Source organism: Ambystoma mexicanum, chromosome 2q, assembly GCF_040938575.1.
Source record: "Ambystoma mexicanum isolate Mex_15411 chromosome 2q, UKY_AmexF1_1, whole genome shotgun sequence".
Lineage (NCBI taxonomy): Eukaryota > Metazoa > Chordata > Amphibia > Caudata > Ambystomatidae > Ambystoma > Ambystoma mexicanum.
In genome coordinates, this window is record NC_090924.1 from 183,983,586 (window position 1) to 184,055,674 (window position 72,089).

Genomic DNA, 72,089 nt, shown 5'->3' on the forward strand with positions numbered 1-72,089 from the left:
AACGTGGGAATGGCTGGATTTTTTGGGAGTTTAGGGAACATGGCTTCGCTGATGAAACTCTTACCGTTGTTCACGCAAACTCGAGCGAGAACAGAGTGCTTCCCCTCATTTAACTGAAAAGGGATGAACAACTGCTCTCCAATATTTTGAAGGTCAGCCAAGCTTTGAGCTGGTTTCTCATCATTTTGGACGATAGGAGTGGGAATTTCTGATTGTAATTTGTATAGAATTTCAGAGTATTCCCTTCCAGTGTGGAATGCCACTTCAGACTGGAAGGAAGGTTGATTTTCAGAATTAGAGAGGCCTTCCCATCACCAGTTTGTTGTCCTACTGCAATTACTGTCACGTCAGGGATTTGAGGTTTCATGATCTCTGCGTAGTTAGTCCAAGGAGGTTCCTTAGTTCCTGCAGAGTTGTGGGGTCTTTTATTTTCTGGAGCGCTTCTTCTTTCTTTTCCTGGGGACAGAGACCCTCAGGAGTTATCTCATGCGCCAAGAAACACAATCAATTAGGGGCGACAATCTATGCAGGATGTCATTCCCTAGTAAACATGGTGTGCCCTCTGGAGTCACAACTATGACCGTGTGCGTCACCTTGTGTCGTCCAAATTTAATGTCTAAATCTGCAGTCCCCTCGACAGGTATCTCATTCCAATCGAAGTTCTGAAGTTGTCCGGGAAGAGAAGTGAGAGGGATTTGGTATTTCTCCCTCCTTCCCAAATTCAGCTGATCAAAGGCCCTTTTTGACAGAAGGATGGCTTGGGATCCAGTGTCCACCAGTGCCAAAAATGTACATTGCCCCTGTATTTGGACCGGGGCATAAAATCTTCCCTCCTTCTCCACAAGGGGGCAAAGATAATGCACATTTTTGGCCAATTGGTGGGTTAATTTCTTTGCTCTGGATTCTGACAGAGGGGTGATTTGGGCAGGATTTTGTTTGGGATCTTGGGAACCTGTAAGAAAAAGGTTACAGTTGGAGATGGGGGGAGTTTTGAGCTCCCCTAGTTCTGATTCTGGGCTGCCCCCCCACCCACCCTTTTGGAGGCAGTCACCAGAATTGGTTTGAACACAGTGATTTTCTTGCTAGTCATTCTGGGGTTCAATGTTGGGCGGTTTTAACTCTGTCCCCACATCTACCCAGTCTTGAGCAGGATTTCCTGGGACCCATTTTTCTTTGGGAGGAGTTCCCCCATCCCTGAAGGAGATGATCCTTTTCCCAGAATCCTCTGAGGACCCCTCTCCTTCAAATTGGAAGATTCAAACCTCCTCCACAAAATGGGCCTTTTTAGGCTCTTTATTTCTTCTACCCGCCCTCTGTTCCTTAGGTTGCAGACTTTCGGGGGCAGGAGATTCTGGTTCCGGTTCCTGGGTTTTCAGGGGATTTTCACAAGTGCGGAAGGAAGCTTCCTCTAAGGCTTTACACCCCCCTTTCCCCTGTGCCTCAACCCTGGGAACCGGTGGGTTGTCGGGGTTCTCTCCACGTCATTGCTCTGGAGCACCAGATCCTTGATTTGAGGAGTTCTGAGTTGCCATGTTCATTTGAGGGTTTTGCTACACCCTCAACATGCGACCCAGATCCTGGGCCAAGTTCTGGACCTGGTGTTCCAATTGGGACACCCGCTTTGGCTGGTACGGGGTTCTTTGGTCTACCCTAGGTTGATCACGGGGAGGGTAACTGTCCCTTCTCCCATAATACCCTTGGTTGGGATAGTTTTGGTACCCCTCCACCCTTGGCCTCCCCTCTCCCTGGTTGGGCTGTCTGTGCTCAGGAAAGTGGGGAAAGAAAGAAGGGTTGTTTTGGGGGTTGATGTTTGGCAGATACCAGGGAAAGAAACTCAGACCGGCATTTGGGGGATTACTGCACATCCTGGGGAAAGTGAGGAGGGAAGTTTCCTGGGTTGGCGGCTGCCTGGTTGGATCCCCCCCTTGGGCTGGGGGAGTCCACACATAGCCCAGGATGGGTCTGTTGCCTTTGTAACAGGGGCTTATGTAGTCAGGGGAGTTAGGGGTCCGATTTGTGGGGTTACCTCCCTGACTCCCTGTTTCGGATTGGCCTTCTGGGTCTTTGAGTGGTAGGATTTTGCACAGGAATATGTTTAGGCCCCCCCATCTCCAGATATAAAATGGGGACAACTTTCACCTCCGCCACCTTAGCAGCAGTAGGGGTGTTGGTTGGTTTTGGGATTTTATTGGCACTTTTATTTTATACTGGCTTCCACACTTCGTAGATGCGAATTGCTTGTTCAATGACCCAGTCTAGTGATCTTTTCTCATGAAAGTCCCTCACCAGTTGGGTCATATTGTATTTAGCGAGGGCAAGAAACAAGGTATTGATAAATTCCCTATTGTCAGTGCGCACCCTCCTGGTGGTCTGCGCAAAGGCACGTTTTAGCTGGAGTATTCAGGTGAAAATGTCCACTTGACATACTGAATACAGCTTTGGCTGTCCTTCAGGTGGAAAGTCTCCATCATTTGCTCAAACAATTTGAGGTGCTCCCAAACTGAATATTTGGCATTTTTATGGTAGGGCGTTATGACGCTCCTAATAGCCTTGATTTGCTTCAGCAGATCTTTCAGTAGGGCCCTGTTGATTCTATTGGCCATTTTAGTTTTGGTCACCCTTGTCCACTCATCCTCTGACTCAGAGATACTGCTACCAGAGGTGGCTATCTGATCCTCTAGGCTTTCCCTGATTCTGCGGGCTTGGGAATGGCTGGCAGAATGTGAGGGCCTATTCTCTTGACACCTGTGGTGCTCAGAAGAGTCTTCTGACTCTCCCTTAGTCCCAGGATTGGCTGAGTACCCCCCACCCCCCACTGTCCTAGCTGGGAAGAGGTTTTTAAAATGCTCTTTGTGGGCCTTGTCTCATGGAATTCCCCACCAAATTTGACTGACTGATCTCTTGGTAGGTGATATTTTTGAGGTTCCAGTTCTCTGATTCTCCCCTCACTGGAGTCTCCCTGACCAGAGAGACTGGCCCTAATATTTGGGAACCTGTACATAGATGCCCACCGATCCATTTCCGGGAGGCGCTTATCTGTCAGTCCCATATCTCCCATTGTACTGAAGTGTAGCTTCCCCATGGCCCTTGGTTCATATGAGCCAGTGGACATGAGGGCGGCAGAGTCCATGCAACTGAAGGGATTGAAGTCCCTGATGCCAGGGGTCCTGAGATTATGCTCATGGGTTTCTCTTTTCCATTTTACATCATCTCTTTCAGCCCCTAATCCCCGATGACATGCCAACATCTGACCCTTTTTTTCCTCTATTAAGGCACTAGAGGTCTCTATGATTTGTTCTTTCATGGCTATCTGTTTGTGGAGCCTGTCATTCTTTTCACAGAGAGCTTCTTTGTCTCTCTGTGCTTCCTGCCTGCATTTGGAGTATTGGGCCAATTTTTGCTGCAGGAGACTCACCTCCTCAGTTTGGTCCTTATTAGTCTGATTGTTCTTTGCCAAAGCATCCTCCACACGCCTGGTGTGCTCTAACAGCTTTTCATAATCAGTTTTGATTTCCCCAAGCTCTTGAAGGGCTAGCTTACTTTCCTCCAACTTTGTTTTTAAATGGCTGACTTCCTGGCCTAAGGCATCCCCTGGCCCAAGGTGGCCCTCTGCTCAGCCAGGTTGTCCCTCTGTTTTTTGAATGCACCAGCTTTCTGGCGCTCCTCATCAAACTCTGCTTGGGATTCTAGGTCTTTAATAATTAATTTATTATTTTCCCCTTTTAATTGGTCTATCTGGTCTTGTAAAACAACCATCTGTTCTGCACATACCCTGTTAAAAGTTAATTGTTGCACCAGCTATTGTTGACTCTGTTTTAAAGAGTCCAGCCTTTCCTGACACTCTTTTTGCAGTGTCTGTACCTAGGCATCTTGCTCTGCATTCTTTGGCAGGAAGAGAGCCAGATCTTCTTGGAGTTTAGTGGCATACTGCCTAGACCCTTTTTCAGATTCTTGGCTATCCTGGAGTCTTTGCTCTGCAGAGTCCAGATTGCTCTGGATTTTGTGCAGTGCTTCCCCTTGCCGCTTTGTGAAATCTACATGGTCTGCATACTTTTCCTGTATGACTCCTATGTGGATGTACAGGTAGACCGCTTTTTGGCAATTTTGCACTGCTCCTCTTTTATTTTAGCGGTCATATACAATCAGCTAAGTGCTTGATGTAATGGACCCTTGTCCTGCCAGGTATCCAGGTTGATTTCAGTGATTTGCTGTTTTATTTGCTGCAGCCATACCTGTTTGTCCTGTTCTGGCCATTCACCCCTGACAAACAGTTTGTGCAGTAGGTGTTCCCTAGCAATATTGATTTCCAATGGGGTCCACATTCCGGAAATATTAATTTCCTTCTGACTGTCTGAGGGTTCTTTTACTTTTGCAAACAGGCCCAATTCCTTTGAGTATTTCTTTTTAGGGGTGCTTGTACAGTGTAGCACAGTATGATAACCGAACAATCTTTATGTACCCTGTCGGCTAGCACGCTGTGTTAGACTGCCACAAGTTGTATGTCAAATTCAGGATCTCGGGCGAGCCCCCAAGCTGTCAGTGATTTCAATCCGGCACACACCCAAGTCAGGCCCAGCGTGTAGTGCACAACTGAGTCAAAATAATGAGCACAAAAACAATTGCAGCACATAAAATAATACTTTTGTGTTGTTTAGTATAGATGGTACTATGGTTAGGGGTTTCCCCTGCAACAAACCTCAACCCCCCAATAGGCAATTAAATTGATGTGATGAGAGATCAGGTATTGAGGAATAGTACAAATCAAGCAGAATATCACTCCCACCTTCCCCCTTCAAACACAAGAGAAAAACAGAATTGACTTTTCAGCTGTAAGAATGGCTTTGAAATTGTCTTTGGAATTAACTGAGCAAAAACAACAAATATGGTCAAAAATACTTGATTATTATAACTTCCTATGGGAGCTGCTTTGAACAGTTGCACACAATCACAAACAATGATTTAGTCAAAAGAAAACATTTGAAATCTCAAAGTCCAAGTTGGAAGCTGTTTAAAACTAATGCACACATGTAAAAACCTTTCAGAATTTCAATTTGTGGCAAACTTTTCCTTGCGCGATATTCGCTATAAAGGGTGAATTGCACTGTTTTGCTTCTATCATAAAACTGAAGGAGTTATAGAGGTTTTAGTAAAAAAACATTTTGTAAAATAGGCACGAGAATGGAAAACAGAAATGTGGGTTAGAAATGACAGGTAGGGTTTCTGATGCTATATTAAAGCCTACAAAAAGGAGAATGCCATACAGGAAGGTCATTCACGGCCGCTCATAACAGTTCATACTGGTTTGGGAATTACTTTTCTTAAAACAATCAATAAGAAGTTAGGATTTAGGAACACAGATGAGAAAAGAGTCAGCTCAAAGATAGTTCTAGCAATACTATGGTTCTGAATTAAAAATGGAATGGGTTTGAGATTGGGATCATACAATGCAGATATATTAGGGTCACTTTTCTTCCTGTTAATACTCACAAAATACGTTATTAATTTGGACCGTCAGTTCTGGTTATGGATTGGATCTGTCAAGGAAGAACAGCACATCGGGCACGGTACTGGATCAGCTATGCTGGATTTGCACGGAATCTGCCCTCCTTGTTTGTGGATATTTCAATCATCTGGATAGCGAGTTCCTCAGGCAAGCCTTGTGGTGGCAAGCCAGAGAATTTCAGGATACTAGTTCAAAAGGCCTTCTCACACCACAGTGCTTCACTGGGTTGCAAGAATAAGTTTGAGGATTAAGCCTTGCAGAAAGTCAATAGTTCTCTACTGCTTGCAAGAGTCTTGGCATCTGGATCTGGAAGGATGTTAAAGTTGGATGTAGAAAGCTGGATCGGAGTGCTTCGCCAGAATAAGGAAAGTGAGTGAATCAGTGAGTCCCTTTGTATTGTCAGTTGACTCTATTTATCCTTTAAAATGACATCACAAAATGGGTATATGGGCCGGCTTAACTAAGCCTGCCCTTGTGAGCTGGGATTGGATCAAAACCTCATCTCCGCCTTGCAACTGAGTGATTGGATCAAGGCCGATTGATATCACATTTTATGGTTTGCTTTACAGTTCTAAGAAACCTCCCTTTAGCAACTAGTACCAAAATCGGATTTCATCCTAAATACATATTTCTACATGGGTCACCTTTACACAAATCACACACAACGATTCTGTAACGCTCACCTGGCTCCCATGGAGGCGCTGGTCTGGTCTGGGTTGCTGTGGCCTCTTCAAGCGTGATGCGCAGAATTCGGACCACCGATTGAATAGGACCCCCAAATCTTGCTTGTCTGGCCCGTAGGAATATCCTTCTGCAGATGAGAAAGGGGATTAACTGTCTGCTGAATAATGTGCTTGCTCCCCCCTTTCCCCCTTCATTCTCCTCTGACTTCCTCCAAAACCCCCGATTTAAGCTCACCTTATGGTTTGGAAGGATGAACTCTCCATCCTGCTTCTGGTGCAGGGGCGCGGGTTCGTCCAGTTACTTCACTGGTTTTCAGAATGGCACTGGCAAATCCACTTGACTTTATTGAGCGATACGCCGTAAGTATGAAGATGCAAAAGTTCAAGTGTGAGCCTCCTTTTATGTTGTCTTTTTCTGTCCTTTATTTCAGGTGCAGAACAAAGGCGATGCGTTGGGGGGTTAAATTGCCAGGGTAAAATCAGGTGAGTCAGTGATGAGGGTGACCCCTCTTAATGTCTTTATAATTCCCCAGTAATGTCTTTTGTCCTTTCCCCATAGGGGCCGGGGTGCGGTACCTGCCAGAGATGTGGCGCCGACCCGAGATGTGGAATGGCTCACCAAGAATAGCCGGTAAGTTATATGGCTGAAAATCCGGCTTTCCACTTGTGTTCCCTTGCTCACCTTTTGTCTCTTCTTCTCTCCCTTAGGTGCGGTGCAGAGATGGGGCGACCGGCACTGAGAGCCGCGATGGAGCCGGGCGGCGTCTCGGGAACAGGTGAGTGAAGCGCAGCGCTGCAGCGAGCAACGCGGTGCTTTTAAATGGAAGTCTTCCTTCAGGAATGCTGGCGTGAAGATTCCGGATGCAGGTAAGAAGGTTGAAATAGTTCTTGGTTTTCACCTTTCTCTTCTCTTATTCCCTTACAGGTGTTCCAGGTTTGAGGCGGGCGTGGCTGGAGTCCAGGTGCAGGAGCAGACACGGTAAGCGTTCAGCTGCTGGGATGCAGAACAACGCGAAGCACGTGTGGCTGCCCGGGTGTGGCTTAAATAGCCTTGGAAGAAGTTCCAGGTGGGTATTCTTCCACAGCCCCACCCAAGTAACAAAATAGTTCCTTCAGAAAAATAGTCCCTCCTAAGCCTCATTTGGCTTGGTTCTTCATGCAGCATGGTCTGCATCAGGTGAGTGTGCATCATGGTCTGCTTCAGGTAAGTGCACCAAACACTTCCCTTTATGAGCCTGGCGCCTATGGCGCCAGGACTGATGTCCAACATGAGCCTGGCGCCAACGGCGCCAGGACAGAGTCCAAAGAGCCCCTATAAAGGGCCACTGGGCTTTTACCCGGGGGCGTGATGCCTGCTCCCGGGGGTGCTGGGCCTGGCCTGGTGCACCGGGTGTAGGCATCATGACAGATTCCTTATTTTATGTAGCATCTGCTCATCAAAATCCCGCAGCTGTGGGATCTTGTTTCACCTTTCTACAGAATTTGGTCCATTTTACCATGAACACAATTTCCAAATGTCCCGCAAATTACCACAAATGTGCGCGTTCGACCTGGGGATGTGTGTGTAAATTTTCACAATTCTAATATTAATACATTTCACATAAAACCACATATATTGCCATTCCTGTCCTGAACATGTTACACGGTTCTGTAGCCTCTTAAAACGTGCAGCCAAAATTAGACTAACAGATATGTCCTTGGTATATTTTTCACCACTTTGAATCACAAGTTATGAGTCTTTAAAATTGTTCTTTTTTCATGCTAAACATTAAAAATGGTCCTGCCCCTTTGTCTCTCCCTGCAGTCCCAGAACAGGCCCCTCCTCTTGGAAGTCCCTTCCAGGAGCAGTTTACAACTCCGTTCACACCTACATTTCCTGGGCTGAAGCTCTGCCATTGTTCCTTCTCTTTCTGTAGAGAAAAGTCTGGGCTAAGCCACAATTAGAATCTCTCAGTGAGTTTCTGCTGAGAGGATCTTCCCTCCCCCTGGGAGAAACCTGTTTTTCCAATTCTTGCAGCTCAGCCAGGCTAATTTATTCTTAATTAAAATCCAGCAAAACCAAACTTATTGCATCAAATCACATAAATACATTACTTTCTTAGCTTTCAATCTGTGGGATGAAAAACACAACTAAGATATGTATCCCTTTTAGCAACAATCCTTTTTATGTTTGCCGGCAGACTTTTTGTTTAATACTTTGCAGTTTCACCAGGGGCTCCTCTGGCAACTGACATCCACAGATAGCCCAAGGTACTGCACACAGATTTTGACAGGGGCTGTCAGTTTACAGACAATCCAGTGTTCCTGAAGAAATGTTTTGCTCTTCACATTTAGGACTTGTATGTTCACAATGCTTCATAAGATTACATGAATTTTAACGCCAAGCAAAATTTTGCATGTTGCGAAGTGCTGTGTTATAGGCATTTTGGAGTTTTTAGCACCAAAGCAAATGTCATTTGTAGGCACATTTTGGAGTTTCAACTGCAAAGTGCTGCTTCTCCCTCTGCACTCTGTTTGCTGGTCATGGAGCCCACTGGCACATTTTCTGCAGTGTATGCTCTATCCCACCACACATGCACCATGAGTGGCAGGTTATGCATCCATTCTTTTTGTGTGTTGCAGGACGTGGTTTTTGTAGGTTTTGGCACGCAAAAGAGTTTTGTCGCCATTGTTGCTGCTTCTTACACCATAATTAGCAGGGTGGTGCCACATAGCACAGCAAAGTGGGTCAATACATCCCACATACCTATACTTGCAAGATTTTGCTTTTTAATCTAAACTGTTTCAGGGAGCTTTACATTCTTATAGCTAAATAGTGGATGATGTCCACTATTACCGGGACCCCAAAGCTCACTAGATCGATGGGCCTTTAACCATCCTTTCTCTGCTACCAAGTGAACTCCAACTCCTAAGAGTCCTTTAAGACGAGTTAGCAATACTCAAAGGCAGATGGGGATGCATAAGTTACTCAAAAATCAATAATCAAAATGACTCAGGAAGTTTGGCAAAGTGCGTTTCTGTTTTAATATCAATTATCTAAAACCAGAAGTACATCAGGTATCATCTGACGCCGCACAGCTCAATCTCAAAACATTTCATAAAATACAGCTCTTTTATATAAATATGTGTCAATGCTGACGTCATTATACGTGGCAAACTACACAACCTATCAGTACCTGTGGTTGGCTCTCAGTATAAATCTACATATATGTTCTATAAAGCCACTCATTGTGATTGGGTACCTAAGTCAGGTGGGCATCAAAACCCACCCCCAATAACTGTTCATCATTCTCTTCACTAAATACACGACGATTAAGTGGTTCTTCAAACTATAGGGCTCTTCATTACATGGCCAACTATGATTAGTTTGGTACCCTGGTACCCCTCTAGAATATTCCACACTCTAGCAGCACGCAGGCTACTATCCCAGCTACATGGAAGCTCAGCATGATCATGCCTCCCCTCCAATTAACCCACTATCCATCAACACTGCTTCAGTCTATCAGACAATTAAGCTTTGGAACTTGGCCTTGTAACTGTTGACTTCATTTGGGAAATAAAGGGAGTATAGCTTCACTTTGTCTTTTAGTTTCGGCACAGTCTGACCCAAGCTATTTCGATCTCATCCATGTGACTTGAAGACCACTCTTTTCGAGGTTTTTGCTGCATTTTAATCCTATTAAATGATGAGCTGTAGAAACCTTTAGTGTTTTTTCATCTTGCTTCAAACAGAAGAGTGTTCCTTTCTCACATTTGTTGTAGCCTTCGTGACAGGTATCAGTTTCACTGTGGTCATTATCTGCTTGGTTCTGGGCCAGCCCCATCTTCTCTGAAACTTGCCTTTCCATCAGTAATTTCCATCTGTGCCATTCATTTGAAAGTCTTTTCCTTGTTCATGAAGTTTCGGGCCTGCTAAAATGCGTTGTGGTATCATCCATGTTATATACATTCCTATGTATATACATTGGCGCATCGCCGCAATCTAATTTACTACTTAGCTAGCCTCATGAATACTTTTCACTAATTGTGTTTTAGGAACTGTACACATGTAAACTGATTTACATATTCTTCAGCGTTTCTGTAGCATGAGCATCTTCATCTCGAGCCCGAAATGTTGCTCATCTGCACGATTTGTTCTTCAATTCAGCCTCTGGAAACGTCCACTCCTCTCTCATGTGACATCATCAGGCTCCTTTCTTTGTTCAAATGCAGATTTATTCCGGTAATTCATCGAAAAGAATACTATGGGCCTCATTATAAGTTTGCCGGTCTGGTAACAAAGGTACTGGTAAGCTTGCTGGTACCGTTGTTACAGGCGTGGCAAACTACAAGTTCTGAATGGTGCCGGTGGATCCGACCTCTTCATTCCCATTTGAGCCCTATAGGGCTCAAATGGGAATGGGGAGCATTTTTTCCAGCGCCAGGGAATGGGCAATTACTGGGTCCGGCGGGGCAATAATGACCTTGTAATTGCCCATTCGCGGGCGCTGGCAAAAAAATGATACCGGCGGCAGCCGTGCCTGTTATACCGGCAAGGCTACTGCCGTATTGTAATTACCCCCTATGTCTCTGTGCATTTAGGTAGGGTTTCCTCAAAGGATATCTTGTCTCGGAGCCTCTCTGCCATATTGGTATACTTACTGGGACTGCACAAGTCATCATCTCTGGTTCCCAGCATATAGGCAACATAGCAAATAACAATTGGCAGTTAAAGTCAGTAATATTTACAGCGCTTATACAAGTGACTTTCAGTTAGCAAAGAGGCAGCGGGTGTAAAGGAAGTGTGGGTGGACTGCCAATCCACTGCCACGTAGTAAGAGGCAGACTAAGAATTGCCCCGACACACTGCACCAAAGATGCAAAAGGTTTTTGGAAAATACAGAGTTGTATTTATTGATGTAGCATGGTCAGCCTGACAGTTGTTTTAAGCCAAACCCGGCTCTTCATCTGAGGCTGATAAATATCAAATTTAAATTGCACATATTGCAGCAGAAAATAAGGTAAAACAAACATTCATAAGTGCCATGACAACAGATACAAAGGGGCACAGGGGGCAGTAAGTGAAACAAGGCCATTCAAATATTCCAATTGAATAGCAGGTTCCAAATTAAATTAGTGCAGCAAACAGTTTACACAACATAATGAAGTACCAAAAAATAGGAAAAAAAAGGGGAAAAATAGGGTGCAAATAAATGGAATTAAGGAAGGGGGAAATGACAAGAAAAACAAGGAGGGGAAAAGAAAAGGGAGAAATACCACATTCTATTAGTAAGACATAAGGTATACAGCGCGAGCAGTGTCATTTAATGACAAGTACCATGGAATGTGGATTAATTTAAAGGTACCTTGTTTGGAGGAAGATGGATGCAAAACATAAAGGCAAGAATTGCCCATGTACTTCAGAAAAGGAAGAGAGGAAGAAAAACCAAATTAGAAGGGAGCGCTAAGCCCCAGTGAGTAGAGTGCCAAAAAAACACGTAAAGAATTTCAATTGTAAGCTTTGAAAAGTAAAGAAACCATACCTCTAAAGCTTTGCAATTTCGGCAAGGGAAACTATGGAGAAGAAAGGTAAATCAAAGCCATATTTAGCCAAAGTAATTGGACAAGACCAAGCAATTACCAATTAACCCTCACATAACGCCAGTTTTATGGAAGGTGAATACCCAAGTGTTGATCTAAGGGATGCAACCCTATCAAAATTATGAAGGTCTGATTGTTCAGACATTCAACCAAAGAGGCACTGTTAGGTTTGCGGAGAGTTAAACTACTGTGCTAAAATGAAAGGTAAGAGTGGCTCAGTGCAACTTTACAATAGAAACTAATGCTGTGTATTAGTACAGGCTGCAGCGTCAGCGTACGGTGAGAGAACGCGGCCGCTGAAGGCAGTAACAAATTATATAGAAACCAAGGGATCGTGGTGAATAACACCTTACCTGTGCGTGTGCAAGTGGACAAGAACAAATGGCTCAGACGCGGAATGCAGGAGCATGGTGTTAATTAAAAACGTATCCCAACAATTAGAAAAGGGACTACGTTAGGGCCTGACAATACCAGGTGAAACCGTGGGCGTCATTTTGAACTAGTAAAGAGAGGCTAAGAAACATACCCAGTATGGGCCAGAGTAACCCAATTTCTCACGACGGATAGAAGTAAGAGGAAGGAAATAAAAAGAGGAAGCCAAATTAGCAGATGAAGTAAACCCAAATTTAGGGGGATAAAATCAATGATTGCAAAAAGGCATTGAGGTGAGGCAATCGGGGTAAAAACTCCCATTCTGATTTATCAATTTGCCAAAGGCCTAAGGGCAGTCCGTACATGGCAATTAAATGTACTGGAATTGCACTGTACTACACATTTGGCATGTGCTGTTACACAGTAAACCATCACAAACTTATGAAATGCTATAAGGCGCACAAAATACATATGGTGCATATTTTGCAAACACAAACAATAATCATGCAAAAATTGCAGTGCAACGGTGCAAATCCAGGGCACCCAAGCTTCACAAAAAAGACCCTGGTATTTTGCAAAATAACATACATGTTTTAAAGAAACACCGCAAATTCATGATCGGAGTTAAGGCCAGTATAGACAGTGCGGTATTTACAGATAAGTCGTGCCTTCAATTGGCGTTGCTTAAGCTGTAAATTACCACCTCGTTGGGGCAAGGAAACATTGGCTAGCCCCACATAGCGAATCAGGTCATTTTGTCAAGTTGGTGCTGGGTTTGCCAGTGGACAGCCAAAGGATATTTTGCTTCTTGGCTGCCGATGGTGGCAAGGTGTTCCCTGATGCGAATCTTAAGTGGGCAAATTGTGCTACCTATATATTTGAGGCCACATGTGCAAATTATGCAGTAGACCACAAACCTGCTGTTACAATTAATGAAAGAATTAAAAGTATGTTGGCCAAGTGACACAAAAGAGACAACTTTGGTTTCAAGTGCATATTTGACCATGCTGCAACATCCACACTTACGAAATCTGTTAGTACGAGCTAAGTGTAACCAAGTTGATACCGGACTGAGAGGTTTCATGAAGGACGGACAGAGTTTATTTTTAAGACTTGTGCCTTTGCTAAAAGTGATGATAGGTCTAGGATCTAGCCATTTTGCAATGAATGGGTCTAAGTGGAGCAAGTGCCAATGTTTCTTAAGAACGTTGTAAACTCTGGAACTGTCAGAGTTGAATTTAGTAATGAGACAGATTTTCTAGGCTGCTGTTGAGGTAGTCCATACTTTAGGATCAACACTTGGGTATTCACCTTCTATAAAACTGGCGTTATGTGAGGGTTAATTGGTAATTGCTTGGTCTTGTCCAATTACTTTGGCTAAATATGGCTTTGATTTACCTTTCTTCTCCATAGTTTACCTTGCCGAAATTGCAAAGCTTTAGAGGTATGGTTTCTTTACTTTTCAAAGCTTACAATTGAAATTCTTTACGTGTATTTTTGGCACTCTACTCACTGGGGCTTAGCGCTCCCTTCTAATTTGGTTTTTCTTCCTCTCTTCCTTTTCTGAAGTACATGGGCAATTCTTGCCTTTATGTTTTGCATCCATCTTCCTCCAAACAAGGTACCTTTAAATTAATCCACATTCCATGGTATTTGTCATTAAATGACACTGCTCGCGCTGTATACCTTATGTCTTACTAATAGATTGTTGTATTTCTCCCTTTTCTTTTCCCCCTCCTTGTTTTTCTTGTCAATTCCCCGTTCCTTAATTCCATTTATTTGCACCCTATTTTTCCCCTTTTTTTTCTATTTTTTGGTACTTCATTATGTTGTGTAAACTGTTTGCTGCACTAATTTAATTTGGAACCTGCTGTTCAACTGGAATATTTGAATGGCCTTGTTTGACTTACTGCCCCCTGTGCCCCTTTGTATCTGTTGTCATGGCACTTATGAATGTTTGTTTTACCTTATTTTCTGCTGCAATATGTGCAATTTAAATTTGATATTTATCAGCCTCAGATGAAGAGCCGGGTTTGGCGCGAAACACGTGTCAGGCTGACCATTCTACATCAATAAATACAACTCTGTATTTTCCAAAAACCTTTTGCATCTTTGGCGCAGTGTGTCTGGGCAATTCTTAGTCTATAGGCAACATAGGGTTGGAGCTTGGAGTGAGTATGTCTGACTTTACCTCTACACTACCATTTAATTAGGATATAATGGTTGACCGGGTGTAAGGGGGGGACACATAAAGGGGCACTATCCTCAGTTGTACTACAATGATAAATAACATATACACTGTAATTATATCATGCCAGCATATTACAAATACTGTACACGCTCCATACTGTACCTATAATTACTATACACATATTAGTATACTATGTGTTGCCAGTGGGCAGATTTAGGTGAGCATGGCCTATGGCAGATGTCCCAGGACGTCATCATGTGACTGCACCCGTGTGGCATGGCGATGTGTTCCAGGACAGTGCCCGTCACCGTGGACAGTTTTAAACTGCATTTTCGGCCAATTCAGGATGTTTCAAGTTGAAAGTTTACCCTTCCAGAGGCCCTATACCAATTCTTATTTGATCTATCATCTTTTGACAAATTTCCAAGGCCTATTTTCGACTCGGTAGTCTACAGACAGTCTCTCGGTAAACCACGGACAGTCGCACGGTTTCCGGACGGTTCCTCTGTAGGGACCCACCCATTACTTTTAGTCATTCTCAATCTGGCTATCCAGTAGAGAGCATCAGGAGTGACACCTGCCTTGCAGACCAGCTTTATTTTCACCAATGGCATCTGTCATGGCCATCCCCGCTTCCCAGGCTCAGCCACCTCCACAACCACCAATTGGAGGGCCTGGACAGGGGAACAGGCAAAGTGATGTGAAGGAGGATGACGAGGAACAGGAATATGAGGCAGAGGAAGTGCCTACCTCCAGTGCCCAGAGAGAGTCCTGGGTGTGCCGGTTTTTTACCACCATTGGTGGTATCCCAAAAGCTTGGGCTGCCCAGGTGAAATGCATTGAGTGCGCGATCATACGTAGTCACGGTAATCCTGGGCAGTACTCTTTTTGAACCACCTCCATGTGCCGCCACACTCAATTCAACCATTCTGGTGCTCTGAGAAAGGCTGTTCCTTTCTCAGGGAGAAGCAGGTTGACGTCTTCTACCTCATCTCCCACAACTGCTCCTGCCACCACACAGGGTACTTCTCTGGGCAGTGGCTCCCATTGGCTGCCTCACAGGCCATACAGGATGTTGTCGATCCTTACCTTTCGAGGGTCACAGTATTCTGTTTATACTGCGACACACAGCTCTGCACGGGGGCAGTTTTGGGGTGCTTTCGAGTCTTTTGTCAAGCTTCACGAGAAACAATACCCCCTACCTAAGATTTATGGCACACCCAATATCTTCCCTTGTTCACCTGCCCCTCCGTATCTTTGGTTGGTGCCCCTTCTCTTCCTTCCGACCCCACCTTTTTTGTTCAAAATGTGTCACTCTTAAAAGAACATGTAAAAAAAAAATATGTGGGGTTTTATATACTGAAATTCTAATTATATTAATTATTTTTTCTAAGTGTCACAAAAACTTCTTCTAATTTTGTTTCTATTTTTCCTTTTTATTTACTACAACTACTAAACATATTTCACTACATATTTCAAATGGTCACAAAAACTATTTCAATGCATGTTGCATATTATATTAAAACGAAAAATCTGATTTCCAACATCAGTCAAATGCACTCCATCTCCTCAATAAAAATGAACAGTATCAAACTTGAATTTTTTCATAGTGAAAACATGTAATTTCAACATCCAGCAAAAAAGCCCATACAGCTGTGTTTACATTGTGCCTTGCTTTCTCGACTTTGGGCAAAATAAATTATAACGTTTCCACTATCCGAGAAAAAACAATCTTAGAACATGAAAACCGTTCCTTTAACGTTGCAATTGTATCCTTCATAGCAAACTGTAGGACAATTCCAGTGACATAGCCAAAACTGTTGCGTCCATACTAAAATACAAAGATGTCTGCATACTTCAAAGTAATGATACTTACGTAAAGCAGGACCCTTTCCGCCCCCTTCATTCCTCGGACTCCATACCTGGAATCTTCAAATTCTTCAAATCCAAGATTGATATGATATGATATGATATGGCATTTATAAGGGGCCTATACACAAGTGTTTCAAGGCATGACAAGGCAACGGAGGGGGAACAAAAAAGGGGCGACAGACAACGATCTTACTAGGCCAGGTGTCATTCAGATTGCACCAGCGCATTGGAAGGGGGAAGGGAAAAGTGCAAGCGGTAAGGGAGAGGGGAAAGTGCAGTACATGCGATAGTAGAATAAATAAGATAAATAAAAAGGGCCAGCTGGTGGCAGGTGCAAGGTAAGTGCAGACATAAGTGCTGGTAGGGGGACTGTAGGGAGAAAGAAAACAGTCCCCAGGTGCAGGGGTTGCCGGGGAGGCAGTGCAGGTGTGCAACTGCCGGGGCCTGGGCCCAAGATCAGGAAGGGTGGACAGGTAACCAGTGCAGTTTCAGCCAGGAATTCAGCAGGGGAGAGAGGGAGAGAAAGCAGAAGCAAAGAGGAAAGTTGTGAGGTGCTTCCGGAAGTTTCAGGAAGGCTGTTCCAGAGGGCGGCCCCTGCCGAGGAGAGAGATCTACCACCAACTCATTGCTTAGAAAAGCGACTGACCCAGAGGGAGTTGGAGGCGGATGAGCGAAGAGCTCGAGAAGGAAGATATTTGGGAAGAGAGAGTTGAAGGTATTTCGGCGCCAGGCCCCAGAAGGCCTTGTGGACAATGCAGAGGCTTTTGAACTTAATCCTCTCAGCCACTGGGAGCCGGTGCAGAGATTTCAGTCCTGGAGAGATACGATCCCTGGGCTTGAGGCCAAGGACAAGTCTCCCAGTCCTGTTCTGGATAAGTTGCAGAGGGCGAAGAGTAGAGGCAGGCAGATTTAGATATAGGCTGTTACAATAGTCCAGCCTAGAGAGAACCAGGGCTCTGGAGACGGTGAGCTTCTGGGGGAAGCAGAGGAAAGAAAGAATACCTCTGAGGAGGTGCAGCTTGTAGTGTGATCTCAGTCTTACTGGCATTAAGGCAGAGGTCATTGGCGGCACACCACACCTGGATAGGAGACAGACAGTCAGAGATGAGGGAAGGAGAGGAGAAGGCCGAGGGTAGCCTGAAAATGAGCTGGGTATCATCTGCATAGCACTGAAAGTTGGGGCAGAGAGCGGCGAAGCGGTGGGCAAGGAGTGCCATGTACTGGTTAAACATCCAGGGAGAGAGGTTAGATCCCTGGGGGACACCACAGGTAGAGAAAAAGATATCGGAGAGAAAGGACCCAAGTTGGACCTGGGAGGGTTTCAAGTTTGACTTCCTCGGCTTGTAGAGATCTCACATTCCAAACCCCTTCCTCCTCCTCACCTGAATCTTCGGGCGTGGATTCCTGTCTTCGGTCTTTTTTCTTTTGACCCATGCTCTTCTTTTTGGTGAAGAGATATAGCCTCCCTCGGATGGAAGCCACTCTGACCCCTTACTGAAAAAAAGGAATACAGAGGACCCCCCTCCGAGAGAGCCAATGAGTGGAAAAAAAGCAAGAAGCTTAAAAAAAACCTCTATCTTAATTGGGTTTAAGGCAACTCTTTGTCGCAGAATGTTCCAGGTTAGATGCAGTCACTGTTATCTGGCGTGGATGACTTATGCAGTCTCTGTAGACTGGCGTGGCAGATTGGTCAAGGCTCTTTGTCCAAAGAAGATAAAGTGAGATGATGATAGGTCCAGAAAAACCAGAATAACAGTACATGGATTCTCAGAGGGCACGGATTGAACCATCGAAGCACCAGACAGAAAATACTCCGAAGGACAGTTCCACCTGATGGGTAACCGGATCCAAAACAAAGGAAAAACAGCAAAGGGAGGCTGAAAGGAAGAGCCGTGCAGAAGGCAGGAAGCAGTGGCAAAGGAGGACAAAAAGAAGACAGAAGCGCACCAAGCGGTGAAAATAACGGTAAGTACGAAAAATACAGAAGAAGGAAAGAATAGAAAAAAAATAGGAGCAAGAAGGTAAGAAAGGCGGGGGAAGCGAGTAGAGCAGCTGACTCAGCCAAAGCAGAGCCACGGAACAGAAGAGACGAGAAGACAAAAACAATGAGCGATACTGCAATGGAAAGAAAGACAAAAGTACTGAAGCAGAAAGGAGCGGGGCAAGACCAGAAATGGAAGGTATGCACTAGGGAGGCAGCAAAGGGAAAAAATATAGCAAGAACACAGAACGAAGAAGCACTAGCGTCTAGACCCAGCGCAAAACGAAGGGGTTGCAATGCTTTGAGCCAAAACGGGGGCGGGGTTAAATGCGGAAGTAAAAGCAGGAGAGAAAAAGACTAGAACAGGGAACAAAGGAAGAAAGCAGAATAGAATGGAACCATTTAAATGGCGGTGGAGTCAGAAGCAGCCCCAAAGACACCAGGTGGGCAGGTGTGAGCAGCGCATGACAGAGGGTCAGTCGGAGAGGAAAGAAGTCAGCCACGTAAAAGCCTGACTGGTGATATCCAGGTTATCACGGAGACGGTTGAGCAGGATGACATGGTTGACAGTGTCAAAGGCACACGCAATTCACACTGCTCACAGTACACCTTTAACCAATTGATCCAAGAATCGCCCACCCTCCAGACCCTTTCCTTCCTCAAAGCTATAGCCATAGACATCTTCACTCCACACAACAAAAATAACTCTTGCTACCCAGGCTTCCTGAACACCACAACCAGGAAACCTAATTGTCTAATCCCTGATGTCCACAGACGTCTATAGCACAAAATAGCTGTCTGCCCTTTTTACTTTTATGTTTGTAACACTCCCTTATTGGATGCTTTCAAACAGTAACACATCCATCCACCTATCACATCCAAAAACTCTACATGTAACCCTGTAATCACAGTTCAAAACTTCAGATGTACTCGTGAACTCTCAGAGTACATATACCCTGTTAATCAGAGCGACCTGCATTAAGAAATACTATTTGCACATTCAAAAACATCTGCATCTAGCACGACATAGCACAGGTATGGTCATGTTTTTTTAAGTATATTTTCAACGCTTTTTGATCATGCACTAGGCATGGACTTTGGCACAACACTGGCCAATGACCACAATGGTTGGCAGTGCCCACTATATATTCTAAAATATAAATGGGCCACTAGCCATGACCATTGACCTTGAACATTTTGTACATCTTTTGGCCATGTCTACTGTATATTTTAAAATAATAAAATGCAATAAGTGATGGCCTTCGGTTGAGCCCATTGTATGTTATACAACACTAACCAGCCACTAGCTAAGGCCTTTGACCGTACCCACTGTATATTATATACACTAACCAGCCACTAGCCATGGTCTTCAACACAATACTAGCCATTGGCCTCACCCTTTGGCTTGGCTGACTGTATATTCTAACATATAAATTGATACTATCTATGGCCTTCAGCCATGACCACTGACTACAGCTTTCAACATTGCCCACTGATGGGCTACTAGGCAAGGCTTTTAACCATGCACATTGGTATTTGAAAACACTAACCAAGCCCTAGCTATGGACTTTGGTGCTAGCTGTGAACATAGCCTTTGTCATGGCCAGGTTCACGGCCTACATTTTTATTAAGGTGATCAATGTTTTCATGAGCTAACTTATAAATTATGTTATGTCTAATACCATTATTGATGTAATCAGTTATATAACATGTAATTAATGCTTTCACCAGTGATGGCATCAGTGATGTGATGTGTAATGTCATCAGTGTTCTCATACAACATGTAATTAGTGATGTCATCAGTGATGTAATCTATGATGTCATCATTGTGGTCATAGGCTGCACAACAGGGGGCGTGAAGTAAAGGTGGATTTAGCTGAATTTAAGGGCTTTTGTTGCGCTTGAGTTCTAACCTTAACGTCACTGCAACTAACGTTTTTCCTAGAATGTCCAAGTTTGGAACATTTTTTTGCTCAGATTACCTTCCCTGCAATTAATGTTTTTTCCTTGAATTCCAAGGGTTTTGTTATTCCATAGAGTTTTAGAATCCTTCCAGGCCGCTAGCATGGCCTTCGGCCATGGCCAGTGGGCACGGCCACTCAATATTTTCAAACACTTGCAAACCATTGCTTAAAGACCTTCATCAATCATAAACTGGTGTTTTCCTGTTTTGACAATGGTATTTTTATGTATAAAAGATTGCAGGCTTTTAAGTTGGTAAAATAGCTCAGCGGGTTAAGCACTCGCTGCTGCGATCTGAGCGTGACTTGCAGGTCGCAGGTTCGAATCCCGGCAAGGCCAACTCAGCCTTTCATCCTTCCCAGGTCGATAAATTAGTACCAATTTCGGTTGGGTGATATTGTATGTACATATGTGCTCTGTAAAGTGCATTGGATTAAGGCGCTATGTAAATAACACATCATTATCATTATCGTTATTTGCCATGGTCCACAAGCTTTGGTCAAGCAGCGTGCTCCAAGCCTCTGGTTCTATGGCCAGTCTATTGATGACTGTTGTGATACATCACACAATCCCAACTAACCACACAGAAATGACAAAAAAATGACTTGCTGGAAGAATAACATATGCCCAGGTACATTCTACACCCATAGCAAAAATCAAAAGCTAGCACCCATGAATATACACACAGTAAGTGAACATATATCTCAAAGTGAAATGTAGTTCAGTTGACCTTCCCATTAGAAGAAAGTTTGCAAGACAAAATATCATTGAACTTTTTTAAAAGTAATGAACAGAAGAAAAATAACACGAGAGAGGAAATGTTCCAATAAATATGCTTGTCTCAGTGGATCTATCACAAACTTTTGATTTAGTCAGGCAGAGTTATGGTCCACACTAAATACTTGGGGATGCCTTGCTGACATGCGTGAAGCAATCAAAGCAGTAGATTCTGATACAACAATACAAATCAAGTTAAACAAACGGGATGATTTGACAAATTCCATAAAGACAGCAGTTGGCCTTAAACAAGGATGTCGTTTAGCACCTGCCATCTTTAACTTGTACACTTCAGATATGGGAGACTCTCTCAATGAAATCAGGTGTTTCCCACCGATCATTTCTGGGACCAATGTAAAAAGACTACTGTATGCTGATGATGTCGTACTATTTGATGAAACACCTATAGGCCCCCGGCGCCAACTGGATGCGTTGGCCAGTTTCCTACGGGCAGTTTCCTACTCACAAATGACCTACGGATAAATACATCTAAATCCGTTGTGTTAGTCTTTGGCAAGAAAATGGGCAAAGTCATTAAGTTCAAGGGCTGGAATATAAGTGGAAAGAAAATCCAAGAAACCACCGAAATGACATACCTTGGGACATCCATAAATGTGAGTAACGACGACGCTCCCAGATAAGCAGCTCTGAGACGAAAAGTAAAGATGCTATCAGCACAGGTGAAACTCATCAAAACCAGATATTGTACATTTTCACTCGCCCAATTAATAGCATTTTACCGTATGAAAAGGATCCCTATTTTGACCTATGGGGCTGAATCTGCGCTTTAGTTGAGCTGGAAGGTCTGGCAAGTCCTACAGGGACTGTTTTGGGGATCATTTCCTGGGCTACCAAACTGTATGCCAATTGCAGTGATCCGAAAGGAACTAGGTCTCACCTCTTTAACCACAATTACGACTTGGAAGATGCTATCCTTTTATCAGAAGTGTTTGTTGCCTCCACCTGCAAGTGGATTTACCTTACTTGGGCAAGCACTCAAGATGAAAAAGGAGCAGCTACTGGTAGAATGGAGCGAGAAATGTGTGGTTTACTAAAATCGATTGGCGCAGCAGAGAATCTGCTCATCGAAAATCCAGACCAGGTAAAAAGGCGACTGTACGATAACGATTGGATCGAGACCATGGACCTTGTGTCCTCATCAAAACTTTATGGAAAGCACTGTATAGCACTAAGTAAATGAGGAACTATTCCCCCATATTTGAGTAAATTCTCCTCTACATTTTCATGACAGAAATTCCTAAGACTGTGCTTCAATTTATTCCCCACAAAGAAAAACTAAAGAAGCAAGAGACTATGGCTGCAGGCTGTGCGGCCATGAACTACAATTACTATGCCACCTGATTATGAATTGTCAAGCAGTGGACGACATCCGATTCAATTTACTATGAAAATTCTTTGTTGACAATCGATCTTTAATCAAAGACGACATTTGGCAACTTCTCTTGCAAGGGACTGGGCTGTCACTAACATTTGCTTTGCTTGTACTGGTGTCAATCATATTTGCGATGCTGGAGGAGAAAGAGAAAGACTAAGAGGGTAATTCATAGAATTTCGCAGAAAACTGTCGCAAGCGGCTGGCGCAGAGTGTCCGCGTGCGATTGTCTGCGCCAGGCACGTGCGCTAAAACCGATTTCCGCGCACAGCGTATTCATGGATTTTAGGCTGCCAAACCAGCCGTGGCGCAGAGAATCGCAGCGACCCTGCAGCAGCGCTAGTAACGCCCTGAAGAACGCCCTCGCGCAAGGAAAAGCCATCAAAATCGCTAAATCATCGCAAAGGGCTGCGCTAACCCTGGACCAGTTCACCGGGCTGGCAAACAGCAAACGCCAAGCGGGGAACGTGTATTTCAGGGGTGCGTGGGAAGTTCCACACGCGATTGGCCCAGTGCGAGCAAGGTATGTGAATTTCAGGGGTGCGCGGGAAGTTCCACACGCGATTTCAGCAGGGTACGTGTATTTCAGGGGTTCGCGTGAATTTTCTCACGCGATCGGGCCTGGGGGAGCGTGCTACGTGTATTACAGGGGTTCGCGTGAACTTACTCACACGATCGGGCCTGGGGGAGCAGGCTACGTGTATTTCAGGGGTTCGCGTGAATTTTTTCACGCGATCGGGCCTGGGGGAGCGGGCTATGTGTATTGCAGGGGTTCGCGTGAACTTCCTCATGCGATCGGGCCTGGGGGAGCGGGCTACGTGTATTTCAGGGGTTCGCGTGAACTTTCTCACGCGATCGGGCCTGGGGGAGCGGGCTACGTGTATTTCAGGGGTTCGCGTGAACTTTCTCACACGATCGGGCCTGGGGGAGCGGGCTATGTGTATTTCAGGGGTTAGCGTGAACTTTCTCACGCGATCGGGCCTGGGGGAGCGTGCTACGTGTATTACAGGGGTTCGCGTGAAGTTGCACACGCAATTGTCCCAGTGCGAGCAGGGTACGTGTATTTCAGGGGTGCGCGGGAAGTTCCACATGCGATAGTCCCAGTGCGAGCAGGGTACGTGTATTTCAGGGGTGCGCGGGAAGTTCCACATGCGATAGTCCCAGTGCGAGCAGGGTACGTGTATTTCAGGGGTGCGCGGGAAGTTCCACACGCGATAGTCCCAGTGCGAGCAGGGTACGTGTATTTCAGGGGTGCGCGGGAAGTTCCACACGCGATAGTTCCAGTGCGAGCAGGGTACGTGTATTTCAGGGGTGCGCGGGAAGTTCCACACGCGATACCAGCAGGGAATGTGTATTTCAGGGGTTCTGGGGAGTAATACACGTGAATTGGCCGTGTGGGTCCTCCCAGGTGTACGCTCCACAACCTCCACGGCCCCTGCAGGCATCCCACACCACGGGGGACTACCCTGCACCCCTGCTCATGTCCCGCAGGCAGCCCATTCACCATGGGCATGCCCCCCAGCCAACCCACATGTCACCTTGCACTACTGATCAACAATGCATGTCTCCCACCACCCCCACCCCCCAGCAGTGCAGGGGTAGCCTCCACCAGGCCCCCACTCATGTCCCCCTGCACCCCCACCCCCCAGCATCCAAGGTCACCCTCCACCAGGCCCCCACTCATGTCTCCCACCACCCCCCGGCAGTGCAGGGTCACCCTCCACATGGCCCCCACTCATGTCTCCCACCACCCCCACCCCCCTGCCACCATGGGCAGCACCCACCAGGCCCCCACTCATGTCTCCCACCACCCCCACCCCCCTGCCACCATGGGCAGCCCCCACCAGGCCCCCACTCATGTCTCCCACCACCCCCACCCCCCTGCCACCATGGGCAGCCCCAACCAGGCCCCCACTCATGTCTCCCACCACCCCCACCCCCCTGCCACCATGGGCAGCCCCCACCAGGCCCCCACTCATGTCTCCCACCACCCCCACCCTCCGGCAGTGCAGGGGCAGCCTCCAGCAGGCCCCCACTCATGTCTACCACCACCCCCACCCCCCAGCCACCAGGGGCAGCCTCCACCAGGCCCCCACTCATGTCTCCCACCACCCCCACCCCCCAGCCACCAGGGGCAGCCTCCAGCAGGCCCCCACTCATGTCTCCTACCACCCCCACCCCCCGGCAGTGCAGGGGCAGCCTCCAGCAGGCCCCCACTCATGTCTCCCACCACCACCACCCCCCAGCAGTGCAGGGGCAGCCTCCAGCAGGCCCCCACTCATGTGTCCCACCACCCCCACCCCCCAGCAGTGCAGGGGCAGCCTCCACCAGGCCCCCACTCATGTCTCCCACCACCCCCACCCCCCTGCCACCATGGGCAGCCCCCACCAGGCCCCCACTCATGTCTCCCACCACCCCCACCCCCCGGCAGTGCAGGGTCACCCTCCACCAGGCCCCCACTCATGTCCCCCTGCACCCCCACCGCCCAGCATCCAGGGTCACCCTCCACCAGGCCCCCACTCATGTCTCCCACCAGCCCCACCCCCCTGCCACCATGGCCAGCCCCCACCAGGCCCCCACTCATGTCTCTCACCACCCCCACCCCCCGGCAGTGCAGGGTCACCCTCCACCAGGCCCCCACTCATGTCTCCCACCATCCCCATCCCCCGGCAGTGCAGGGTCACCCTCCACCAGGCCCCCACTCATGTCCCCCTGCACCCCCACCCCCCAGCATCCAGGGTCACCCTCCACCAGGCCCCCACTCATGTCTCCCACCACCCCCACCCCCCTGCCACCATGGCCAGCCCCCACCAGGCCCCCACTCATGTCTCCCACCACCCCCACCCCCGGCAGTGCAGGGTCACCCTCCACCAGGCCCCCACTCATGTCCCCCTGCACCCCCACCCCCCAGCATCCAGGGTTACCCTCCACCAGGCCCCCACTCATGTCTCCCACCACCCCCACCCCCCTGCCACCATGGCCAGCCCCCACCAGGCCCCCACTTATGTCTCCCACCACCCCCACCCCCCGGCAGTGCAGGGTCACCCTCCACCAGGCCCCCACTCATGTCTCCCACCACCCCCACCCCCCGGCAGTGCAGGGTCACCCTCCACCAGGCCCCCACTCATGTCTCCCACCACCCCCACCCCCCAGCAGTGCAGGGGCAGCCTCCAGCAGGCCCCCACTCATGTGTCCCACCACCCCCCAGCAGTGCAGGGGCAGCCTCCACCAGGCCCCCACTCATGTCTCCCACCACCCCCACCCCCCTGCTACCATGGCCAGCCCCCACCAGGCCCCCACTCATGTCTCCCACCACCCCCACCCCCCGGCAGTGCAGGGTCACCCTCCACCAGGCCCCCACTCATGTCTCCCACTCCCCCACCCCCTGGAAGTGCAGGGTCACCCTCCACCAGGCCCTCACTCATGTCTCCCACCACCCCCACCCCCCTGCCACCATGGCCAGCCCCCACCAGGCCCCCACTCATGTCTCCCACCACCCCCACCCCCCGGCAGTGCAGGGTCACCCTCCACCAGGCCCCCACTCATGTCTCCCACCACCCCCACCCCCCGGCAGTGCAGGGTCACCCTCCACGAGGCCCCCACTCATGTCTCCCACCACCCCCACCCCCCGGCAGTGCAGGGTCACCCTCCACCAGGCCCCCACTCATGTCTCCCACCACCCCCACCCCCCGGCAGTGCAGGGTCACCCTCCACCAGGCCCCCACTCATGTCTCCCACCACCCCCAGCCCCCTGCCACCATGGCCAGCCCCCACCAGGCCCCCACTCATGTCTCCCACCACCCCCACCCCCTGGCAGTGCAGGGTCACCTTCCACCAGGCCCCCACTCATGTCTCCCACCACCCCCACCCCCCGGCAGTGCAGGGTCACCCTCCACCAGGCCCCCACTCATGTCTCCCACCACCCCCACCCCCCGGCAGTGCAGGGTCACCCTCCACCAGGCCCCCACTCATGTCTCCCACCACCCCCACCCCCCGGCAGTGCAGGGTCACCCTCCACCAGGCCCACACTCATGTCCCCCTGCACCCCCACCCCCCAGCATCCAGGGTCACCCTCCACCAGGCTCCCACTCATGTCTCCCACCACCCCCACCCCCCTGCCACCATGGCCAGCCCCCACCAGGCCCCCACTCATGTCTCCCACCACCCCCACCCCCCGGCAGTGCAGGGTCACCCTCCACCAGGCCCCCACTCATGTCTCCCACCACCCCCACCCCCCGGCAGTGCAGGGTCACCCTCCACCAGGCCCCCACTCATGTCTCCCACCACCCCCACCCCCCTGCCACCATGTGCAGCCCCCACCAGGTCCTCACAATCCCCAATCATGTGCGTAATGGTCAGCCTCCACAGCCAAAAAGCCCTACCAAGTAACCCATTCACCCACATGGAAATGGAAATCACATGTTACACCCCCAATGTTCATGAAGCTAATGAACCCATGTCCGTCACACACATTTTTTGCAATTGAATGGGAAAACACACAACATGACATGCATGAAACAATGAGATGAAACCACACAGTGAACTATGGCAATAAAAATGTATTGAAAAAAATAAAGAATGCTAAAGAAAGAAAACTAACTACAATGTAAATGTGAAAAAATAAGCTGCATGTCCGCATAAAAACACAAAACTGGAAATCCAAATCCTAAAAATTTTTGTCCAAAGTGAAATGTAAAAAACTCTCCATGCAACAAAGAACTATGTACAAAAATAACAAGGGTCCATGATCCCAATTGAACTAAGGAAACCTCCTAAAAAAACCTACCTAAATATCAACTATATACAAAAAGTGGAGCAGTGTCCGTTGACTCCAAATCATAATAAGAACGAAAGGAAACCTAAAACTAAAGAACTATATACAAAGGCGGCGGGCAAGTCCAGCGGCTCACTCTGTGGTGTCCCGGGCCAGGGCATCATCGAACTCCTGTTCGATGTCCCGGAGGCGGTCCAGTTGTATGGCCCCGAGGGTCCGCAGGGACGACGCTGTGTCCTCCTCCAACCCCCTGCGGATTGCCTCGAGGCACTCGGCCCGCCTCAGGGCCCTCCGCATGGAGTTCTCCGCCCTGACCATTGTGAGCCGCGCCTCTTCCGCCCGCCGCCGCTCCGCACCTATGGCGTGGCCCAACCGCTGCCACACGGAAGACACTCTCTGTCCTGGGTCCCCCTGCCCTCCGGCCGATGCCTGCCCCTCCGATGTCGAAAGCCCCGAGCCTTCATGTCTCCCACCATGTTGCTGCTGCTGCTGGTCTGCCTCTGCCCATGCACTGCCTCCTGCTGCCTGCACATCCTCCGCCGGCTGGGGTGCACTTGTTGATGTGGCCACCCCTGCTGGACCTCCGACTCCCGACTGTGGCAGGGATGCCTCCTCCACCAGCCTGGCCGCACCGTCAGCGGCAGCTCTACAGGGCACCCAGGTGACTGATGGGTGGGAAGATGGCACAGAGGACGACTGGCGCATAGGGGGTCCAGTTGAGGAGGGGGTCGGAGCAAGCCCCATCAGACAGCGGAATCCGGCCTGGGTGACCTGTCCCAGCAGGCTGACGTGGTCAACGAGCCATTCGAGATGACGTGCAGTCTCTCCATGAAAAGACTGCAGGTCACCTCGCATGGCCCGTTGACGCAACGCCACACCAGCCAGGACAGGCTCAACCCGGACCTGGATGGCCACGTCCGCAGGCAGAGGAAGGCCAGTTGAAGTCAGCTCATCCCCTGCCTGAAAACGGGTCTGGACGTAGGCATCCCTGCTGCTGCAAGATGATGCAGGGACAGGATCGGGGACAGGATTGCACACAGGCACCTCCGCGGCCGCCTGTGCTGCCTCCTGTCCCTGGTCCTGCACTGCACCACTAGCACCAGTGGGATCCCCACCTCCAGACCCTGTCTCTGGTGCTTGCGAAGCCCCCTCCTCCACCAAACCCCCCACCAACCTGGATGACTCTGTGCCATCTTCCGCTGTTGGGCCCTGTGGGGTCCCAGCTGCCCCTTCTGCTGCCGAGGAGTCCAACTGCAACCTCCGGCTCTTGGACCTCCCCCCGGCAGCTGCGGCCTGGGACGCGGCACCAGACTCCTCACTCCCCGACGAGATGACAACACGGGAGGGGAGCCGGGCCTTGCGTCTCCGGCTGGCGGTCGGATCCCCGCCGCTGTGCTCCACAGCACCTTCTCCGCCCTCTTCATCAGTTGACGCTGCAGACAGGGAGAAACAAAACACAGGCATCAGGGCACTGTACAATGGACACATACACGCATGACAGTTGCACATGAGTGGCATTGGCAAACCTCAGACATGTCATCACAATCCCCAACACACATGTCATTGCAACTGGCACACATGAGCCATACCACAGCCATATCGCAACTGCCAGCACCATCCCTACACATACAACAGCATGAGCAGCCAAAGGGGAGCCAGACATCACATGCAACACAGGAAGTGCACCACACATGTACACACACCACCACACTTGCATGCATGTCTACACCTCTGCCAAGTGTCGCACTGTTCAGACGGGCATCCATGTCACATCTGCCAATCAGGCTTCCACATACCGCTGTCACATGCATCCATGTTGCATCACTGTTGCACCCTTGTCAAATACACACACATGCACATGTACACAGTGCTCATACATGCAGTCGAAAACAACATACATGCCTGACATCACGGACATGTCTACTTACATACACATTCATCCAAACATGTGTGCACGCACAACTGCATTTGCCATGCAAGCCCACACACACAAGCACCATCCATGTCTCACACATTACAGCCCTCGCATGTGTCAGCCCCACGGCCCTGTACACCCCCACCCATACTCCACCCCATACAAACAGATGTGCAACCGGCACAATGGCGAATGATCACCACACGCCCTGCTCACAACCAGGATGCATGTACACTCACCGCTCGACTCCAGACGGGTCTGCTTCTCTAGGACCTGGACGTGGAGGGCTGGGGATATGCGTTCCAGGACCCCCATCTGTTCTTCCGACAAGTGGCCCCGGCGCCCCTTGGCATCCGCTGCCTTCAAGAGGCGCCGGGCCTTGTTCAGGGTCCTGGACCTGAAGTCCTCCCAGCGCTTCCTGACATGTTGTAAGTCCCGGACTGCCACCCCCTCCGCGTTGATGGCAGTCACGATGTCAGTCCAGATCCGAGTCCTTCCTTCCTTGTCGGCGCGGGAACTTCCAAAGAGGGCATCATACTGCCCCAGGACTTGCTCCACCAGGACACCAACTTCGGTGGCACTGAAGCTGGTGCCCCTCTGCCTCTCTGGCCGGGGGTTGTCAGTGGTCACAGATGGTGTTTGCCCCGACATGACAACCCCAGAGGCAGGAGTGGGTGGGCAACTGGGTCCTGGGGCTGGGCTGTGGAGCAATGGAATTCCAGTCGGGAGTCTTCGGTTCCAGCAGGGGTGGTCACAGCAACAGCACCCCTGGCTGATGTGCAGGCAGCAAATGGCAGTGCACGTGGGCAGCAGGCAGTCAGGCAGCAGCAGATGGCAGGTGGGAGCGTGCTCGGGGCTCTGGGGGGCAGTAGTTCAGCCTTCTGGGCAGGAGCGTGGTCTTCCGTGTGCTTACGCGTGGCCAGCTTGGTACGGAGTGATTTGGCACGTGAAAATCCTGCACGTCAGCGTGAAAACCGAGGAAAGGCCCTTAGCGCGTAAGCGCGTCAGCACGCATACGCGATTCTATTGGACCAAAGGCCCTCAGCGCGTAAGCGCGTCTGTGACGTGACCCGCACGGGTGTTTCCCACACAGCACGTGATGACAGAGCACACGTGGAAAGACTGCACGTCAGAGTCTCATTGCGTGTGATTGGTAGAAATGGCTGTACACGCAGAAGTGACAAAGCGTGTAATTGGTGGAAATGGCCGTACACGCATAAGTCACAAAGCGTGTAATTGGTGGAAATGGCCGTACACGCATAAGTCACAAAGCGTGTAATTGGTGGAAATGGCCCTAGCGCGTACACGCCGCGTAAGTGACGTTGGACGTGTGGGCCTGTATAAAAGGTACGCGTAGAACACCATTTCCTTGTACGTGCTTTTCGTGGAGAGCGAGTGGGTGAATTCTGTACTTCTTGTCGGTTCACACGCGATTTACTTCACGGCGTTTCAAGTTCGTATTCCTTGTTACCTCTGACAGATTTTTCTCTTTTTTCTCTTTTACTGGTTTACCTGGGCCTGTTCCCTCAAACAGTGTTCCCTTCTACTGTTGTCCTGTCTCCTCAGACAGCGTACAAATCTTCTTTTGGCGGGGGTATTGCCAACCAAACGCGCTCCTTTTTCACGCTCTTTTACCTGGCAGACGGTGAGTCACGCACGTATCTAACATCTGTGCTTGCCCCGTGTGTAGCCTACCCCTTCAGAGGTCATTCTAGGCTGCGTGTGACACGCATACGTTCATTCTTGTGTTACTGGGTGCCACAGCGTAGTGCAGGTTTTTCTTTCTGCACACGTGGTCTAGGAGGGGTTGCGTGCACGTCATCTCCCTTTTTTGGGGCTCCTGTGCGTAGCGTGACCCGTCATCTTTCCCCAGGGGTTACAATCAGCCTTGCAAGAGCACTAGGGTACAATTACCATCTGGTACCCAACCCCTTTGACCCCCAATTGCCCAGGACAATATTTGACAGCCACTCCCATACGCACATCAACATCAGTGCCATGGTTGGGAGGCGAGGATTCCGTAAGGGTGGCAAAGGGGGAAGAGCCACAAGTGGTGGCCGTGGTGGATCCGGTAGGGGACGTGGTCGTTACTTGCAGGGTGAGCCTGTCCCCCCATGTGTGGAGGACCAGTCAAGGGCACCCATAATCCCCCCCCTCCCATTGAGGCTGATGTGGCTGACACCATCCATGCTCAGCCCTTGTTGGACCAGCCCATTGTGGCACCAGACCTGGCTGACTCCATGGCTGACTTCAAGGTCAGCAGGCCTATGACACGTGCGCTGGTGCACGTTGATGTCACCATGCCACGTGCATCTGGGGCAGCAAGGTCATCTGCTGCACCAAGTAGGCAGGGCGGAGAGGCTGCAGGGGCAGCTGCGGCTCCATCCAACCCAGCCCTCACACACCCAGCCCGGACAGTGTCGGTCCTAGTCCATGCTGCTGATATTCCCCCTGACACCATCACACTAGAGCCAATGCCTGCACCAACTCCCATGCTGAGTGTGCAATCCCACACTCCTGATAAAGAGTCCACCAGGGATCCTGCCCCTAGTGTCCAGAGCGGCGCAGGACACTCAGGATCACCACCACCTTCCAAGCGGAAGAGGAAGAGTGCTCGTCCGGCACAGGCTGATGCCCCAGACACGGCTACACAGTCCGGCCCGTCCAGGAAGCCCAGCTTCACGGATGACGAACTGAATGCACTTGTCGAGTATGTGTCCGCACATGACAACGAGATGGTCATTGTTGCAGGATCCAAGACCACACCTGCACAACGCCAGGCACACTGGCAGACCGTTGCGGACATCGTAAGTGCCCTTGGAATCGTGAGGCGCACAGCCAATGATTGCTATAAGCGCTGGAATGACCTAAAGCGCAGGGCAAAGAGTAAGCTGGCCTCAAGTCATGCCGCAACTCTAGTGACTGGAGGTGGGTCTCCAGTAGTAGACATGGAACTCACTCCACATGAGTCAGTCGCTGGGACCTACGTCACGGAGGAACAGATCCAAGGCGTGGGAGATCTCCCTGATTACGAGGCATTGTCCGGTGAGTGCACATGCATGTGTGTGTCATCCATGTGCATGGTGTGTGTGAGGGCTTCTGTTTGTGTGCCAGGTGAGAGTGTGTGCGCCTGAGTCGTATGGGTCATCCATGTGCTTCATGCAATACATCCTGCGCAGCTGCATTTGGCCATAGCTGTATCCCTTCTGCCAACAGTAGACATGTAGTCCAAGTGCACGCCAGTTGCCCTTGAAGTGTCACCTTGCCATAACATTGTTGCAAAATTTAGCACTGTTCATTTAGTCAGATATTTACCATTCCACCACTTTTACTAGGCATGTCGCAGTCCTCTAGTCACATTTCTGACATGGCTATGGTAAAGTTGAGTGACTTTGTTACCTGGATATCATTTGTTCAAACATGTCCCTGTGCAATTGCACCATTTCGGACTGGCAGCTCCAGGTGAAGAATCTGACCTGTTAGAATTAGAAAAGCTATTACATGCAGGAACTGGACAGTATGCATAGGTGCTGCCCTCCTCTCCATCTTCACTCAATAGCAATGGTACATGCCATCTGTGTGATGGCATGTGTGTTTCACCTGCCAATCACAGGCCAATGTGTGATGCCACTGCCAGGCAGCATGCAGAAAATGTGTTCATCTTCAATCTTGGTGTCATCAGTGTGTGCCATTTGCCTGCCCTTCATACGCAGTGAGGCTGCATGCATGGGAGGGTTTTAGTCATGTGGGACATGTGTCAAACAAGTACTCTCTTGCTTCTCAGCCCTCATTGTGTGCCATGGTGCTAATGCCTGTTTCCATTTCTTTGTTTTTATGTCTTTGCAGGGGAAGACGCACCTGATACTGCTGGGGTTGTGGAGATGGTGCTGACCCAGGAGGGGCCCGAGGGCCGACCAACCACCAGTGAGGGACGTGGTGTGGTGGTGGGTGAGAACCCACAAGTGCTGCAGGTCCTGCTCTCAAGGGGTGTCTCTGGCTGCACCTCCCCTGAGCTGTACTCAGGTGTTGATTCGGATGAGACCTACGTGCCGTCGCAGGTGAGTGTTCCAGGGAGGGATTCTGTTCTGTCTCACCCACCTGCACCAGGGTCAGAACCCTCAATGGGGATGTCAGTGTTGGCAGCTACGCCTTTGGTGGTTACGGATGCAGGGTCACACTCCGCGACATCTGATCCTGTTCCTGGGCCAGCGGATCAGAGGGGGAATGCAGTCCTGCAGCCTCAGGCAGTGTCGGCACAGCAAGGCGCAGTTCGCCTTGCCCCAGACAGGTGTGGTGCCCGCCGACGTGGTGGCCGTATGGCACCTGGCAATATTGCATGGGAGCAATCCATTTACAGTATGGCAACCCAACAGGCAGCATCATCCGAGATGATGGCTCAGGCCATGGATAGGGTGGCCACTTCCATTGTCCCCCCTGAAAGGCTGATGGAGCGACTAGAGCAGGCAACCGACACCATCTGCCAGTCACACAGGGAGGACATGTTGGGGTCCAACAGGGACAGGCGGGCGGCACTGGCGACTCTGCAGGAGGCCATCTCCATTGAGTCCCAGGGCCACAGGGAAGCCCTGAGGCAGGAGCTCCTTCACCTCAGGACGACTCTTGTTGAGCTTGAGGCTTCTACACACCAAAGGACAGAACAGCAGCTGGAGCGTCTCACCCGTACACTCTCAGCTGAGATGCAGGCAACGAGGGCGGAGGTCTGGGCATCCCGTGAGTTGTTGCATGGGGACCTCCGCACACTCATCCTCCAGAACCAGACCTACCACACCCGCATGCTTGCAGCCATGGAGGAGCAGACTAGGGCCTTGCGTGGGCTGCCTCCCATAGTGCAACCACCTCCGGATGCAGCTGCACAGGGTGATAATAGCGACAGCAGTGATACTCCCACAATAGGGTAGCCGTGTGGGCCATGAGCCCATGGAGGTGTTTTTTTTTCCCAGGATCCACGCAGGTGGGTTCTGGTGTGCATCCTGTCCTCGGACCTCCTGGGTGGCCTCCCCAACCCCCCCGGGCCCTTCAATGGCCATTTTTGATTTTTATTTTTATTTTTTTTTATTTTTATTTTTATTTCTTTTATTTCCAATTTTTTTGGGACGATTTGTTGGCTTCCGTGGTTCCTGTGGGCATACGCTGCATTGTGGATGGGCACATGCAGGCTTGTAATGTATTTGGTTCAGATGCTTGGGTTTGAGTCACACACACCCCTCCTGCTTCCCGTTTCCATGGGCTTGCAAAGGGTGTGCCCAAGTGACAGTGAATTACACAGTGACGCTGGACTCCCATGAGCTGTGTGGGCAGTCTGTAGTCAATACTGTGTATACATTCCTAGTGCATAATGCTGTTGTGTTGTACACTGCATGTTGCATTGATGTGTAACTCATCTTCTGTGTCTACCTCCCAATTTGCAGGTCCCTTCCTCATGTCTACACAAGGACCTCTAGTCTGGAGATGTGGTCCATGTTGGCAGCAGTGCACCTACAACTCTACAGGCGCCAACACTGCACAGTTGGTAGTGGTGGGAGTGCAGGCATTTCCAGGTGGTGAGACTACTAATATTATACATTAGTGATGTCATGTTAATGGTAGTACGTGCTGAAGTTTGTTGTTGGTCCGGCATTACTGTGAGCATTTCAGGTGTTGCAAGTTTCTAATAGGGACACTGTACATTGTGACACTAGTGTCATGTTGTGGGGATTACTTTGTTTACGTGCAAATAGTATGACATGGCACGGTGTGTCGTTCGGCGGTGCTGGGGTTGGGTTGGCTGACATGGCACTGTCCTCTTGTTGCATTTTGCAAGTGGGTATTCATTTCAGATGCTTGAATTTGTAACTTCACAAAACTGCATTGGTGGTGTCAGTGTGGGTAGGGATGCACACATTGTGACACTTCCAGGTGAACAATCTCAGGCTGATATGGTTTTCACGGTTCTTTCTCCAGACATTCAGGATCAGTGTCAGGTTGAGTCATCATTGATTGTCAGATGGAATGTGCCAGGGCAGTGTGCACTCCACAGGGGTGTGATTTCTATGTGAAGTAATTAGCCACTAGCTGTGTACGGGCTGCCTCCCCCCGTGCCCTTTCCCCTCCCATGCGCAGCGGCTGTGCATGTGGTTGGGGATGGGGGGGCACCACCATGTCCACGGCCAGGCCCCGGCGTGTTGCAACGTTGTGCAGGACACATGCTGCCACTATGATCCTGCACACTACTGGGGGAGCGTACAACAGCTGCCCGCCAGAACGGTCAAGGGAGCGAAAGCGTGACTTCAGCACTCCAAATGTGCGCTCCACTATGCCCCGGGTTGTAATGTGGGCTGCGTTATATCTTACCTGGGGTGGCGTGGTGGGGTTCCGAATTGGCGTCATCATGTGGGGGCTGAGAGGGTAGGCACTGTCCCCTGTGGAGGTGGTGATTGGTATCATTGGTGGGGTTGTGACCTTGCTCAGTATCTGACATGCATGCATGTGCAGTGGCATTCATACTCACCAAGCAGCCATGTATCGCCATGCCGGCCAGCTTCTAGGTCCCGGCTTAGGGTGGACATTCGGTAAATGAAGCTGTCGTGGGTTGACCCAGGATAGTTGGCATATAGTGAGGTGATGATTCCCTTGGCATTACATACTACCTGCACGTTGATGGAATGCCAGTGCTTGCGGTTCCTATAGATGTGCTCAGATGCCCTGGGGGGACGTAGAGCCACATGGGTGCAGTCAATGGCACCTAGTACTTTGGGGAATCGTGCCACAGCCTAGAAATCCAGGGCGGCAGCATGCCTTTCTGCAGGTGTTCTGGGCAGGTATATGTGCCTGCGGACTGATGGGCGTGCAGTGATGATGTTCAAGACCTGGTGTAGGCACCGTGACTGGGTGGCCTGTGATACACCACCCACAATGGCACTTGTCCGCTGAAATGATCCAGTGGCTAAGAAGTGCAGTACATTGAGGACCTTCTCCAGGGGGCTGAGTGCTTGGGAGCACAGGGTGGGTGATGTGAGGTCGTCCTCCCACTCACTCACCAGGTCCAGTATGATGTGTGGTGGAAACCTGTACCTCCCATGCACCTGGTCATCAGGCATCCCGAAAAGGCTGGTTCTGGGTGTGAATATTCTGGCCCTGACTATCCTCCTCCTCCTCCTTTGGTAGGCCACGCCCACTGCTGCTAGGAACGGTATGTTCATCCTGGGTCTGAGCTAGTTATTTTGTTAGCGCGCAAATTAATGCATTGCGCGTGTTGTAGGCGAGCGTGTGACCCGCGCACCCCTCCAATCCAGTGCCCAGTACAATAGCGTGTGGAAATTGGCGCGCACACCGGGATACAGGTGCGCTGACGTACTTGCGTGTGTAAGTGTCCGCGCACACCTGATATACACGTACATAGGCCAATCGCGTGTACACGCACTTTTGTCCAATTACACGCGATGAGACTCTGACGTGCTGTCCAATTACACGCGATGAGACTCTGACGTGCTGTCCAATTACACGCGATGAGACTCTGACGTGCAGTCTTTCCACGTGTGCTCTGTCATCACGTGGTGTGTGGGAAACACCCGTGCGGGTCACGTCACAGACGCGCTTACGCGCTGAGGGCCTTTGGTCCAATGGATTCGCGTATGCGTGCTGACGCGCTTACGCGCTAAGGGCCTTTCCTCGGTTTTCACGCTGACGTGCAGGATTTTCACGTGCCAAATCACTCCGTACCAAGCTGGCCACGCGTAAGCACACGGAAGACCACGCTCCTGCCCAGAAGGCCGAACTACTGCCCCCCAGAGCCCCGAGCACGCTCCCACCTGCCATCTGCTGCTGCCTGACTGCCTGCTGCCCACGTGCACTGCCATTTGCTGCCTGCACATCAGCCAGGGGTGCTGTTGCTGTGACCACCCCTGCTGGAACCGAAGACTCCCGACTGGAATTCCATCGCTCCACAGCCCAGCCCCAGGACCCAGTTGCCCACACACTCCTGCCTCTGGGGTTGTCATGTCGGGGCATACAACATCTGTGACCACTGACAACCCCCGGCCAGAGAGGCAGAGGGGCACCAGCTTCAGTGCCACCGAAGTTGGTGTCCTGGTGGAGCAAGTCCTGGGGCAGTATGATGCCCTCTTTGGAAGTTCCCGCGCCGACAAGGAAGGATGGACTCGGATCTGGACTGACATCGTGACTGCCATCAACGCGGAGGGGGTGGCAGTCCGGGACTTACAACATGTCAGGAAGCGCTGGGAGGACTTCAGGTCCAGGACCCTGAACAAGGCCCGGCGCCTCTTGAAGGCAGCGGATGCCAAGGGGCGCCGGGGCCACTTGTCAGAAGAACAGATGGGGGTCCTGGAACGCATATCCCCAGCCCTCCACGTCCAGGTCCTAGAGAAGCAGACCCGTCTGGAGTCGAGCGGTGAGTGTACATGCATCCTGGTTGTGAGCAGGGCGTGTGGTGATCATTCGCCATTGTGCCGGTTGCACATCTGTTTGTATGGGGTGGAGTATGGGTGGGGGTGTACAGGGCCGTGGGGCTGACACATGCGAGGGCTGTAATGTGTGAGACATGGATGGTGCTTGTGTGTGTGGGCTTGCATGGCAAATGCAGTTGTGCGTGCACACATGTTTGGATGAATGTGTATGTAAGTAGACATGTCCGTGATGTCAGGCATGTATGTTGTTTTCGGCTGCATGTATGAGCACTGTGTACATGTGCATGTGTGTGTATTTGTCAAGGGTGCAACAGTGATGCTACATGGATGCATGTGACAGCGGTATGTGGAAGCCTGATTGGCAGATGTGACATGGATGCCCGTCTGAACAGTGCGACACTTGGCAGAGGTGTAGACATGCATGCAAGTGTGGTGGTGTGTGTACATGTGTGGTGCACTTCCTGTGTTGCATGTGATGTCTGGCTCCCCTTTGGCTGCTGATGCTGTTGTATGTGTAGGGATGGGGGTGGCAGTTGCAAAATGGCTGTGGTATGGCTCATGTGTGCCAGTTGCAATGACATGTGTGTTGGGGATTGTGATGACATGTCTGAGGTTTGCCAATGCCACTCATGTGCAACTGTCATGCGTGTATGTGTCCATTGTACAGTGCCCTGATGCCTGTGTTTAGTTTCTCCCTGTCTGCAGCGTCAACTGATGAAGAGGGCGGAGAAGGTGCTGTGGAGCACAGCAGCGGGGATCCGACCGCCAGCCGGAGACGCAAGGCCCGGCTCCCCTCCCGTGTTGTCATCTCGTCGGGGAGTGAGGAGTCCGGTGCCGCATCCCAGGCCGCAGCTGCCGGGGGGAGGTCCAAGAGGCGGAGGTTGCAGTTGGACTCCTCGGCAGCAGAAGGGGCAGCTGGGACCCCACAGGGCCCAACAGGGGAAGATGGCACGGAGTCATCCAGGTTGGTGGGGGGTTTGGTGGAGGAGGGGGCCGCGCAAGCACCAGAGACGGGGATCCCACTGGTGCTAGTGGTGCAGTGCAGGACCAGGGACAGGAGGCAGCACAGGCGGCCGCAGAGGTGCCTGTGTGCAATCCTGTCCCCGATCCTGTCCCTGCATCATCTTGCACCAGCAGGGATGCCTACGTCCAGACCCGTTTTCAGGCAGGGGATGAGCTGACGTCAACTGGCCTTCCTCTGCCTGCGGACGTGGCCATCCAGGTCCGGGTTGAGCCTGTCCTGGCTGGTGTGGCGTTGCGTCAACGGGCCATGCGAGGTGACCTGCAGTCTTTTCATGGAGAGACTGCACGTCATCTCGAATGGCTCGTTGACCACGTCAGCCTGCTGGGACAGGTCACCCAGGCCGGATTCCTCCGTCTGATGGGGCTTGCTCTGACCCCCTCCTCAACGGGACCACCTACGCGCCAGTCGTCCTCTGTGCCATCTTCCCACCCATCAGTCACCTGGGTGCCCTGTGGAGCTGCCTCTGATGGTGCGGCCAGGCTGGTGGAGGAGGCATCCCTGCCACAGTCGGGAGTCGGAGGTCCAGCAAGGGTGGCCACATCAACAAGTGCACCCCAGCCGGCGGAGGATGTGCAGGCAGCAGGAGGCAGTGCACGGGCAGAGGCAGAGCAGCAGCAGCAGCAGCAACATGTTGGGAGCCATGAAGGCTCGGGGCTTTTGACATCGGAGGGGCGGCCATCGGCCGGAGGGCAGGGTGACCCAGGACAGAGAGTGTCTTCCGTGTGGCAGCGGTTGGGCCACGCCATAGGTGCGGAGCGGCGGCGGGCGGAAGAGGCGTGGCTCACAATGGTCAGGGCGGAGAACTCCATGCGGAAGGCCCTGAGGCGGGCCGAGTGCCTCGAGGCAATCCGCAGGGGGTTGGAGGAGGACACAGCGTCGTCCCTGCGGACCCTCGGGGCCATGGAACTGGACCGCCTCCGGGACATCGAACAGGAGTTCGATGATGCCCTGGCCCGGGACACCACGGAGTGAGCCGCTGGACTAGCCCGCCGCCTTTGTATATAGTTATTTAGTTTTAGGTTTCCTTTCTTTCGAATTATGATTTGGAGTCGACGGACACTGCTCCACTTTTTGTATATAGTTGATTTTTAGGTAGGTTTTTTTAGTAGGTTTCCTTTGTTCCGTTGGGCTCATGGACACTTGGTAGTTTTTTATACGGACATGCATGTTTTTTGTTCTCATTCACATTGTAGTTAGTTTTCTTTCTTTTGCATTCTTAATTTTTTTTAATACAATTTTGTTAGCATACTTCACTGTGTGGTATCATCTCATTGGTTTCATGCATGTCATGTTGTGTGTTTTCCCATTATATTGCAACCATTGTGTGTGACGGACATGGGTTCATTAGCTTCATGAACATTGGGGGTGTAACATGTGATTTCCATTTCCATGTGGGTGAATGGGTTACTTGGTAGGGCTTTTTGGATGTGGAGGCTGTCCATTACGCACATGATTGGGGATTGTGAGCACCTGGTGGAGGCTGCCCCTGCACTGCTGGGGAGTGGGGGTGGTGGGAGACATGAGTGGGGGCCTGCTGGAGGCTGCCCCTGGTGGCTGGGGGGTGGGGGTGGTGGGACACATGAGTGGGGGCCTGGTGGAGGCTGCCCCTGGTGGCTGGGGGGTGGGGGTGGTGGAAGACATGAGTGGGGGCCTGCTGGAGGCTGCCCCTGCACTGCTGGGGGGTGGGGGTGGTGGGACACATGAGTGGAGGCCTGCTGGAGGCTGCCCCTGCACTGCTGGGGGGTGGGGTGGTGGGACACATGAGTGGGGGCCTGCTGGAGGCTGCCCCTGCACTGCTGGGGGGTGGGGGTGGTGGGAGACATGAGTGGGGGCCTGCTGGAGGCTGCCCCTGGTGGCTGGGGGGTGGGGGTGGTGGGACACATGAGTGGGGGCCTGGTGGAGGCTGCCCCTGCTCTGCTGGGGGGTGGGGGTGGTGGGAGACATGAGTGGGGGCCTGGTGGAGGCTGCCCCTGGTGGCTGGGGGGTTGGGGTGGTGGGACACATGAGTGGGGACCTGGTGGAGGCTGCCCCTGGTGGCTGGGGGGTGGGGGTGGTGGGACACATGAGTGGGGGCCTGCTGGAGGCTGCCACTGCACTGCTGGGGGGTGGGGGTGGTGGGACACATGAGTGGGGGCCTGCTGGAGGCTGCCCCTGGTGGCTGGGGGGTGAGGGTGGTGGGAGACATGAGTGGGGGCCTGCTGGAGGCTGCCCCTGCACTGCAGGGGGGTGGGGGTGGTGGGAGACATGAGTGGGGGCCTGCTGGAGGCTGCCCCTGCACTGCTGGGGGGTGGGGGTGGTGGGAGACATGAGTGGGGGCCTGCTGGAGGCTGCCCCTGGTGGCTGGGGGGTGGGGGTGGTGGGACACATGAGTGGGGGCCTGGTGGTGGCTGCCTCTGGTGGCTGCGGGGTGGGGGTGGTGGGAGACATGAGTGGGGGCCTGCTGGAGGCTGCCCCTGCACTGCTGGGGGGTGGGGGTGGTGGGACACATGAGTGGGGCCTGCTGGAGGCTGCCCCTGCACTGCTGGGGGGTGGGGGTGGTGGGACACATGAGTGGGGGCCTGCTGGAGGCTGCCCCTGCACTGCTGGGGGGTGGGGGTGGTGGGAGACATGAGTGGGGGCCTGCTGGAGGCTGCCCCTGGTGGCTGGGGGGTGGGGGTGGTGGGACACATGAGTGGGGGCCTGGTGGAGGCTGCCCCTGCACTGCTGGGGGGTGGGGGTGGTGGGAGACATGAGTGGGGGCCTGCTGGAGGCTGCCCTGGTGGCTGGGGGGTGGGGGTGGTGGGACACATGAGTGGGGGCCTGGTGGAGGCTGCCCCTGGTGGCTGGGGGGTGGGGGTGGTGGGACACAAAAGTGGGGGCCTGCTGGAGGCTGCCCCTGCACTGCTGGGGGGTGGGGGTGGTGGGACACATGAGTGGGGGCCTGCTGGAGGCTGCCCCTGGTGGCTGGGGGGTGGGGGTGGTGGGACACATGAGTGGGGGCCTGGTGGAGGCTGCCCCTGGTGGCTGGGGGGTGGGGGTGGTGGGAGACATGAGTGGGGGCCTGCTGGAGGCTGCCCCTGCACTGCTGGGGGGTGGGGGTGGTGGGAGACATGAGTGGGGGCCTGCTGGAGGCTGCCCTTGGTGGCTGGGGGGTAGGGGTGGTGGGACACATGAGTGGGGGCCTGGTGGAGGCTGGAGGTGGAGGCTGCCCCTGGTGGCTGGGGGGTGGGGGTGGTGGGAGACATGAGTGGGGGCCTGCTGGAGGCTGCCCCTGCACTGCTGGGGGGTGGGGGCCTGGTGGAGGCTGCCCCTGGTGGCTGGGGGGTGGGGGTGGTGGGAGACATGAGTGGGGGCCTGCTGGAGGCTGCCCCTGCACTGCTGGGGGGTGGGGGTGGTGGGACACATGAGTGGGGGCCTGCTGGAGGCTGCCCCTGCACTGCTGGGGGGTGGGGGTGGTGGGACACATGAGTGGGGGCCTGCTGGAGGCTGCCCCTGCACTGCTGGGGGGTGGGGGTGGTGGGAGACATGAGTGGGGGCCTGCTGGAGGCTGCCCCTGGTGGCTGGGGGGTGGGGGTGGTGGGACACATGAGTGGGGGCCTGCTGGAGGCTGCCCCTGCACTGCTGGGGGGTGGGGGTGGTGGGAGACATGAGTGGGGGCCTGCTGGAGGCTGCCCCTGCACTGCTGGGGGGTGGGGGTGGTGGGACACATGAGTGGGGGCCTGCTGGAGGCTGCCCCTGCACTGCTGGGGGGTGGGGGTGGTGGGAGACATGAGTGGGGGCCTGCTGGAGGCTGCCCCTGCACTGCTGGGGGTGGGGGTGGTGGGAGACATGCATTGTTGATCAGTAGTGCAAGGTGACATGTGGGTTGGCTGGGGGCATGCCCATGGTGGATGGGCTGCCTGCGGGACATGAGCAGGGGTGCAGGGTAGTCCCCCGTGGTGTGGGATGCCTGCAGGGGCCGTGGAGGTTGTGGAGCGTACACCTGGGAGGACCCACAAGGCCAATTCACATGTAGTACTCCCCAGAACCCCTGAAATACACGTACCCTGATGGAATAGCGTGTGCAACTTCCCGCTCACCCATGTAATACAAGTACCCTGCTCGCACTGGCCCATTCGCGTGTGGAACTTCCCGCGCACCCCTGAAATGCACGTACCCTGCAGAATTTGCGTGTGGAACTTCCCGCGCACCCCTGAAATACACGTACCCTGCTCGCACTGGCACAATCGCGTGTGGAACTTCCCGCGCACCCCTGAAATACACGTACCCTGCTCGCACTGGGACTATCGCGTGTGTAACTTCCCGCGCACCCCTGAAATATACGTACCCTGATGGAATCGCGTGTGGAACTTCCCGCGCACCCATGTAATACACGTACCCTGCTCGCACTGGCCCATTCGCGTGTGGAACTTCCCGCGCACCCCTGATATGCACGTACCCTGCAGAATTCGTGTGTGGAACTTCCCGCGCACCCCTGAAATACACGTACCCTGCTTGCACTGGGACTATCGCGTGTGGCACTTCCCGCGCACCCCTGAAATGCACGTACCCTGCAGAATTCGCGTGTGGAACTTTCCGCGCACCCCTGAAATACACGTACCCTGCTCGCACTGGGCCAATCGCGTGTGGAACTTCCCGCGCACCCCTGAAATACACGTACCCTGCTCGCACTGGGACTATCGCGTGTGTAACTTCCCGCGCACCCCTGAAATACACGTACCCATATGGAATCGCGTGTGGAACTTCCCGCGCACCCATGTAATACACGTACCCTGCTCGCACTGGCCCATTCGCGTGTGGAACTTCCCGCGCACCCCTGAAATGCACGTACCCTGCAGAATTCGCATGTGGAACTTCCCGCGCACCCCTGAAATACACGTACCCTGCTCGCACTGGGCCAATCGCGTGTGGTACTTCCCGCGCGCCCCTGAAATACACGTACCCTGCTCGCACTGGCCCATTCGCGTGTGGAACTTCCCGCGCACCCCTGAAATCCACGTACCCGGTATACACGCACACGTATTTTTTGTCAGCGGGTCCGTGTTTGTGGGTACCCCTTTGCACGTCATTTGTCCTGGAGGGCCACAGTATAGGACATTCATCATGGCAGTATATAGGTGCTATTTGTTGGCGCACCTTTTGGCGCACATTTCTTACAGCCGAAGAGACGCTACCGCCTGCTTTCTTGTGGCGGTCGTGTTTGTGCCTGTGCGCTGGTTTGAGCGTGCGCTTTTTTGCCCTATTCTATTCCATGAATACGTGTTGTAGGCTAGCGTGTGGGCATTCCGCGCACTTGTGCCCTGTACTTCCCCCGTGACGCCCACGTTTTGGCAAGTTGTTCCCCATTCCGAGTGTTACGCCCGTGTTCCGCCTACTTTTGTTGCGTGCGCCGCGCTATGTGCGATTTTCGCTCTGGCCTGTGCGATTTTCGCTGTGACCTGGCGCACGCTGTTAGATGGCCTGTGCGCCAACGTGCGCCGCGCACTTTTTTATCGCACATCCGCTGGTTTTCTCGCGCACGGACTTCCATGAATCGATTGCGCTGCTTTTCGTGCGATTTTCGCACTTGCACTGCGATTTTCGCTATTCCACTGCGATTCGCACGTTTTTGCCCACTTGCGCCGCGCTAATTATTCCATGAATCGGCCTGTAAATCGTTCTCATCTTGGTCAAAATGAGAAGGAAAAGAAAGATGAACTATTAATGCCTCTTTTTTTTTCCTTTACAGAAATGTAATAACGTTAGGTTCTAACCTATATTTCTGCTAGAAGGATTTTATTCTTTATTCTCTGTTTTTCTTTTCTTTTCGCCTTTTTTTTCTTCCCAACTTCTTCTCATTTTTCTATATTATTTTCATTCTTCTTAAGTCTCTATTCTTTTTTTTTGATTGTTCTTCTTTTCTGTACTGTTTTTCTATCATCCTTGCTGATTGGTAATGTACCATGTACAAGCTAAAACGTTTCTATGGAAACTAATGCTAATACAAATATTAAAAAAATAAAAATATGCTTGCAAAGTATAAAAGGTGCTCACCTTTTAAACCCAGCAATATGTCGTGAAATATTCTCTGGAAAACTAAATGTGAGCAACATTTGTGATGTCATCTTTGATGTCCTGGGTGTTAGTCTCAGCAGTGCATGGTGGTGGCGCGAGTTATGGTTGCTTAGCTTACCATAAAACACATTTCTGAGGATTTTCAATTTTTTCTTCTAACCATAGCGTCCCTTTAACAACATTTTTTAATTGAATTTCATAGGTTTTTATTAGTGCAACTTAACTATAACGTCCCTTTAACAAAGTGTTTTCAGTGAATATATATATATATATATATGTATGTTTGTAGAGCCTTGATTGGACATTCCGTTATTTTGGACTGTTTTACTTCAATGTTTGGATTACTACTGACCCACATGCGCACTTCCTCTTGAGAGTATCAACTTGGTTACGCTTAGCTTGTACTAACCGATTTCGTAAGTGTGGATGTTGCAGCATGTGAAAATATGCACTTGAAACCAAAGTTGTCTCTTTTGGGTCACTTGGCCAACATACTGTTAATTCTTTCATTAATTGTAACACCAAGTTTGTGGTCTACTGCATAATTTGCACATGTGGCCTCAAATATATAGGTAGCACAATTTGCCCACTTAAGATTCGCATCAGGGAACACCTTGCCACCATCGGCAGCCAAGAAGCAAAATACCCTTTGGCTGTCCACTGGCAAACCCAGCACCAACTTGACAGCAAGGACCTGATTCGCAATGTGGGGCTAGCCAAGGTTTCCTTGCCCCAACGAGGTGGTAATTTACAGCTTAAGCTACGCCAACTGGAAGCACGACTTATCTCTAAATACCGCACTGTCTATACTGGCCTTAAGTCCGATCATGAATTTGCGGTGTTTCTTTAAAACATGTATGTTATTTTGCAAAATACCAGGGTCTTTTTTGTGAAGCTTGGGTGCCCTGGATTTGCACCGTTGCACTGCAATTTTTGCATGATTATTGTTTGTGTTTGCAAAATATGCACCATATATATTATGTGTGCCTTAGAGCATTTCATCAGTTTGTGATGGTTTACTGTGTAAAAGCACATGCCAAATGTGTAGTACAGTGAAATTCCAGTACATTTAATTGCCAAGTACGGATCGCCCTTAGGCCTTTGGCAAATTGATAAATCAGAATGGGAGTTTTTACCCCGATTGCCTCACCTCAATGCCTTTTTGCAACCATTGATTTTATCCCCCTAAATTTGGGTTTACTTCATCTGCTAATTTGGCTTTCTCTTTTTATTTCCTTCCTCTTACTTCTATCCGTCGTGAGAAATTGGGTTGCTCTGGCCCATACTGGGTATGTTTCTTAGCCTCTCTTTACTAGTTCAAAATGGCACCCACATTTTCACCTGGTATTGTCAGGCCCTAACGTAGTCCCTTTTCTAATTGTTGGGATACGTTTTTAATTAACACCATGCTCCTGCATTCCGCGTCTGAGCCATTTGTTCTTGTCCACTTGCACACGCACAGGTAAGGTGTTATTCGCCACGATCCCTTGGTTTCTATATAATTTGTTACTGTCTTCAGCGGCCACGTTCGCTCGCGGTACGTTGACGCTGCAGCCTGTACTAATACACAGCATTCGTTTCTATTGTAAAGTTGCACTGAGCCACTGGTACCTTTTATTTTAGCACAGTAGTCAACTCTCTGCGAACCTAACAGTGCCTCTTTGGTTGAATGTCTGAACAATCAGACCTTCATAATTTTGATAGGGTTGCATCCCTTAGATCAACATTTGGGTATTCACCTTCTATAAAACTGGCGCTATGTGAGGGTTAATTGGTAATTGCTTGGTCTTGTCCAATTACTTTGGCTAAATATGGCTTTGATTTACCTTTCTTCTCCATAGTTTCCCCTGCCGAAATTGCAAAGCTTTAGAGGTATGGTTTCTTTACTTTTCAAAGCTTACAATTGAAATTCTTTACGTGTATTTTTGCCACTCTACTCACTGGGGCTTAGCGCTCCCTTCTAATTTGGTTTTTCTTCCTCTCTTCCTTTTCTAAAATACATGGGCAATTCTTGCCTTTATGTTTTGCATCCATCTTCCTCCAAACAAGGTACCTTTAAATTAATCCACATTCCATGGTATTTGTCATTAAATGACACTGCTCGCGCTGTATACCTTATGTCTTACTAATAGATTGTTGTATTTCTCCCTTTTCTTTTCCCCCTCCTTGTTTTTCTTGTCAATTCCCCCTTCCTTAATTCCATTTATTTGCACCCTATTTTTCCCCTTTTTTTTCTATTTTTTGGTACTTCATTATGTTGTGTAAACTGTTTGCTGCACTAATTTAATTTGGAACCTGCTGTTCAACTGGAATATTTGAATGGCCTTGTTTGACTTACTGCCCCCTGTGCCCCTTTGTATCTGTTGTCATGGCACTTATGAATGTTTGTTTTACCTTATTTTCTGCTGCAATATGTGCAATTTAAATTTGATATTTATCAGCCTCAGATGAAGAGCCGGGTTTGGCGCGAAACACGTGTCAGGCTGACAATGCTACATCAATAAATACAACTCTGTATTTTCCAAAAACCTTTTGCATCTTTGGCGCAGTGTGTCTGGGCAATTCTTAGTCTATAGGCAACATAGGGTTGGAGCTTGGAGTGAGTATGTCTGACTTTACCTCTACACTACCATTTAATTAGGATATAATGGTTGACCGGGTGTAAGGGGGGGACACATAAAGGGGCACTATCCTCAGTTGTACTACAATGATAAATAACATATACACTGTAATTATATCATGCCAGCATATTACAAATACTGTACACGCTCCATACTGTACCTATAATTACTATACACATATTAGTATACTATGTGTTGCCAGTGGGCAGATTTAGGTGAGCATGGCCTATGGCAGATATCCCAGGACGTCATCATGTGACTGCACCCGTTTGGCATGGCGATGTGTTCCAGGACAGTGCCTGTCACCGTGGACAGTTTTAAACTGCATTTTCGGCCAATTCAGGATGTTTCAAGTTGAAAGTTTACCCTTCCAGAGGCCCTATACCAATTCTTATTTGATCTATCATCTTTTGACAAATTTCCAAGGCCTATTTTCGACTCGGTAGTCTACAGACAGTCTCTCGGTAAACCACGGGCAGTCGCACGGTTTCCGGACGGTTCCTCTGTAGGGACCCACCCATTACTTTTAGTCATTCTCAATCTGGCTATCCAGTAGAGAGCATCAGGAGTGACACCTGCCTTGCAGACCAGCTTTATTTTCACCAATGGCATCTGTCATAGCCATCCCCGCTTCCCAGGCTCAGCCACCTCCACAACCACCAATTGGAGGGCCTGGACAGGGGAACAGGCAAAGTGATGTGAAGGAGGATGACGAGGAACAGGAATATGAGGCAGAGGAAGTGCCTACCTCCAGTGCCCAGAGAGAGTCCTGGGTGTGCCGGTTTTTTACCACCATTGGTGGTATCCCAAAAGCTTGGGCTGCCCAGGTGAAATGCATTGAGTGCGCGATCATACGTAGTCACGGTAATCCTGTGCAGTACTCTTTTTGAACCACCTCCATGTGCCGCCACACTCAATTCAACCATTCTGGTGCTCTGAGAAAGGCTGTTCCTTTCTCAGGGAGAAGCAGGTTGACGTCTTCTACCTCATCTCCCACAACTGCTCCTGCCACCACACAGGGTACTTCTCTGGGCAGTGGCTCCCATTGGCTGCCTCACAGGCCATACAGGATGTTGTCGATCCTTACCTTTCGAGGGTCACAGTATTCTGTTTATACTGCGACACACAGCTCTGCACGGGGGCAGTTTTGGGGTGCTTTCGAGTCTTTTGTCAAGCTTCACGAGAAACAATACCCCCTACCTTAGATTTATGGCACACCCAATATCTTCCCCTGTTCACATGCCCCTCCGTATCTTTAGTTGGTGCCCCTTCTCTTCCTTCCGACCCCACCTTTTTTGTTCAAAATGTGTCACTCTTAAAAGAACATGTAAAAAAAAATATGTGGGGTTTTATATACTGAAATTCTAATTATATTAATTATTTTTTCTAAGTGTCACAAAAACTTCTTCTAATTTTGTTTCTATTTTTCCTTTTTATTTACTACAACTACTAAACATATTTCACTACATATTTCAAATGGTCACAAAAACTATTTCAGTGCATGTTGCATATTATATTAAAACGAAAAATCTGATTTCCAACATCAGTCAAATGCACTCCATCTCCTCAATAAAAATGAACAGTATCAAACTTGAATTTTTTCATAGTGAAAACATGTCATTTCAACATCCAGCAAAAAAGCCCATACAGCTGTGTTTACATTGTGCCTTGCTTTCTCGACTTTGGGCAAAATAAATTATAACGTTTCCACTATCCGAGAAAAAACAATCTTAGAACATGAAAACCGTTCCTTTAACGTTGCAATTGTATCCTTCATAGCAAACTGTAGGACAATTCCAGTGACATAGCCAAAACTGTTGCGTCCATACTAAAATACAAAGATGTCTGCATACTTCAAAGTAATGATACTTACGTAAAGCAGGACCCTTTCCGCCCCCTTCATTCCTCGGACTCCATACCTGGAATCTTCAAATTCTTCAAATCCAAGATTGATATGATATGATATGATATGGCATTTATAAGGGGCCTATACACAAGTGTTTCAAGGCATGACAAGGCAACGGAGGGGGAACAAAAAAGGGGCGACAGACAACGATCTTACTAGGCCAGGTGTCATTCAGATTGCACCAGCGCATTGGAAGGGGGAAGGGAAAAGTGCAAGCGGTAAGGGAGAGGGGAAAGTGAAGTACATGCGATAGTAGAATAAATTAGATAAATAAAAAGGGCCAGCTGGTGGCAGGTGCAAGGTAAGTGCAGACATAAGTGCTGGTAGGGGGACTGTAGGGAGACAGAAAACAGTCCCCAGGTGCAGGGGTTGCCGGGGAGGCAGTGCAGGTATGCAACTGCCGGGGCCTGGGCCCAAGATCAGGAAGGGTGGACAGGTAACCAGTGCAGTTGCAGCCAGGAATTCAGCAGGGGAGAGAGGGAGAGAAAGCAGAAGCAAAGAGGAAAGTTGTGAGGTGCTTCCGGAAGTTTCAGGAAGGCTGTTCCAGAGGGAGGCCCCTGCCGAGGAGAGAGATCTACCACCAACTCATTGCTTAGAAAAGCGACTGACCCAGAGGGAGTTGGAGGCGGATGAGCGAAGAGCTCGAGAAGGATGATATTTGGGAAGAGAGAGTTGAAGGTATTTCGGCGCCAGGCCCCAGAAGGCCTTGTGGACAATGCAGAGGCTTTTGAACTTAATCCTCTTAGCCACTGGGAGCCGGTGCAGAGATTTCAGTCCTGGAGAGATACGATCCCTGGGCTTGAGGCCAAGGACAAGTCTCCCAGTCCTGTTCTGGATAAGTTGCAGAGGGCGAAGAGTAGAGGCAGGCAGATTTAGATATAGGCTGTTACAATAGTCCAGCCTAGAGAGAACCAGGGCTCTGGAGACGGTGAGCTTCTGGGGGAAGCAGAGGAAAGGAAGAATACCTCTGAGGAGGTGCAGCTTGTAGTGTGATTTCTTAGAGATGTCAGAGCTGTGAGGTGAGAAGGAGAGTGTGGAGTCGAAGATGACTCCAAGGTTTTTAGCCTTGCAGGTGGGAGCAGGAAGAGGGCCAAGAGAGACCGGCCAGAGAGCTGCAGGGAACTGGGGAGTGCGTGTGCTGATGAGTAGAATCTCAGTCTTACTGGCATTAAGGCAGAGGTCATTGGCGGCACACCACACCTGGATAGCAGACAGACAGTCAGAGATGAGGTAAGGAGAGGAGAAGGCCGAGGATAGCCTGAAAATGAGCTGGGTATCATCTGCATAGCACTGAAAGTTGGGGCAGAGAGCGGCGAAGCGGTGGTCAAGGAGTGCCATGTACTGTTTGAACATCCAGGGAGAGAGGTTAGATCCGTGGGGGACACCACAGGTAGAGAAAAAGATATCGGAGAGAAAGGACCCAAGTTGGACCTGGGAGGGTGTCAAGTTTGACTTCCTCGGCGTGTAGAGATCTCACATTCCAAACCGCTTCCTCCTCCTCACCTGAATCTTCGGGCGTGGATTCCTGTCTTCGGTCTTTTTTCTTTTGACCCATGCTCTTCTTTTTGGTGAAGAGATACAGCCTCCCTCGAATGGAAGCCACTCTGACCCCTTACTGAAAAAAAGGAATACAGAGGACCCCCCTCCGACAGAGCCAATGAGTGGAAAAAAAGCAAGAAGCTTAAAAAAAACCTCTATCTTAATTGTGTTTAAGGCAACTCTTTGTCGCAGAATGTTCCAGGTTAGATGCAGTCACTGTTATCTGGCGTGGATGACTTATGCAGTCTCTGTAGACTGGCGTGGCAGATTGGTCAAGCCTCTTTGTCCAAAGAAGATAAAGTGAGATGATGATAGGTCCAGAAAAACCAGCATAACAGTACATGGATTCTCAGAGGGCACGGATTGAACCATCCAAACACCAGGCAGAAAATACTCCGAAGGACAGTTCCACCTGATGGGTAACCGGATCCAAAACAAAGGAAAAACAGCAAAGGGAGGCTGAAAGGAAGAACCGTGCAGAAGGCAGGAAGCAGTGGCAAAGGAGGACAAAAAGAAGACAGAAGCGCACCAAGCGGTGAAAATAACGGTAAGTACGAAAAATACAGAAGAAGGAAAGAATTGAAAAAAAATAGGAGCAAGAAGGTAAGAAAGGCGGGGGAAGCGAGTAGAGCAGCTGACTCAGCCAAAGCAGAGCCACGGAACAGAAGAGACGAGAAGACAAAAACGATGAGCGATACTGCAATGGAAAGAAAGACAAAAGTACTGAAGCAGAAAGGAGCGGGGCAAGACCAGAAATGGAAGGTATGCACTAGGGAGGAAGCAAAGGGAAAAAATATAGCAAGAACACAGAACGAAGAAGCACTAGCGTCTAGACCCAGCGCAAAACGAAGGGGTTACAATGCTTTGAGCCAAAACGGGGGCGGGGTTAAATGCGGAAGTAAAAGCAGGAGAGAAAAAGACTAGAACGGGGAACAAAGGAAGAAAGCAGAATAGAATGGAACCATTTAAATGGCGGTGGAGTCAGAAGCAGCCCCAAAGACACCAGGTGGGCAGGCGTGAGCAGCGCATGACAGAGGGTCAGTCGGAGAGGAAAGAAGTCAGCCACGTAAAAGCCTGACTGGTGATACTGTTGTAGACTCATAAGATGTAAGTGGAGAATGCCCTCCATGGTGTTTTCTCCTGTGTGCTGAATCCCAAGTATGATGTCATGGAATGTTGATGACAGTGTTCCTAGTTGGGGTTATCTAAGTGTTCTAATGTTGTCAGTTGGAGAAAGAGCTGAAGGAGAGGAGTCTCTACATTTTGGGGGTCTTCTTCCTTTATTAAATAATAATTAAAACCTTAATATCACTTACCTGTCTGTGCCAGCCTCTTCATAACAATGGCGACGAGGATGGGATGAGGTGGCCACAGCGGACAGGCGAAAGAAGACCCCCAGCCAGCCGTACCTGTTTTGCTCCTGAAGGCCGCTGAGGGACCCCAGAGCCCGGGCGAAGAGCAGCGGCGGTCCCACCCTAGCCAGCAGGAGCCGCGGTTCGCCGTGGGCTGCTCCGCATCATCTGTGCGTTGAGCGGCCCCCCAGCGCGAATGACAGGACGACTGTCGAGGTCCATCAGCGTGGAGTGGCCCGCAGAGGGACAATCGGTAATGCCCCAGAGCCCGTGTGAATAGAAGCGGCCCAGCCAGGAGGAGCCGTGGGTCGCCGTGGGCTGATCCGCACCTTCCGTGCGGCCGCCTACCCTTATAAGTGTCACCTGGAGACGTGCTGGACAGGCGCCATCAGCGCGGGGGGGGAGGTTGCTCCGCTGGTCCCTGGCGTTGAGTGGCCATCATACCCCGCTACCAAGTAAGTGTACATTTTGTGTCACGCCGCCGCGGATTCCCACGCGGGCCATCCCCACGGTTTTCTTTACTTCAAGCAGGAAGGAACACTGTTCGAGCTGAATTACCGTGTTACTCATAATAGAGGGACAGGTTGCATCAGGGGGGGCTTTTACCGTAGCACATGTAATAGAGAGTCAATCACAACTAATATAGCACTGTTTTGGGTACAGTGCTACTGCAAGTCATTTGAGAGGGTGGAAACTGAACTGTAGCGGCAAAAAGGGACTCCAGTGACTGTAAAGGTATCCCAGCATCAAAAAGAAAAATCCAGTTGTGACAACTCAACAGATTTGAGTTTTTTTTCTTTTTCAACAAGAGCACGCTCAATCTCTGAAATAGAATTGTGACTTGAAGACATGGCAGCTTTACCTGGCATATCTGGACCACCCATATTTATGCCCACGCCAGGGGCGGCAAAAATTCCTTGGCCCCGATGGCGCAAGGGCTTTATGCCTTATATGAAGGCAGCCGGGGGAACGGCATATTCCAGCGAAAGGAAATTAGCGTTATTGCTTCATTTTTTGGGGTATGAAGGCCAAAGAATTTTTGAGACTCTCCCTCATTTAGCAAGTGATGGAAGCGGGGATGAATTGAATGATTTCGAGTCAGCTTTGATGACACTAGATAAACATTTCAACCCAAAAAGAAGCACGATCTTGGAACGTTACAATTTCCGCATGCGCATACAAGCCCATGGGGAGTCTGTTGAAGACTATGTAACTGCCCTTCGTCATCTGGCTCTAACGTGTAAGTTTCAAGGAAGTTTTTACGAGCACATTCGTGATCAATTCATGACGCATTGTCGGTCAAATAAGATACGCGAGGAACTGTGGCTGAAGGACGAGCCGAACTTGGACGAGGTATTGGACTTAGCCAAACGTGTAGAACATTCGCTGGCATGTGTTGCCAAACTATCGAAGGCTGAAGGAGGAGATTCTAAAGAAGCCAAGCCGGAAGTATTGAAGGTGAATGAAGGGAAGTACAAGAGGAAGGGAAGAAACAAACAGAAGGAGAGGAGCAATGTAGAAGAAAGAAGAAATCAAGAGTCAACGCAAAGAGAAGATAAAAAGGATGAGAGGTTGTGCTATAGGTGCGCCAGTGCGACTCATTTTGCTTCTTCAGTGGTGTGTCCAGGGCGGAAGACGATCTGCAATAAGTGCAAGAGGAGAGGACACTTTGCGACGTGCTGCAAGAACTATCAGTTTAGCCAAATCAATCAAAAGAAAGTCCTATACGTGAATGAGGAGGAAGAAGGGAGGTCATCAGAAGATGACACCGTAATGACTTTGCAAAATGTCATTGTGAACACTGTCAATGTTGTTGGTAGGGATGATATCCCGGATGATTGTGAGCGCCCGTATACTGTTGTGACTGTGAATGGATGTAAAGTGTCGATGATGGCTGATTCGGGGTCGAAGATCACTTTGATATCCAAAAGCGCATTTGAGGATGAAATGAAAGGGGCAGTGTCAACATTATCGGTGCCAGACATAAGTCCAGGGGGATACAACCAAGAAAAGATTGATTTGCTGGGGTATGTTTGGAGTAAGTTGGAATTTAAAGGACGATGCTGTGAAGGGAAAGTGTATGTGACAAAGAAGGGCCAATCTTTGCTAGGATGGAGAGAGCAAAATAATTTGGGGATCAGATTAGATCCCAACCATCCTGATCAAGTTTTACATGTAGCAGAAGTGTGTTCGACATATAGCAAGTATGTGAAAGAGCATAGGAAGGTGTTTGACGAGACATTGGGAAGAGTGAAGGGATTTCAGCATCAGATATTGTTGAAGAGAGGCAGTGTTCCCACCGTGGCGAAACTCAGGCCCGTCCCTTTTGTGTTAAGGGACAGTGTAAAGAAGGAGTTGGAGAAACTTCTTAAATCAGGTGTGATTGAAAGAGCAGGGGGGGTCGAGTGGGTTTCCCCGGTCGTCGTTGTGAAGAAAAGTTCAGGGGATCTGAGGCTGTGCGTGGATATGCGCGAGTTGAATAAGTGTGTATTGGTGGACAGGCACCCACTACCCAACATGGGTGAATTGTTAACCATGGTGGGTGGAGGGAAGTACTTCTCCAAAGTGGATATGACGTCAGCCTATCATCAGGTGGAGTTGGAGGAGGGATGTAGGAAAGTCACAGCGTTTGTGACACATGAAGGTGTGTTTCAATTCAGGAGGATGCCCTTCGGGTTAGCATCTGCTTCCTCAGTGTTCCAGAAAATTATGGATCGCTTGTTGAAGGGGGTGAAGGGTGTTTTCTGTTTTCAGGATGATGTGTTGGTGTGTGGAGTGACATTGGAGGAGCATGACAGGAATTTGTGTAAGGTGTTGAAGATATTCGAGGAGAGAGGGATAACACTTAAGGAAGAGAAATGCAAATTTGCTGTGACAAAAGTGGACTATTTGGGACATGAAGTGTCGGGAAATGGTATCAGACCTAAGGAAGAAATGGTGAATGCCATAAAGAGGATAGAAAGACCGATTGATAAGAGTGAATTACGCTCTTTTTTGGGAATGACAGAGTTTTATCAGAAATTTGTGGTAAATTATGCTGACAAAGTGCATGAGATGAGAAAGATTCTGAGGAAAGGTGCTGAGTTTGTGTGGAATAGTCAGTGCGAGGCGGAATTCAATGGTATAAAAGAAGAGATAAACTTAGCCCAACCCTTAGGTTGCTTTGACACAAGAAAGCCATCCATCATCACAGTGGATGCTAGTGAATATGGCTTAGGTGCGGTTTTATCCCAGAAACAAGACGATGGGTCTGAGGAGGTGATAGCTCATGCATCAAGGGGTCTCAAGGGAGCGGAAGTGAGGTATTCTGTTCTCGAGAAGGAGGCGTTGGCGTGTTTCTGGGCAGTGGAACGATTCAAAAACTTTGTGTGGGGTGTAGAGTTTGTAATTCGGACTGATCACAAACCGCTTAAAGCCATATTTGAGAACAAGGGCCTTGATAAGATTTCCCGCAGGGTGGCAGGATGGGTCACCAGAATGCAAACACATTGTTTCAAGATGGAGGTCATTCCCGGGAAGGACAACATATTGGCTGACAATCTGTCAAGGGTGAGAGTAATTGATTCTGGTGTTGTGGAAGATGAAGAAATGGAATTAGTGTTTGTCAACACAGATGGTATAGTGTCCAAACAGGAGTGGTTGGAAGGGATGAGGAGCGATGAGAACATAAATAAAATAGTTCTGTATGTTGTTTCTGCCACATGGCCAAAGAAAGTGGAAATAGCGGAAGGCGCAAGGCCGTATTGGGAAGTGAAGGATGAATTGTCGGTCATCGATGGGGTATTGTTCAGATGGGGAAGGGCTGTGGTTCCAGTTGGATTGAGGAAGAGAGTGATAGAGTTGGCACACAGTGGTCATATAGGAGTTACCAAAACCAAGGGTGTATTGAGGGAAGACTATTGGTGGCCGGGTTTTGACAGGGAAATAGAAAATTGTTTAGAAAATTGTCAATTTTGTGTCAGGAGTGGGAAGGGATCTGTAGCTAAGAAGCAACCGTTTGTGGACGTGGGCCTTCCGTCTAGGATATGGAGTGATCTCGCCATGGATATCCTTGGTCCTGTGGAATTGGGGTATGGACGTGGAAAATTCATAATACTGGTGGTGGATCTGTTTTCCAGATGGGTGAATTTTAAAATTGTGAGAGATGTAACAGGAGAAAGCATGATAAAGACTTTGCAAGAGATATTTTCCAATGAAGGTCTGCCGGAGAGTTTGTTGACGGACAATGGTCCCCAATTTGTAGGGGGGAACTTCACCAGCTATTTAAGGAAATGTGGTGTGCATCACAAAAGGACTTCATTATATCATCCTGAATCCAACGGTGTAGTTGAAAGGATGAATAGGTGTGTGATGGAGAGTATTCGCATGGGGGAAGAGTGCGGATTGGATGAGTTGGCTGTGATACAGAATAGGATATGGGCCCTAAAGATGGCGCCTCATTCTACGACAGGTCTGTGCCCGTTTGAGCTTATGAGAGGCAGGAAGCCATATTCCATGGCGTGTCCACCGTGGCTGGGCAGGAGTAGGGAAACAGATCTGGTTATTGACGAAGTAAGAAAGTCATTGGTGAGGAAGAAGTCTGAATGGGTGGCGCGTGAAAACCTGAAGAGAGGTAAGAAAGAGTTGCGTGTAGAGTGTGGAGATTGGGTTAGGATCAAGAAGGGAATTGTGAAGAGGAAAGGAGAGTCTCTTTATTCGGATCCAGTCAGAGTTGTAGCGGTCATGAAAGGGGCCGTACGTGTGTCTGGAGGGCAAGTGTGGAATAAAGATAGAATTGCTGCAGTCAAGAGAGGGCATATTTAGTATGTGTGTCGAGAACTGGACCAATTTATGTGAGTTATTGTGGTCGTCTACATGACACCCTTAAGTTATTTAGTGTGATCGGATGTTGGATTATATAAGTGAAGTTAAAAAAAAAAAGGGGAGATGTGTTGTAGACTCATAAGATGTAAGTGGAGAATGCCCTCCATGGTGTTTTCTCCTGTGTGCTGAATCCCAAGTATGATGTCATGGAATGTTGATGACAGTGTTCCTGGTTGGGGTTATCTAAATGTTCTAATGTTGTCAGTTGGAGAAAGAGCTGAAGGAGAGGAGTCTCTACATGTTGGGGGTCTTCTTCCTTTATTAAATACTAATTAAAACCTTAATATCACTTACCTGTCTGTGCCAGCCTCTTCATAACAGATACCCAGGTTATCACGGAGACGGTTGAGCAGGATGACATGGTTGACAGTGTCAAAGGCACACGCAATTCACACTGCTCACAGTACACCTTTAACCAATTGATCCAAGAATCGCCCACCCTCCAGACCCTTTCCTTCCTCAAAGCTATAGCCATAGACATCTTCACTCCACACAACAAAAATAACTCTTGCTACCCAGGCTTCCTGAACACCACAACCAGGAAACCTAATTGTCTAATCCCTGATGTCCACAGACGTCTATAGCACAAAATAGCTGTCTGCCCTTTTTACTTTTATGTTTGTAACACTCCCTTATTGGATGCTTTCAAACAGTAACACATCCATCCACCTATCACATCCAAAAACTCTACATGTAACCCTGTAATCACAGTTCAAAACTTCAGATGTACTCGTGAACTCTCAGAGTACATATACCCTGTTAATCAGAGCCACCTGCATTAAGAAATACTATTTGCACATTCAAAAACATCTGCATCTAGCACGACATAGCACAGGTATGGTCATGTTTTTTGAAGTATATTTTCAACACTTTTTGATCATGCACTAGGCATGGACTTTGGCACAACACTGGCCAATGACCACAATTGTTGGCAGTGCCCACTATATATTCTAAAATATAAATGGGCCACTAGCCATGACTATTGACCTTGAACATTTTGTACATCTTTTGGCCATGTCTACTGTATATTTTAAAATAATAAAATGCAATAAGTGATGGCCTTCGGCTGAGCCCATTGTATGTTATACCGCACTAACCAGCCACTAGCTAAGGCATTTGACCGTACCCACTGTATATTATATACACTAAACAGCCACTAGCCATGGTCTTCAACACAATACTAGCCATTGGCCTCACCCTTTGGCTTGGCTGACTGTATATTCTAACATATAAATTGATACTATCTATGGCCTTCAGCCATGACCACTGACTACAGCTTTCAACATTGCCCACTGCATATTTTAAATCAGTGATGGGCTACTAGGCAAGGCTTTTAACCATGCACATTGGTATTTGAAAACACTAACCAAGCCCTAGCTATGGACTTTGGTGCTTGCTGTGAACATAGCCTTTGTCATGGCCAAGTTCACGGCCTACATTTTTATTAAGGTGATCAATGTTTTCATGAGCTAACTTATAAATTATGTTATGTCTAATACCATTATTGATGTAATCAGTTATATAACATGTAATTAATGCTGTCACCAGTGATGGCAACAGTGATGTGATGTGTAATGTCATCAGTGTTCTCATACAACATGTAATTAGTGATGTCATCAGTGATGTAATCTATGATGTCATCATTGTGGTCATAGGCTGCACAACAGGGGGCGTGAAGTAAAGGTGGATTTAGCTGAATTTAAAGGCTTTTGTTGCGCTTGAGTTCTAACCTTAACGTCACTGCAACTAACGTTTTTTCTAGAATGTCCAAGTTTGGAACATTTTTTTGCTCAGATTACCTTCCCTGCAATTAAAGTTTTTTCCTTGAATTCCAAGGGTTTTGTTATTCCATAGAGTTTTAGAATCCTTCCAGGCCGCTAGCATGGCCTTCGGCCATGGCCAGTGGGCACGGCCACTCAATATTTTCAAACACTTGCAAACCATTGCTTAAAGACCTTCATCAATCATAAACGGGTGTTTTCCTGTTTTGACAATGGTATTTTTATGTATAAAAGATTGCAAGCTTTTAAGTTGGTAAGATAGCTCAGCGGGTAAGCACTCGCTGCTGCGATCTGAGCGTGACTTGCAGGTCACAGGTTCGAATCCCGACAAGGCCAACTCAGCCTTTCATCCTTCCCAGGTCGATAAATTAGTACCAATTTCGGTTGGGTGATATTGTATGTACATATGTGCTCTGTAAAGTGCATTGGATTAAGGCGCTATGTAAATAACACATCATTATCGTTATTTGCCATGGTCCACAAGCTTTGGTCAAGCAGCGTGCTCCAAGCCTCTGGTTCTATGGCCAGTCTATTGATGACTGTTGTGATACATCACATAATCCCAACTAACCACACAGAAATGACAAAAAAATGACTTGCTGGAAGAATAACATATGCCCAGGTACATTCTACACCCATAGCAAAAATCAAAAGTTAGCACCCATGAATATACACACAGTAAGTGAACATATATCTCAAAGTGAAATGTAGTTCAGTTGACCTTCCCATTAGAAGAAAGTTTGCAAGACAAAATATCATTGAACTTTTTTAAAAGTAATGAACAGAAGAAAAATAATATGAGAGAGGAAATGTTCCAATAAATATGCTTGTCTCAGTGGATCTATCACAAACTTTTGATTTAGTCAGGCAGAGTTATGGTCCACACTAAATACTTGGGGATGCCTTGCTGACATGCGTGAAGCAATCAAAGCAGTAGATTCTGATACAACAATACAAATCAAGTTAAACAAACGGGATGATTTGACAAATTCCATAAAGACAGCAGTTGGCCTTAAACAAGGATGTCGTTTAGCTCCTGCCATCTTTAACTTGTACACTTCAGATATGGGAGACTCTCTCAATGCAATCAGGTGTTTCCCACCGATCATTTCTGGGACCAATGTAAAAAGACTACTGTATGCTGATGATGTCGTACTATTTGATGAAACACCTATAGGCCCCCAGCGCCAACTGGATGCGTTGGCCAGTTTCCTAAGGGCAGTTTCCTACTCACAAATGACCTACGGATAAATACATCTAAATCTGTTGTGTTAGTCTTTGGCAAGAAAATGGGCAAAGTCATTAAGTTCAAGGGCTGGAATATAAGTGGAAAGAAAATCCAAGAAACCACCGAAATGACATACCTTGGGACATCCATAAATGTGAGTAACGACGACGCTCCCAGATAAGCAGCTCTGAGACGAAAAGTAAAGATGCTATCAGCACAGGTGAAACTCATCAAAACCAGATATTGTACATTTTCACTCGCCCAATTAATAGCATTTTACCGTATGAAAAGGATCCCTATTTTGACCTATAGGGCTGAATCTGCGCTTTAGTTGAGCTGGAAGGTCTGGCAAGTCCTACAGGGACTGTTTTGGGGATCATTTCCTGGGCTACCAAACTGTATGCCAATTGCAGCGATCCAAAAGGAACTAGGTCTCACCTCTTTAACCACAATTACGACTTGGAAGATGCTATCCTTTTATCAGAAGTGTTTGTTGCCTCCACCTGCAAGTGGATTTACCTTACTTGGGCAAGCACTCAAGATGAAAAAGGAGCAGCTACTCGTAGAATGGAGCGAGAAATGTGTGGTTTACTAAAATCGATTGGCGCAACAGAGAATCTGCTCATCGAAAATCCAGACCAGGTAAAAAGGCGACTGTACGATAACGATTGGATTGAGACCATGGACCTTGTGTCCTCATCAAAACTTTATGGAAAGCACTGTACAGCACTAAGTAAATGAGGAACTATTCCCCCATATTTGAGTAAGTTCCCCTCTACATTTTTACGACAGAAATTCCTAAGACTGTGCTTCAATTTATTCCCCACAAAGGAGATTCTAGAAGTAAGAAAAACTAAAGAAGCAAGAGACTATGGCTGCAGGCTGTGCGGCCATGAACTACAATTACTATGCCACCTGATTATGAATCGTCAAGCAGTGGACGACATCCGATTCAATTTACTATGAAAATTCTTTGTTGACAATCGATCTTTAATCAAAGACGACATTTGGCAACTTCTTTTGCAAGGGACTGGGCTGTCACTAACATTTGCTTTGCTTGTACTGGTGTCAATCATATTTGCGATGCTGGGGGAGAAAGAGAAAGACTAAATCGTTCTCATCTTGGTCAAAATGAGAAGGAAAAGAAAGATGAACTTTTAATGCCTCTTTTTTTTTCCTTTACAGAAATGTAATAACGTTAGGTTCTAACCTATATTTCTGCTAGAAGGATTTTATTCTTTATTCTCTGTTTTTCTTTTCTTTTCGCCTTTTTTTTCTTCCCAACTTCTTCTCATTTTTCTATATTATTTTCATTCTTCTTAAGTCTCTATTCTTTTTTTGATTGTTCTTCTTTTCTGTACTGTTTTTCTATCATCCTTGCTGATTGGTAATGTACCATGTACAAGCTAAAACGTTTCTATGGAAACTAATGCTAATACAAATATTAAAAAAATAAAAATATGCTTGCAAAGTATAAAAGGTGCTCACCTTTTAAACCCAGCAATATGTTGTGAAATGTTCTCTGGAAAACTAAATGTGAGCAACATTTTGTGATGTCATCTTTGATGTCCTGGGTGTTAGTCTCAGCAGTGCATGGTGGTGGCGCGAGTTATGGTTGCTTAGCTTACCATAAAACACATTTCTGAGGATTTTCAATTTTTTCTTCTAACCATAGCGTCCCTTTAACAACATTTTTTCATTGAATTTCATGGGTTTTTATTAGTGCAACTTAACTATAACGTCCCTTTAACAAAGTGTTTTCAGTGAATATATATATATATATATATATATATATATATATATATATATATATATATATATATATATATATATATATATATATATGTTTGTAGAGCCTTGATTGGACATTCCGTTATTTTGGACTGTTTTACTTCAATGTTTGGATTACTACTGAACCACATGCGCACTCCTCTTGAGAGGATAGCCTTACCTCGGCCACATTATCCCAAAAGTCGAAGGAGATATATCTCTTAACTGTGCCTGTTTCACTTTTATGATTGTGTTGGCTATTGATAGAAGTGTGAGCGCTAAGTAGAGTCTAATCATACTTTTTCTCCTGCATGGCAGAAGTCAGTTTGTTACAGAATTGCTGAGGGGCACAGTTATTTACCATCTGGAGTTCTATAAATATGTGAGGTGATGTTGCACTTGTGTTCAGTCAGAGTTAGTTCTTGAGTCAATGACTCCAACATCTTCTGTCACTGCGCAGTCTAGGTATTTGCCTTGTCTCAGACTGTTTTGCATACTCATATACCAAGCCCATTCTTCTGATTGTTGCACAGAAATGATTTTGATTGTGGTGTGGTATAGTATGTTATGGTATGGCACAGTCTGAGGTATTTTGTGTTTAAACATGCATTGGGTTTGCATGTCTGTCGCTCTACAGTGTCACAGGTATTTTGTGAACTTCTCACTGTGTTGCTGCAGACTTCTTGTACCGTGCTGCCTTTTCTTCATCATGAATGATATGTGCTGTTGACGTCTGTGTGTGGACTGGTGTAAGCATCACCTCACCTTGACAATTTAGTAGACCGAATTAAGAGTCTGTTTGTATATTGTGTAAACAATAGATTTCAGTATTTGGAGGGCACACTGGAAATGTAGCATAGCTGTGGGATATGTGGGAGGAACATTAATTTAGGCTTTAGTTATAAAATACAATAAAATGTGTGTAGGAACTGAAATGTAAAAAGAAGGAACCATTACAAACAACCTCCAGAATGCACCTTGCCTATCTTTCTGAAAGTTTATTTTGATAACTGTAGGGCTTTATAAGACTTGGGTATCTCATATTTAAGCATACAAGGAGTTGGTGTGTCCTCTTGTCACTGAACAATGTCAATGGGATTTTGCAAACTTACTAAACAGCGAAGACATATTTTACTTTTCTGCCTCTCTTTTATCATGAAGGATGTATGTAGTTGGTGTGTAGATGTTGTCAACTTCGCGTTGCTTTTATCCTTGTTTATGAGTCATCTCCTCTTGATATTATATTAGTCAAAGAAGGGGTCAGTTTGTATATCATAATCAATATGGTTAGGATCCTCCAGCGTCATTGATATCATTCATATTTTTTGTATGTTGTTTGTTTTTTCACAGTGTGTGAACAAATGGAATGGGTGACACAATGTGCATGCACAAAAACACGTGCCCACATGTTACCCTGCCAAAGTGATTAAATGAAGCACATGCTTTGCTTTGCCCGAATGGACGAATGACACCAGGTCATGTGCATGTCAAAGCCCATGCTTTCCTGCATCCGAATTAATTGGGCAAAGAAATGACTGCTGTAAAGCACATACCCGAGCTATGCATTGGGTACAGTGATGCATCAGGGAAGCAAGGGACGTTTACACTTTGCCTGAACACTTCACATGCTCAGTTAGGGAGGCATTTTGCATAGCTATTTTGCCACTGCTTCGTACCGTGATGCAATTTTGTGTAATGTAACGAGTAGCGAAATTCAGTGAATCACAGGCAGCAAATTCACAGGGTAGAATTGTGTCATTCCAAACTCCACCTTTCGCAGGTAGCACCCTAGAGACACAGGTACTACAACATACGACCTCTCCATTGCTCAGTGCTAAGTGGTTCAGGTCTAAAAGTATCAGTATTGTGGTAACAATCTTCGGTTATTCTACCAATAATTGCATTTGCCAGATTGATTGAAAAAAATAAAATATCCATTTCAATAGAGGTGTCATTTCATAAAATAGTACTTAGAAGATCATTATCGTCAACCAATATTTGATTGAGGTCATCACTAAAGTCGCAGGATGTTGTGGATTTAGAGAAACTCCTCCTTAATGCTGAAAAACATTATTTAAATTGATAACGATTCCCCATTCGACAATATTTGTGTTTTCCTGATTTATAGGGGAAAAAGGCCTCATTTACAAAAGCCTATTTCATGGGAAAACCTCTTTGAAAAACGCTTTGTAAATCAGACCCAAAGTGTATTGTCTGGCATTTCCAGGGAGAATGACATATTTTAAGTGTACATCCACTGAATAGAGCAGCAACTGAGGGCATGAAGATGCTTTCGTAAAATTGCTGAACCAATCTTGTTATCTCCTATTATGTTTTTAATAAAATCCAAATTAATTGTTATTCGATGGAATGTATCTATAATGCTCTAAAAATCAGAAAGAACATATTTCATGACCCAACGATTATGATTTATTTTTGTTTTGTTGACTTGCTCATCAGCATCATCATCAAATCTTTATTTTGAAGGTTAAACCCATCATAAAAGAGTACATAACGGGTTCAAAGAAAACAATTGTACACAAATATCAAAGCAATAAAAAACCCTGTACAGTCATTATAAAAAATGGTTAGTGAAGTCAAAACTGACAGCATGAATAATAATGATCCAGTACGTTTATTAAGATAGGGTAAATATAAGACCACAAATGCGTTCTATATCACGCAAGGCAAAGGCAAGATATGATGGCAGTTAACAACTGTCAACCAACAACATCATTACATCAGAGCACGCAATGGCATTCCATAATAGAACAACATTCAATACTGCACTATATCCCATTACACCGAGGGTTGGATACTAAATACGTTCCTTCTTATGGATAGCAATAACATTGAGAATTTCTCAAATCAAGAATAGCATGAAGCAAAGATTACAAATACAAACAGTTGTACAGGTGGCAACTGTTATAGTATGAAAGGCATAACAATGTACGATGGGCTAGATATTACTATGCTGGATTGTAGAATAACACAGATGCAGAAAAGGGTCACTTGTAGAGTGCATAGTCATCACATTTCGTGGGTCTTTTTCTCATGCAATCTGTAATACCCCCACCACTAGCATGCCCAGCAGCATCACGTGTTTCACTCTCGATGTCAGTGGGTTGATATCGTTTCCTGGTGCACAATTGGATGGGGTTCTCTGCTCACCTTTGGTGCTCTGTTCACCATCCCACTCAATCTCGTTGTCAATTGATCCTACCTTGTACCAACCACCCTGAACATGAACATCGCATTGTAACATGAACGCATTGTAACATGAACTCTCCACAACACGTTGCCTTTCTTTGGGGTGCCTGACAACAGTGCTTGGTTCATGCTCCTATGTTAACCATCACTTGTTGCAACATGTTTCTCGCCTACCTTAATCACTTTAATGGGTTCAAATTATTGTGAGCACCCTTTTGGTACTCAGAAGGGTGTTTCAATCCTCACAACATCATCCACTCTTACTGCTTGCTCCACCCTGAAACGCCCATTCTTCTGAACAACACAGTTATCCATCAATTAGGGTAAAGGTTTGCATTATCCTTCCCCTCATTATTTCGAACAGTTAAACCTTCTTCAATACGTGTGGGGTGTCATGGTGAGCAATCAACAATTCACGCATTCCATTTTTCCAATCCATGGCAGTCACTCCAGTCAACTGGGTAGACTCCTTAATTATCTGATTAGTGCGTTCGACTATCCAGTTTTCCCATGGGTTATATAAAGCAGTGCAGTGGTTCTCAATACTACCACCTAGTCCGAGATACTGCCTAATGTCACTCGACAATACCTATACACTGTTGTCAGATATGATTATCTTGGGCATCCCCTCCCTCGCTAAAAGCCTCTCCAGATAATCAATCACGATGCTTTTCGTGATACTTTCCACAAACTCCACATCAAACCACCTTGACGCATAGTCAACCACAACCATGGTAAACCTGTGCTCTCGCCCCAACCGGCTCATTGGATCTGTGAAATCAATTGCAACTTTCTGCCACCTCTTCTGAGGAATGTCCACACTGTCCACCTACACCTTCAGAGTTTTAAGGGATTTGTTGCTTAGACTGCAAGGCATGCACAAAGACTGCAACGCATGCACAGCCCCACTTTCTCATCTACCATGGCGTCCATGCCCGGCCACCAAAAATTGGCCCAAAGTCTCGTCTTGGATAAACCTTTACCCAGGTGTCCCTTGCAGAGGCGTAGCGAGGATTGCCTAACAAGAGGGACCTGAAGCTAATGTAGTTGGCTCACTGCAGTGATATTAACATCTGTCTGTAAATGCCCATACAGCGCTGCTGAGTGGGCATTTACAGATTTTGGGTGGGCCTTGCCCACTAAGGCCCTACCGTGTCTATGCTTCTGGTCCATTGCGGGCTTGTTTGGTCAATTCATGCTGCAGAGAGACAGGAGGAACCACCCTCTGTCACAGCTAAACCACACTCAGAACAGCTCAATTCATCTCTGAACTTATAGTACAGAGATCTTATAGATTCATCTGATTTCCAACCCTGCTTCAAGCTCTCTGTTGCTAACCTCATCTCATGGTCCTCTCTAACCACTTCCAACAAAAGCTCTTTTGAATAAGCATCAATCACTGTTGCTTTGACTTGCGCAATACATTCATCACATATATCAACCACAGGAACATAACTGTCTGAAGGAGCTCTAGATAAGCAGTCAGCTACATGTTTACATTGTCCAGGGACATACTCAACAGTGAAATTGAAACCCTGCAGGGCAGCTTACCATCTTGCAATTCTGGTGGGTCACCAACCCTGAGCCCTTCATAGAAACCAAATATGCCAATGACTTATGATCACTGCTGATCTTATAGTGTAAACCCCAAATATAGGTTTTAAAGTATATAGGGGCCCAATACAATGGAAGGCTCTCTCGTTCTATCATTGAATACCTAGATTCCATATCTGTTAATGCTTGGGATGCAAAAGCCACAGGTACTTCCTTACCATCCCTCATCTCAATTAACACAGGACCTAAACCCACAGCAGATGCTTTTACCGACACAATGTCTCAGACATATGATAAAATCTGCGTAAGGTAGGGGCATTAGCGACTTCTTCTTTCAAACTCCTAAATGCCCCCTCCTCTACATGTCCCCAAATAAACTCCTTCCTTACTTTCAACAACATGTGTAAAGGCTGACTCTTCACCACAAAATTCTCAACAAACTTGGAATAGAATGCTATAAGTCCTAAGAAAGACTTCAACTCGTCTTTGTTAGTTGGGGATTTCACTTTTAAAATGGCCTCCACCATCTCTGGACTTGGTACCATTCCCTCTTTTGTGGGCCTGGAACCTAAATAAGATACCTGATGCACCGTGTACTGGCACTTTCCCAATGTGATAGTCAAACCCGCTCTTTTCAATCTCTGCAACACTTCATACACTTTGGCATCATGCTCAACCTCATATCTAGCCCCGATCAAGATGTCGTCCTGGAAGCATTTCATCCCAGGTATATCCAACAGTTCCTCCATAATTTTTTGGTAGACAGCAGATGCAGATGTCAAACTGAAAGGCATTCTCTTAAACTGATATGCACCCATTGGGTGATGAAGGCTGTTAAGGTCTGTGATGAGGGAAGTAAGTCTGCCTGGTAGTATGCAGATGATAGATAAAGCCGGCTATACCAGTCAGACTCTTCCATAGTCATTAGCATCTCACTAATCTTAGGCAAAGGGTGCCTGTTGACCCAGATAGACTTGCTTAAGTCCCTTAAGCCTACACATAATCTAATATGCCTATCAGGACACTGTGTGACAAAAATGGGGGACAGCTACTCGCTGCCTTCTATGGGCTCAATTACACCCTGCTCAGACAGACCAAGTAGTTCTTCCCTTACTTTGTCTTTCACTCTTGAAGAGAGATTCCTCACTTTGTGCACACACAGCTTTGCATGCAAAGACAACTGGATCTTATGGCAATACCCCTTCAATTCCCCTATGTCATGCCGAAACCACTGTTTGAATATGGACCAACCTCCTTGCAAATATCTGTGCTCTGTTAAATTCCACAGATCCCAGCTGGTGCTCTTTTCCCGGGTGCAGTTCGAGCCTTAGTTTTCCTTGGTGATGCCACCCCAATAAACAATCAGCCTTGAGTGCCACGTAAATCTTTGCCTGTATGTGTTTGGCACTGTAAGCATTGTCACCCCACACAAAGCCATTATGACAATCTTACCACCTCTGTATGCTCTTGGCATTCTGCAGGTCGTGTGTGAGACATGTCCCTCATTTCCACGTATTTCTTTGTACATTGCCTCTGAAATAATGGTATATGTAGAACCCAAGTCAGCTAAGGCTTTTACTGAACATCCAGCAACTATGATCTCAACTTCAGGGTTGAACATATTCCCCTTCCTCATCCTCCTTAACTTCACCCACAATGTGGACAATTTTATTGGCCCACTGCCCTTTCACCTCCCCGACATACTGGATATTTCTGTCAGCCTCTTGGGACTTGCTGTTGAACTTACACAACCTGGCAAAATGCCCCATCTTGCCACACCTCCTGCATTTAACTCTCATGGCCGAACATTCTTTGGTATTCATGCCGTGTTTTTCAAAACCACACATGGAGCATTGCCCCTCGCGTACATCTTGTGCCGGTACATGGCTCCAACTCTCTGTGCCTGGACGGACGCCCCTGTTCATCCCCATTCCTGCTCTGTTATTTTTTTCTACCGCACACACCTTGGCTTCATCAACCCCAGGTTTGTTTTCCTCCACATGTTGAGCTATAGCATGCACTAACTCCTTGTTCACTTTAGAATGAACCTCCTTCAAACACATACTAGTTAATTCCATTCCTTTTGCAATTGCCACTGTGTCCTGTAGTGGTAGGTTTTTCGCCTGCACAAATGGTTCTGAGTTCTTGGGTTTGACGTTTGCATCATAAGATGATCCCTGATATATTAATCCTCCCTCCCTGTCAATTCACAAGATGACAAAAGTGTGTACCTTTCCAACACAATATTAATCTATTTCCCAAACTGAAGCTGTAATTTTTTTATGCCCATACCATACAGCTCCTCCCCACCCCCACCCCCACCCCCATTAATTGCCCCCTCTTCTACAATATCAGGCAGCTTTTCAGTTATTCTCACTGCTTCTGCCCCTAAGCAACGAATCAAGGTTGAGAATGTTGGCTCACCAGAATGTCTTGCACCTACTGAAGCAACAAAGTAACATTTAAGTCGTTTTCTCCAGTCTTCCCATGTGGCTTCCCTGGTGTGGCCAAAAACTTGGATTGTGGCTCAAGATTCTGCAAGGTGCTATCACCTTCCTAAGAGAATTCCCACTACTACCCAGCTGTCTTCAGACCGGAGTATCTCCCACGCCACTTACTGATTTGAGCTGGGAATGTAGAGGGGTAAACCATTAAAAGCAATCAAAATCCTTCTGGGTTCACCATCAATGATACAGATATACAAAGGTATTAAGCGCTCTGCGCCGATTTACTTGTTAGATGAAGAAAATTACATTGCCTGATTCGAAAATGGCGACCGACATAGGTTTGCAAAAATGTCCAGGCTCTGTCTGTCCCCAGAATGGTGACAATACAGTTGTGATGAGGATGCTCCAATTGACTGACCCCCAAAAATGTTGGCCTTATATTTTTCCTAGATGCCCAGCTCCTGCTGCCTACTCCTAATATTGCCGTAAAGCACTGATACAGCTCATGCCCCAAATGCAAAGTTATTATTTCCTTGTTTGCTATGCGCCAGTACTGGCAACAGTGTTGACTGCCTCCAGAGGAGCTGTCACAAAGGAATCTCCATATGGGGTGGGCGCCCACTATTTGATGTGCCTCACTGGTCCGTGCAACAAGAGAAGAGCACCCACATCCCACTTGGACCGGCACCACCTCTCACCTCAGGCTATGCCTCTCACGACACTACCACTCTAACATTCAGGTTGGGGCTGTCCATTGCAATGTGGTGTAGCTGTCCCGCTTAAGGCGTGACTTACGTTGCCTCACCTCTGACTGCACTTGAACTGTGCAGTAAGCTGGTTCTCCACGCTTCCGATCACCACAGCTGTACCCTTACAGATTCCGGACCTTCAATTCTGCACCAATGGATTATCTGCTGGGTTTCCCCATTTCCGATCCTCCTCCGTGCCTCAAAAATTGCCTGGGATGAGCTGGTACAGTAACAAATAGGGGAGAAGTCACCAACCGCTTCACCATACCCTGGCACCAGGTACCTGTAATTTGGGGTCTTCCTCCTTCGTCACCAAACGTGAAGTAAAGACGGATAGGATGAATAATAATGATACAGTACGTTTATTAAGCTACAGTAAATATAAGATGCCAAGCGCGCTCTATCTCCCGGAAGGCAAAGGCAAGATATGATGGCAGTTAACTACTGTCAACCAACAACATCATCGCCTCGGAGCGTACAATGGCATTCCGTAATAGAACTTAGGGATACCATCACATGCACTGAGGGATGGATACTACAGTTAGTTCTTCTGACTGCATTGTTCATTTAATAGTGATTCACTTTCAAAAGATATATAAACAGGGTGAGCAACTTGCTTGTTAGGCACTTAGCAAAGTTATTTCATTGTGTCATTGATTGTTCTACCAGTGCTCTTTTTTAATAACGAAATTAGAAGTCTTAATCTAAGGTTAGTTGATAACGAGCAGAAAAATAAAAAAAATGTGTGAGATTGCCAATTGATTAATCATTACAGGAACTAAATAATTTGAGATGGAGAAGAGAGCTAGATTCCTTCTTCAAGTGTTTTAACCAGGGAATTTCTAGACACATTTTAACTTTTTTAGTGCCAAGCTTGACACTACATTCACAGTGCCAAGGACTAGATAGCTTGTCCTTTCTGTCACAAAACTTAAATCCAACCCCCGGGATACGTGAGGGGGAGGCTCCTCCTTACGGCCTGGGAGTTGGATTTCTTTCAGTTTCACATCGGCGTCTGTAATGCATGCCGACATGAAACTGAAAGTAATTTTCACTGCGGCAGCCATTTCGGGCTGCCGCAGTGAAAATGAAAGGTGTAACGCTCACCTGATTCTCGCAGAGGCGCCGGTCTTGACTGGGCGACTACCGTATCTTCAAAGGTGATGTGTAGCACCCGGTTGGCTCTTTGGGCTGGACCTCTGTGCACTGTATGCCTGACGTGTAGAGTAAGATGTCTGCAGATAGAAAATATGGGGTTAATGAACTGGGGTTATTGGGGTGTCCCTATCTCTTTCCTCTTCTCCTCTCCTGTAGACCCCCAAAGGTTAACGCTCTCACCTTAGGTAAGTGAATGCCGAGCTCTCCATCTGCCTCGGGGCAGGGTGCTGTAGCCAGTTTCTTCACTGGATAGGTAGCGCAGGCCTCTTGACTTCAGAGGACTGCTGTCCGTCGTTTACTGCACGAACGGTAAGTTTCGAGTCATTCAAATGTCTTTTTAAAGTCTTTAGTAATGATGTCTCTTGTTTTGCAGGGTTCCGGCGATGGCGGATGACGGGCTGAAGTGAGTTGAAGATGGAGCCCGTGTGATGAATAGAAGCGCCTGGAAGCACGTGAGTAAGCGCTTGTTGCCTGCTTCACGATGCGCTCTAACTGTCTTTTTATTTTGCAGGTACGAGTTCGGAGCGGCTGCAGGGTGCCGGAATACCCACTGGATTAGATGTGGAAAGGAGTAATGGCACGTGAGTATTAAAGTTCCCCAATGTCTTTAAACGCACCTTGTTTTGTCTTTCAGATGCGGATGCAGCGCCGAAGGCCTCCGGAGCGTGCGAAGAGTTGGTAAGCTTTTGTCTTTCAGATGCCGGAATGCAGTATGAAGACCTCCGGAGCGCACGAAGAGTAGGTAAGCCTTTGCCTTTCAGATGCCGGAATGCTAACCTGTTCTTTCTTGTCTTTATAGGTGTTGCTGAAGACTGGATTCAGGATGGTAAGCCTTTGCCTTTCAGATGCCGGAATGCTAACCTGTTCTTTCTTGTCTTTGTAGGTGTTGCTGAAGACTGGATTCAGGATGGTAAGCCTTTTTCCTTAGGCCCAGGACTGGATGCAGAAGACACGATGAGCGTCCTGCTGCAGAGGGTGCAGAATAACGCAAAGCAAGATTCATCCACCGGGTGTGGTTTAAATAGCCTCCTGTAGTGCTTAGGTGTCTCCTTCCACAGCCACGCCTAAGTAAGAAAAGAGTTCCTGGTAAGAAAAGAGTTCCTGCCTTCCAGAAGAGTTCCAGTGTTCCAAATCTAGGGAGTGGCTCCAGCCCCACCCAACAGGAAAAGTAGTTCCAAACAGAAGAGGATCAGAGGCTCAACTGGCAGGCAAGTAAGCAGCATGGTCTGCTGCAGGTAAGTCCACCCAAGCATTATGAGCCCGGCGCTTCCAGCGCTGGGACTGGGCATATTTATGAGCCTGATGCCACTGGCGCCAGGACTGGGTCCAAAAGGTCCCAATTGGGACTGGTTGGCACTCGGAACCTGGGTTATGGATCTGCTTCCAAGGGAGTTGGGAAAACCCTGACCTTTTGGAAGCAGAGATCAT

At 48.4% G+C, this 72,089-nt stretch overlaps 1 long non-coding RNA gene across 1 annotated transcript; it reads left to right on the forward strand.

Moving 5' to 3' along the window:
* Positions 1-45,892: 45,892 nt before the first annotated feature.
* On the forward strand, positions 45,893-47,070 carry LOC138569264 (uncharacterized). Its single transcript, XR_011303193.1, has 3 exons — positions 45,893-45,945; positions 46,325-46,355; positions 46,925-47,070. It is a non-coding gene; the product is annotated as an uncharacterized lncRNA (long non-coding RNA).
* Positions 47,071-72,089: the final 25,019 nt, after the last annotated feature.